This window comes from Carex rostrata, chromosome 1, assembly GCF_964058835.1.
Source record: "Carex rostrata chromosome 1, lpCarRost1.2, whole genome shotgun sequence".
Classification (NCBI taxonomy): Eukaryota; Viridiplantae; Streptophyta; class Magnoliopsida; order Poales; family Cyperaceae; genus Carex; species Carex rostrata.
In genome coordinates this window covers 352580-423672 of record NC_135918.1, presented here as the reverse complement: position 1 = coordinate 423672, position 71093 = coordinate 352580, and the positions used below count along the sequence as shown (strand labels likewise).

Here is a 71093-nt window from a genome sequence, read left to right as displayed (position 1 = left end):
ATAAATACGTCTCAGACATAATTGCAACTTACAGTAAAACGTATGTGACAATGATAAATACTTCTCAAATATAATGGTAAATACTTGCCAGAACAATGATAAATATTTTCTTGAACTTGTCAATAAGTAATGTTTAATCAAATCAAAGTATTAATATGTCAGGGACAATGATAAATATTTCTCAGATATAAGGATAAATACTTATCAGAACAATGATAAATACTTTTTGAACATTAATAAACAGATAAATAATTGTTAGCGGGGATTGTTATTAAATGAAAGTATAATTAATGCGGGAATTGTTATTAGATGACAGTATAATTAATGCGAGGATTTTTAATAAAATGGCAGTATAATTAATGGGGGGATTGTTATTAATTCACAGTAATTAATGCGGGGATAAATGGAAATTCTTAGCGGAATTAGTGGGGGGATAAAAGGTAGTTAAGGGAGTTAATTTGGAGAGAGAGAGTGCGGGAATAAATGGGGGAACAGGGGTGAGGGGATTAGTATAATTATTCTAAATTTATTTATTTTTCTTTGAACCATGTCGCATTTTAACATTTGATAAAACAAAAACATAACAATTCCGGCTTGCTATGGTTTTGCAAAATTTTGAGATAATTTCAGTGGGATCTCCAATTAAGTTTTTTTTTAATGTTTATTGAAAGAAGTATGATCATTTAGGTTTTATACTTAATATTTAATATCTTTTGTATGAGAAATATTAGAATACAAAAGTTCAATTTATTCCTAGAGCAATTCTTATCATCATTCTTAACCAAATAAATTTATCTTTTAGTTATCTTCAGTGAAAAATAAAAGATAAGAATAAGATAATAACACTTATCATCATAATATACAAAAACTATTATTTTATCCTTTTTTTTAAAAAAAAAGTGGATTTCATTAGAAACCATAAAATTGTTTGCTTCCAATCTCCAAATAATTGAAAAGAGAAACACATACAGTTTGTACCAAAAAAACAAACAAACAAAAAACCAAAAAAGCTAGTCCATAGAAACAATCCTAGGCAAACAAACGCCCAAAGAGTAGAACTGAAACATTAAAAACAATCAGTAGCCAACAACAAAAACTCATAACAACAGCAGACAAACAAACAAACAAACAATCCTAGTCATTTAGAAACTCTAACCCAAGCATATGGGTTAAATCTTCTGGTGTCAGTATAGGGTGCTCGACCTCTATCTCTGAATCCCCCTCCTTAACTGTTTCCTGTTGACCTAATACAATCAGATCCTGAGAAGGCAAGGCATTAGTGTCCAAAGGCATAATTAAAGACAAATTAAGTAATGAACTATTATTTAAAGTCTTACACCAAAATGTAGCTAAAGCAATAATTTTGAAACCAAGGGCCTTTAAAGTAGGCATATGAGATTGTTGAAAACATAGCTTATTTCGTTCAAGCCATATACACCAAAGCACAGCACCACGGACAAGCTCTACTAGTGGCTTATCTTTAAGAGGAATAAAAGCATTAATAAACCATATATCAACCATAGTAGACCCCTGAAACATAAAGTTATTATGTTGGCCAATCCAATTCCATATTTGAAAAGATAAGGTGCATTGCACAAAAAGATGATCAGTGGATTCAAAAGAACCACAAAAATGACATGACGTATTACCTGTCCAACCTTTGTGAGAAAGATTTTCTTTAATTAACAATTTATTTCATTTGAGAAGATAAAGATAAATTTTGATCTTTAGAGGAATTTTTGATAACCAAATATATGTGAATTCAAAATTTGGGATACCTCCATATTCAAGCCACATATAATAAGAATGAACTGTGAACTTACCTGTAGAGGACCATCTCCATAATAAAGTGTCATTTAAAAGTGGATTAAGCCAACAAATATTGAGATGAGAAAGCAGATTATGCCACTCATGAAAAGTGACACCAGTGAGTTGTCTTGTGAAAGAAATATCTAAAAAATCATGTGCTAATGCCTCACTAACCAATAAATCAGGATCTTGAGCAATAAGAAAAAGATTTGGATATAAACATGCTAAAGTACTTTTTGAACACCATCTATCCTTCCAAAATAAAATGGTAAGACCATTATCCAAAGTTCTGGCGAGCCTAGTATTGATTACATGGGCACCTTTTAAGATGCCTCTCCAAAAAGAGGAGAATGTGGAAGAGAAACCTGTGGGACCATACTTTGCCAAAACTATTGATTTCCATTTACAACTAATATTAGAATCTTGAAACCTAACTCACCATTTAGCAAGCAAAGACTGATTAAGTCTTTGTAGATCAATTAACCCCAACCCTCCCTGTGATTTACTTTTACAAACAGTTAACCTATTATTTTATCCTCATTTCATATTCTCGTTAAATAAAACTTTATGGACATGTATACAACTTCCAACATTGATGCACAATCACGATACATATAGACCTAGCCAGTACTTAATATATCAGCTTACAAGTTAAACTAGAGATAAATCCTAGAATTAAGAAACTTATTTGTATGGTGGCATGATAATGAATTGAAATCCATTCATGATTTCATAAAATATTGCAAATTCATACGTACTACATAATAAAAAAATGTATCATAAACCGCTAATATTTTAGTCGAAATATTCTATTAGTGATCAATATATAGCAAGTTCTAAATAGCGTTTATCGCGTCATAGCAGGGAGCCTCCAAAAAAAGCTATAGCGAAAGCTATGCCACATAGCGTTTTTTTTTCTTTTTATAAAAATTATATTATATATTTGTACTGAATATCAACATTATCTAGTCTCATAGAATAATAAATAATACCAAATTGATTAAAAAAGTATAATATTCATATTGAACCAATACAAAGTCTAAATTGCGACTCAAAATATCTATAATAATACTAATATCATAAACTATCGATATTTTTCTATTCAAAATATTTTCAATATCATAACATAATTTATCTTTTTTCTATTTAAATTTCAAAATAACATAGAAATTGAAAAAAAAAAAAATCATACTTCTAGTAATGATATTAGTATTAAAAAAAAATTCATACTTCTAGTCTAAATAGCACACGCTATGCGCTATAGTGGACCGCTATTACCACTATAGCGTCCGTAGCTCAAATAGCGTGTTTTAATGCTATAGCTTAGCGTTTAGGGTCCAAAAACGTTATAGTGCGTTATTTAAAACACTGATATATAGTTCAATTTAAAGAATTCAATAAAATTTATCCTTGTGCATAGTAAGTATGCAATCAGCAATTCAGATTAATTACAACAAATTCAAACCTGACTATTTTATTTTTAGTACAAGTTTTTGGTCTTATGAGGCTGATGAGTTAAGCTAGTAGGTAATTAAACTCTGAATTTAAAAGAGTTTTGAAGTGTCCTGTCATGATAATTAATAGGAGAGTTGGGCTACGGTGTTTACTTCACGCTCATATTTTGTGATTTTAAAGTTCAAAATATCGATCCGAACCGCTCAACATGATCTCCATATTGAAATGTGTTTGAAGACCAAATTTTACATTTTTTGTAATTTTTTTACTATTTATTAAGTCACTTTGAAAATCGCCGATCCAGCGGTCCAGAAATTTTTACTGTTTTTACTGTTTACCCGGATTTTCAGATTTTCAAAGTGGCTTAATAAATAGTAAAAAAATTCCAAAAAATATAAAATTTAGTTTCCAAGCATATTTTAATATATATTAAACATCTAACGGTTTGAATCGGCTATTTGAACTTTGAAAATGAAGATATTGCGTGAAGTAAAAACGTGTTTTACTTTGCAACTCACCGTAGCCTTACTCATTAATAGGATTCTAATCACGAATGTATTATATTATTGCAAATTAATTGTGGGTGCAGGGTGCGCGCGGGGTAAAATTATCTGATTTTTAGCTACATAGATTCCTCCATATATACAGGCAAACAAAAGTGTTATTATCTGAAGAGGAATGATAATTATCGTTCTAAAACTTTTTTTTTTTATCTTGTATGTTATATGGTACAGAAAATTTTCATTCTAAAATTCGTACATGATTTAGTTTTTAAATGTACGGGGTTCGTCATTTTTTTCGAGTGAAAAAAAAAAATGTAATGAACGAAATTTAGACGATTTTTTAAGAAGGAGCAAAGGAATGAAAACAATAATTCAAAATACTTTTCCATTCTCACCAACCATGGCCAATCATGATACTGCTCACTAAACTTTTGATCTCTATAAAAATAAAGCAGATTTACCTTCTTTTGCATATCTTAATCACTACACTTTGTTTTTCGTTTTTTTTTCTTTTGTTTCTTTAGAGTATAAGAGATCAGATTTTATAAGGCTCTACTTTTTTAATTGTATTCTTCGTCCTTGATGCCGTGGTTCTAATTATGAACGATATCAGTATGGCGCGCGTAAAGTTTAAGCCAGATTTTACTTGTCCTTAATTATGTAGTATATTATTCTCAATGCGTTTACAAAAATTATGATTGTGAAATAGAAAAAGCTACAAGGAATAACTGAGAAAAAGAAATTTATATTCCGTATTAATTAATAATGTCACGACTCTGAAGTCAGCTTCTCTTTTCTTCATTTATTTTTTCATTAAGTGAGGGGACCAAAAGAAAAAAAAAAAAAAAGAAGAAGAAGAAAATGGTTTATCTATGTAGCTTCTGAGCAAATTATACTCACAATATTCTAAAAAAAAAGAAGGAAAAAAAGGGCAATCAATCATCTTCACACCACAAAGGCACAAACAACTTTATCTCCATCTCTTTCTCTCTCCATACCTATTTTTATCTTTTACACATAGTCACATAGGCATGCAACCAACAACAGCTCAAAAATAAACATTTTCTAGTTTTTAGGATACATTTGCACTAGTGTTTTGGGGGGCATTGATAGCACTTGGTGAACAATCCAAATGTGTCAATTTGGCGGATGAAATTGGTCATGCTAGCCCAGCCACCGAACCCGAATCCGACCACAAAAACCCATACAACCACGAAGCAATTGATTGCATAATGTCCCACCCATCCTCCTACAATTGATGATGGCCTCTCCACAGCATTCTGCAGTATTATCAAAACAGAAAAGAAACAACAAAAAAAAAATACAAGTTTTAGTTCTGAAAATTTGACCGAAGGAAAGCATCCTTGACTAGACAATTGATTAAAATGAAAACAAATGATAGGATTTGATAAAGGGAGGTTTTTTATACAGGGAATTCTGTAAATACTGAATGAGGAATATGAAACTATTTAAATTAATTGACCTCTCTAGCGGAAGCAGATGCAAAGGTAAGTATGTGAGCCATAGCAGGAATTATGTACACGGTGAAGCTCACAAGCAGAGATCCAACGGTGGAATTAATAGGGCCAAAGAATGGGAATATGATCGCCAAAAACCAAATGGGTATCACCACTGGAAGCCGAGCAAGAGCCCTCTTGAAAATGCTTTTTGTCTCGTGCATGCCGATCGCTTTCTCCCACACAAAGTAGAGAGGAGTGCATGCAAATCCAAATGTTATGAACTGCATGGTTACACAAAAATTTATTTCTGTTGTAGAAACATAAGCCTGAGCAAGTTTTTAATTTTAGGGACAAGAACTGCATTGTGAAGAAATTGCAAAATAGTGCTATTTTTTCTTAGTTTGCAAGAAGTATTAGCCTTTTGAAAAAATTGAAAGCTAAGTCCATACATACCTTGGTTTTTTACATGTTAAAATAGCCATCACAAACATAAAAGAGTATATTTAGCCCTTAAAAAATACGAATGACCATTTTTTTTTTCCAATTAAGGCCATCTCTTCAATTCATTACTTAATTATATTCATTTGTAAGCACATTACTAAAATTGTTGATTTTTAAGTAGGAATATTCTTATGTACCAAATACTTCTTTCCTCCTACTATTATTGCAATGCTAATTAATAATAACAAATTAATACCTGGTGGATTAACATGAGGATAACTGCAGTATCTCTAAAACCGGTACGTGGGAGGAGGGAGAAGGCATTGGAGTGAGTGAGGAGCATATCTCCAAAGGCCCAATACATGGCTGAGGCTGACGGCAGTGTCAGAGTCAGCACATATACCGTTGCAAACAAGTATATCAGCTTAAATTTTTGCGGCTTCCACATGGCATGCATTATCTCCCTAAATTAATATTTTTTCATGTTAACATGTAGTTTGGACGTTCATGTATCTATGGAAAATATAAAGTGCTCCAAAATCAATGATCCACAATTGTTTCTACATTCACTGACAAAAGGGCCCTCCTAAAAAGTCAGACTGTGTGGGGCTTGTGTGCAGTGATAGTGGATGAAATAGAGGGGCAAGACAAGAGGCATTGTATCACTACCCTTTCTTTATACGTGTCTCTTGTCTATTTGGTAGAGACTTGTTTTTACTATGACAATATGAGGACAATATCAGCCAATAGGAAATTATATTTTCTCATGTTAACATGTAGGTTCAAAGTTCATGCATTTTTTTTTTGGTATGTCTCGTCTATTATAGCGAACAAGGTAGCCATAGACTTGTTTTTTACTATGACATAATATGAGGACAATAGCAGCCAATAGGATTTTATATAGATGCAGATCTTACAACCATGTGCATGAACCTCTAATAGCAGATTAGCAGGTACAAATCATCATTAACAAAATTAGAGAGAGAGACAGAGAGATGAGTATTAAATAAAAAAACATACACAGTGACAGCATGGCCTCCAAAAGTGTAAAGGATGTTGGTAGCTCCCGTGAAGTACAACACCATCTTGGTCGGCCCAGAGTGCTGCACCCCTTCCACCTTTTCAATATTTTATATATTAAAAAAATTAATAACATAATACAAAACAGAGTAGGTAGGTAAGAACTAATTAAGAAAACAAATTAATGTTAATTATATCTGTCAGTTGTTCATGAATATTTACCTGGCCATGAACAAGAGCAGCAATGGTGAGATACCAGGCAGTGAAGGTGGTCATAATGAGGCCGAGAAAAGACCAAATTCGATAGTTATGGAAAGAAGGAATGAACACTGTTGTGGCACAGCATGCCCCAAATATGTATGTCCAAGTCCTCTTATCTAGCTTGTCATTTATGTAGTATATGTTGCTGCACATTATAACATGGTAGTCATGAAATTATAACAGAGTTCCTCAGTTATAATCTCTATGGAGACCTTTTGATATACATATTGGGTCCGATTTTTATCACCTTTGATCTCTTCTAACTTTAATTTTAGAGAATCAGCTGTTAAAGATGTTTTTATTAAAATTGAATTATTTGTGAAATTGAACTGTAATCAGTAAGAGATTTATTAAATCACCTTGCACATGCTATCAATTGAATGACAGATCCAAACAGCAGAAATGTGCAGTTGAAAAATAGACCAATGTTCCTCCAATGCTTTCCCAGTAGTCCATCCAGTACTTCAAACCACTGATTGTAAAAGAAAAATAAATATAAAAAAAAACTGTTAAATCAATAAATAAAGACGGATAATTCTTCTTCTTTATGACCTATATATTTCCTTACTTTCCCCCTTTTACCTTTTCTCCACAGAATCTCAAATTATCCAAAAAAAAAAAAAGAATCCAGGGGTCACTTTTCTCATGTGGGAAGTTAGCTTTCTTATAAAGGTATAATACACGAAAGCAATATGCATCTGCACATCTATGCTATTCAAAAGGTATATTATTGAAAAAGAATTATGCTATCTATCATTTGCAGTATTGTACTGTAGAAGCTCCTATATTCATAAGGTCTACATTTATTTATCTAAATTATTATAGTGCAAAGCCATTGATAGTCTACATATATAGGTGTAAATGGACGGCCAGCATAGCAAAAGAGAAAAAAAGAATGCAATGAATACTCTGTTTTCTCTATTAATGAACCAACTATTTTATTTTTTTTTTGAAAAATAATGAACCAACTATTTTAATAGAAGTATGAAACATTTGTCATTAGAAAAAGAGACAGGAGGTAAAAAAGTATGCACTGTGAAATGTTAATTGGAGAAACAGAAAATTTAAAAAACCTTGAAGAAATCACATGCAAATATATATATATATATATATATATAATAAAAGAAAACTACAAATAACACAAACCTGCAGAAAAACCAACCTGAATGACATGGTTTCTGAAATCAAACTTCTCCCGCTCCTTCCTGGTTCGATACTCTACATAAAGCACACTAATAAGGTACGCAGTCCAGCTTCCCATGATACCATAAAACAGCTGGAACACAATCCCTGACGCCATCCCCAGCTGCGAGAATGAGTACGGCAGCGTCAAAAGCACTTGCGCCACCTGCATTATTTCATCGCACCGCATCGATCATCAGATAACACAAAATTGACATACGATGGCAGATGACTGTAAAGTGTAAGCAGTTTGACACGGAGGCAGATGTATCCATATATGGATAATTGGATATGGTATGTGATTGTACGTACCTGGTTAGAAGCGCAGCTGAACCATGCATCGTAAACTGAGCCACCTTGCCAGAAGTACTTGGAGATCTTGCTCTGGGGCCTGTCTTTCTGCTCTCCTTCTCTCTCCATCTCCATGTAGTTTCCTGCCACTATCGTCTCTACCTTCTCCGATGCCATCTTCTCTCTCTCTCTCTCTCTCTCTCTCTCTCTCTCTCTCTCTCTCTCTCTCTCTCTAAGTATATCTATCTATCTCTCAATTTCGAATAGTTATCCTGTTCTCTCTCTAGGAAAGAGTTTTTATGGACGGAGAGAGAAGAGGCAGCACACGAGCGGCTTGGCCCACCAAAGGCTTTCAGGGAAAGAAGCTCCATGTACAATGGTCCCAATCTTCGAATCTTTGTATATGTCCTTTATATCGTGGCAAATTCCGCGAATTTATTTATTATTCTACTACAAATTATCTTAATAGTATCCGTATTCAATTAAATATTTAAATGTAGCCAGGGAGAGGGACTGTCTGCTGAAATCGCTGTTAAATGAGCGAGCATTTCGTCGAACAGCTGTTATGCATCCAGTGTACAGCACGGTTAGATGTTAGATGTGATTGATTGCATGACTCTTTTTGTGATGCAATCCGGACCCCCTCCCCTGCTCTTTCTCTATCTCTTCCTCTCTCTCCCTCTCTCTCACTCTCTACAGATGGGTGGAATGATTGCAAGTGGAGCTTGGAAGCTGGTGCTTTGCATGATCGCGGCGCACGTGTGACAACTTGCGTAGTGTGTAGTGTGTACCTCCTTTTTGCGGGGACAACAAAGTCTTATGGTTTAAAACCTACCATTCGCCATTTAATTAAGTGTACAAGATATGATTAGCAAGTTTGGCAAGGGAATTTGGATGTTCAGTGGCAGCCAACTTGGTGTGGATAATCTTGTATCAATACATGGACAGCCCCAGACTTTCAAAGTTATGGATTCAAATATGAATGAATTGAGTCAATTATATAAAAAAAGAAATTATTATAAATGGAAGTCAAATTCATACTATTTATAGTATTCCAAACTATATAATATATAAAATATAAGACATAAATATTGAAATTTAAAAAAAAAAAAACAGAAACAATTGACTATAAATGAGTCAAGTTTGAGCGAGTTACTCTCAACTTGAATTCGGCTCGTTTAATAAACGAGCAAGCCAACTCGAGTTGAGATGATAATAACGAGTTGTAGAGCCAACTCGAACTCAGCTCGTTATCAACTCGAGGTGGCTCACAACTCGTTTAGCCAGTGATAGTATTACAACACCAAGTTCAAACTCAGCTCGTTATCAATTCGAGTTGACTCACAACTCGTTTTACCAGTGATAGTATTACAACACAAGTTCAAACATATTTTACACGAATCTCAAAGCACAAATAACAGTCTAGAGATTCAGATTTGATTATTTTGAGATTTATTGTGACCAAACTATGTAACTTTATGTAACTCGAGTTATAAATGAGCGAGTTGGGGTCAATTCGAACTCAGCTCATTTATTAAACGAGTTGGTCAACTCGAGTTGTAAATGAGCTGAGTGAAACGTGCTGTAAATGAGCGAGTTACGAGTTCGAGCTTTTTTGCCCAGCCCTAATTGACTATCATTTCTTTAGAGTGGCTCCGCTACTGTTACTGTGATATTAAATGTAGAACTCATAAAGTAATTTAACAAGAGGTAAAATTTATGAGTCAAGTATAATATCCAATGTTATTTTCTTTAATAATATATAATTTGGGATTAGTTCTTTTTATAAAAAAAAAAGAGTTAACAGCTGAGTTTCAAAATATAAAAATAATTGAATAAATTTTGTGAGAGTGATAAACTTTGTTGTTTGTTACAAATTAGTCACTAAATTTGAATTGTATCTTGATAACCATTCAATTTTCAATTTGTTTCGGTCACGTCATTCAGTAACTATTTCTTTTAAAATACTAGCTACTTTGGATGCTCAAAGAATAGAGCTATTCTCAGAATAGCGGAGCTATTCTTAGAAGAGGGTCATCCAAACGTGAAACGAAGATTAAGAATAGCTCCGGATTAGCTCTATTCCGCTATTCCGTGAAAACGTTGGGTTAGCGATTTAGCACCCGCAAGAATAGTGATTTAGCACCCGCTGGCCTTTGCTATTCCTAACATACAATCAAAACAACATTTCTACAAATCCGGAATAGCCAAAGTTAGTGCTATTCTTGAATCTCTTGGGTTAGCACTATTCTCAATCACTAATCCAAAAATCGCTATTCTTGAGCTATTCCTTGCACGATCCAAACGTACAAGAGAATATAATGTGACAGCCTAGTCACCATGTTTGATAAATTATGTAACTTGGAGGATGTGAAGTATTTTTCACATATTTTTCTTCTCTCTCAGCACGTTTCAACCCTTGTTTTTCTTTTATTTTTCAAGCCATCCATCAATAATGTCTCTCTTCACTAAAGCAAGCTTTTTAAAGCTCTCCATTACATTTTGTTCATAGCAATTATAATCAAAAGTAGGGGCGGAGATAGATATTTAGTAAATGAGGGTTAAAATGTTAACTATATACAAAAAAAAATTAATCTCACATGTGAGTTGTCTTTGATATTCTCCATGGGATTTGAGAGAGAGACATAATATTACATGTGAGTAATTTGTTTTTATTAAAAAAAAGTTTTACTAAAAGTCTCAAATCAATTGATTCAAAAATTATGGGGATCATTTATATAAAATTTTCATAAAAATATAGGGGTCAATTTTGGAGTACCCATAGCAGTTTACTATCAATTATATAACAAAACTGTACTTCATAACCCATTTTTGAAAAAAAAAAAAAAAAATCAATTGATCTCCATTGTGTCCACATGCCTCCGCCTCTAATCAAAAGTCTTGTGATGAATCAATTTAATTAAAAAAAAAAACTACTCTTTTTTTAATCTATTGAACTCTTGTCATTTTCTACCTGATGAGAGTATAAGCACTAATGACATAACATTTATAACAATTAATGCGCTTCGTTCTAGCTTAAGCTTACCTTCATTTTCAAGTACCCAACAAAAAAGAGTGTGTATGTGTGCATATTTTAATAAGATTGTAGAACTCTGGCAACAGGGGACGATATCTTACAAGTCTTAGCCTTCAATTAATCTTGACATTTTTCAATTTTACGATCTAATTGAAACGTCCAGCTTTCTCCACGAGAAAACAGGAGAAACTCTAATTGCTTGATATATTATTTTAGAGCTGGCGCAATGAGTGAAGTTGGAGAAGAGCCCATGGGCATGGCCGTTGGGAGAGAGAAAGTATGTGAGAAATAATTCACGTCTCCCAAGTAAGTTATATAATTTATCAAATATGATGACTAGGTTGCCACATCATAATATCTTAAAAGAAAATAATTAATGAGTGACTTGATCAAAATAAATTAAAAGTTTAATATCTATTAAGATACAATTTAAACTTGAGTGACTAATTCATAACAAACAACAAAATTTAGTGACCTTGCCCAAAAGGATTAGACAGAAACTTTAGCCTTTTATTAATTTATTCAACAATCGATTTTAAAAAAAAGATAAAATTTTTGTTTGCGTTCTTAATAATATATATATATATATATATATATATATATATAGAATGTCAAATTCCAACCCATGAAAGAACGGATTATTTGCGCATTCTACAAAAAGTTCTAGATCAAACAATTTTTTTGTCGATTGATTTATTTATTCATAAGAAAAATTCTAAAATAACAATACAATTACAATATGGATAATATTCAAAAACTTTGTTACTAATACTTATCACGTTATATATTGTCATTAAAAATGATGTGTTAAAATGTGTACTCTTTTTCAGAATTTCAAAACTTTATTTTTCAAGTTTTCTCTTAGCTGCTTAGGATGCAAGATTACAAGTAGATATATAAGTATCAAAATTAAGAAAAAAGACCTAGCAATTATGAATATAAAATAATTAACATATGATCACTACATTAATTAAATTATGGAAAGATACGGCGGCTGAAAAATATTAAAATCTAAAACTGTTCATATGGTATTTTTTTTTTTTAAAGATATTATGTTAATCAAAGGATATTTAGTGTTAAAATGTGTACTCTTTTGTTCACCATAAACCAAATTTATAATTAAAAATGATGTGCATGATGTTAGTATTATTACGATAGATCTAACGGATCCCAAATCTCAAGCCCACTAAATAAAAAAATTGAAAAAGGTTATACAGGGACAGGGTACTAATATAGAAATTGTGATCTCAATTACATCATTAGTACTTGGATAATCTTTCTGAAAGTAGTCATAATATATGATGACGGTTGGTGATCACTATGATTAAAGTAGTTGTGCATTCTTTCTTCTCCGCATATGGATCTTTTGTGGCGCTTGCGATGTTGTAGTTAGACTTGCTACCGATATGTTTGGAATTTGGAAATTTGAAAGTAATACAGCTAGCGATGTCTAAATTTCGTGATTCAAGTAATCTGTAAATTATTTGCGAATATTTTAGAAATTAATATGTTTAATTGATCAATTATGAAGTCACAATTATGAAGTCATGCATGCATCTTCATCCTTGTCATCTCCAGATATATATATAGGAATGGTTAGATCTTCTATATATTCCAACACAGCCCTGGGTGGCAGCAACATCCACCGGAACCCCTCCCTCCATCTCTGACAGTGTGATGAGCTATATATATTACGACATCTTAATTAATTCTTCAAAATCATTTACCTGGCTTCCGTTCTTCTATTTCATCGTTGTCACAAACAATATTATAATAAAGTGACATTAACCTCTCTCTTTTGCCTCTAGTACTAGGTTCCTTGAATTCCACTGACGTGCAAGTGAAGGAGAGTTTTTACAAAAGAGGATTCATTGTGCCTCATAACACTTTCATTTCTCTGCAACCATGCATGCATAATATATGATTTAACCAGGTGTTAAGGAAATCTTATTTGATGATTTCAATTGTTAAGCAATTAATTTAACGAAATTTTTCTTCAGATCATACTCCAAATCAGGTCAACAATCAGTATTTACTCTAGTAACAAAAATAAGGTTTTCTATGTGAAAAAATATAAGTTCGAAATTTAGATTAAAAAAATTGTTGTAAATATTAAACTATCTCTGAACTATACTAAAATTAAATAAAAAAAGAAACCCACAAATCATGTTATTACGCAAATACTATTAGAGAGTTTTTTTTTTTTTTTTTTTTTTTTGCAACTAAATACTATTAGAGAGTTGGAGACATATTAAATAAATGGTGAGTAGGCACAATGATATCTAAACTATCTATTCAATTGTTTTCTTTAGTTCCTCACGTTCAGACCTGGTTAGATCTGGTGCAGAGTACTTAGGACAATGGTCCTGGATCCCAAGATCTAAGGGGTCCAAAAAAAAAAAAAAGTTTAGTTTGTATATATTTAGTAAAAATCTGTATATATTAAAAATAAATAAAATATTAGAGTATGAAACTTTTTTCGGCCGTCTTGAATTTCAAAATTTTCAGAACTGACTCTGCCCATGTTTGCAAGTGAAAATGTATATTCTATATAGAATTCAATGTCTTCTATACCACAATTAAGTCCATTGGACTTGGAGAGCTACAAAATCCCCATCCTTGCTTCATCTGTTATAATATGATATCTCTTTGGGACCAATCTATGCTATGCCTTTCCGACCATCTTTTAGGTCATGTTAATTTTTTTGTTATTTTCCATTTTTTTTTTCTTCTCTCACTATCTTGGTGCCCATAACAAAGATGTGAAGTCATTGAGTTATAGTTGGCATGTACAATTAAAGATGAAAGAACCATGCCATCTTATTATATATATATGCCTAGCTGGTTTACCAAAAGTTGTAACTTGCCAAGGAACTATAGATCTAGATCATGGACCAGAAGGAAAGATATCTCTGTTACAAAACTATTTGCTGATTATTAAGTTCGTTCTAGTATACTTAATTTTGTCAATATAATTCAAATTCACCAAATTGAATTAGGTACGCATGCACGTTTTATATATTGTTTCCTTTTCTCTTTCTGTTTATAAAATTTGTTATATAATAAAAGTTTATAAATTTGCATATCCAGAAAGCTTAATTGATTGGATTTGGGTACAATCTAATTATTTGTTTCGGTCAGACACTGTAGAGTGTAGACTCTAGAGAGTAATTAATAAAGCCTTAAATATAAATCATTGCTTGCAAAATCGTTTAATGCAATCCGGATATATATGTAACAAAAATATCAATCCTCCAATTGACATTGCACATTTGCACTGACAGTTTAGTGCTCCACCATATGTTATTGTTAGCTAATGACATCGATCTCTTACATGCATGTAAGTCGGCAACTCCATTGTGGTCCAATATAATTGAAATGAAATTGAGCTGCTTTACGCATATATACTTGTTTCTTGATTTTCCTGTAAATGTGCCATTGAATTAAATTGGCAGCCCATCTAGCTCCTTTCTCAAACACCCAAAAGAGGTGGCCTTTCTATTTCTACAAAAAGTCTTAAAGATATATAGAATAGGCCCATCATGTTCATCATGTTAGCTATCTAGGTAAACTCTTTAAGAGTAGACCATTGGTTAAAATGCACTATTGGTTACAAATATTAGATATATTATGTTGGGCACTTTAATGATCAAAGAAAGAAAACTCTTCTCTGAAAAAGAAGTTAGTGCTTCAAATAAATTTTACCTTGAAGATAAACGATCAAAGTAAAACTCAGACAGTCTATTTGAGATCCGAATCAAACCAGGATGTCAAAGGCCCATAATGGCCTGCTAGTTATAACATTTGAGATCCAAATCAAATCAGGATTGGTAGGCCCGTAATGGCCTGCTACTTATGGCATTAATAGCATAGTCAATTAGATCATCTCTAACTGTATGAATAGTGGCTCCACTAGTCTATTTATACTTCTTCTTTTTTTAAATCTAAGAAAAATATTTAGATTTGAGATATGTTTAACTATTTTGAAAAAATAAAATTACAATCTACATTATAAGATATTTTGGTTGATTGTTTCTAAAAAAACCTCATAAATATACCTAGTGCAAATAGATAATGGACTGAACTTATTTATAATTTATCACAAAATAGAAATCAAGACAATACATGATGGGCCTGCAATATTTTCCATTAATATATATATTCATTAGTGGACAAACTAGTTTAAAACGATTGTGCTTTTTTTTTTTTTTTCCTTTATCGCCAGGTTCACCATGATCCACGGTCGGAGTTGGTATTCTCTAATGAATAGACTTGGTATTGTATGGAAAAATCCTCTTAATTCTAAATTAAATCAAACAGATCCGTTCGTTTTAAATTATACAATTCAAATTAGAATAGTATAACCGTACTTCTTCTTTTTTATAAAAATAGCGGATAACAACTTGTTCCACGGTCCACGCAACCGCTGGGTATGAAAATTTCAAGAGGGTTGAAATGCCTTCTTTTTTTTTTTTGTGACTCCACCATAATTTTTATTTTTTTTAACTTTAATAACTTAAAAGTTAAATAAAACCGTTGAATATGATTTAATGTTATTTTCTCTGTGTACTCATATAAAATTATTTCAATTTTGTATTTATGTGAGTTAATAAAGTGAAAAATCAACGTCTAAAAATTATCAACACTAGTAAGTTTTTTACAAGAGTTTTTCATGACAATCAAAATAAAATTGAAATGTCATAATTTTTTACACGTGCATAGATAAAATGATGTAGATCATATTCAACAGTTTTATTTTGACTTTTGACTTTTAAATTTTAAATTATTATAGTTTTTAAAAATGAAAACATAATGAAGACAAAAAATAGAAATATTTGAACCCTCCTCAAATTTTAATTTGTTTAAGTCTTTTTTGAACAAACAAAACTCTATATAAAATCCCACAAAGATTATTGTTGAAATTCTGATAATTTGCAGGCATTATTGTATGTGACGTTGTGAACTCATGTTGACATGTTGTCATGTTTGACGGCCACTGCTCTCACAAAAATGGCTACATGCGTTTGCACAGTTCCACGACATAGTTTGGAAATGTATTTTAAGCCATGACTGTTAAGGTGATTGTTTAAAAAAGTAAGAACGCTCAAGTTGAGTGTGTGTGAACTGTGAAATATGAAACCACTTTAGGTTATCTTTCTGGCTGAGCACTGGCAGTAATCCCCAAGTTTCAAGAGTCCGTCTTCCCCCAGTACCTGAGGTTAGGATGTCAATGGTATCATTTTATTCGTTTATCCGATCCACATCGTATCCGAAAACACATATAAGGATAAGATTTTTTTTCTTAACTTATCGGATATGGATAAAGATAATGGTTTTTTTATATTATCTTATCCGTTATCGTATAATATAATTTTTAAAAATAAAATTATATATATAGATATATATTTTGTATAAAGATGATACATGATATAATAAAGTTTGAGTGAGACTATGGTACTTAATTTACAATGTGCGGATTGTTTTGTGTATTGAACTCATATCTCCATCTTCAAAGTCCAAATAGTCGATCCAAACCGCTAACATTATTATCATATGAAAATATACTTGGAGACCAAATTTTATATTTTTTTTGAAATTTTTTTACTATTTTTTTAGACAATTAGAAAATTACTTGATCTAAAAATTATAGACCATCCGAAAGTAGTGATTTCCTACTTACCCAATAAATAGTAAAAAAATTCTAAAAAAAATATAAATTTTGGTCTCCAAATATATTTTCATATGATAATAATGTTTAATAATGTTGAGTGTTTCAGATCAACTATTTAGATTTTGAAGACGGAAATTAAATTCAATGTACGGAACAATCACCACATTGCAAAGTACCATATCCTCACTCAAAAAGTTTTGTATTTTATTAAGTTTTCATAATACAATTAATTGTATTCATTATAATTTTTTATTTTTAAATATTTTATCGAAAGTACAAATCAAAATGTCAATGACATTTTTTTATCTGTTTACCTGATCCATACCGTATTTGAAAAGACGGGTAACGATAATTTTTTTTCGTTATCATTATGGGTATGGGTATGAAAATGTCTCCACCCGACCGGTACAGTACCCGTTGACACCCCTAACGGAGGTGCAATTTTAGAGGAGAAGGGAGAAGAAGGGAGGATATTTTAATCATTAATTATTTGGGGTAGCAAAATTAGAAATTAATGAAGTTTAGAGTGGTAATTTGAAGATTTTAGATTGGCAAATAACCAATTTTCCCTAATATTTAAAATACCAATTTTTTTTTTTAATAGAGGTACAAGGTTGCACAAACGAAATTACTTAAAATGTAGTGAAGTACACACAATAAATCAGTCACAGCACTTATTCACCTATTAGGCTTATTTTTAATATTAAAATATCACTATTTTAACATTGTTCTGAGTGACTTCATTATCCAGTTACAAACAATATACAAATGAATATTATAATTAACCAGGCTTCTCATATCAACATAGAGCAATACTCAGGTAGGAAAATAAACAGGTGAGTGTAACTGTAACACACACAAGAAATAAAATTTTTCCGAGAGAACAAATAAATTAAGGAAGCGAATTCAAAAGCCGCAAAAAATAACGGTCAATTTAAGTTTATATGACTAATGGGGGATATACATATAATGTCATTATTTAGTATATCAGTTTTTATTCCATATAGATTCAGATATAAAGAATATATAATTCATACACAATTTCACAAAGAAATTAAAGGAGTCCGTATTTAATGATGGTGGTCCCAAACACAGATAACAGATAGAGGCTAGGATTCATGATCATCATCGATCCTTCAAATTAAAGTTGTAAGTTTGGATGCACAAGAAATTGATTCAAATAATTGTTGCAACTCAGCCTCAGCCTCAACTTGGTTGGCATTTTTAATGCAGAATTCAAAATATATATTGTAGCCGTTGATTGAAACGAGTAACAATGATTAAAGATTTAAAGGAGCTAGCGTTAGCTTTCTCTTGCTCTCTACTCTCTTGGCCAAGATTCCTTAATTATGTGACTGACTAATGATGCCGTTTATTGGACCAAGTCACAGTTCAAATAACTAAGTCAATTGTATTGAACAAAACAACCAACTAAAATCTTGTTTTAAAGTTTTATCTTTGGACATTGTGCCTTTAGGCTTTAGCATATATGAATATATGATATATCTTTCCATCCCGACTATTTTAAATTTTTAATTTAACCACGTTACTATTTCCGTTATTGTCCGCTTATGACTTATGACCGAAAACATATTTTTTTTGTCAAACTTCTTAGAAATATTATTTCTGAATCTTTATTGCACACCAACAGATGTATATAGTGTAGCGGGTCAACTTTGTAAGACTAATGCTTCAATATGTCAAAAAAACAAATAATAAAAATAACATGGCGGCCCCACATTTCTCATACAAAAGCAATCGGCAGATTTTTTGTGACAGTAGATATAATGTAAACATGTTGAAATCTGAATATAGTTAATTTATTGTCTGCTACACAAATGCACCAAACATTCACATAAGAAGCCCCGAAAATATTAAGTAAATGCATAAAAGCTTCCTAAAGTATATTGATGTTTATATCTTCTCGAATCTCGATCGTCGAATTACAATATTTTTTTTTAATATTCGTATAATCATTACGATTGAAATGAATTCCATGCAAACCACCGTATTTTTTAGAATTTTGTTTATTTGCACCTCAAAAACGTGCAAAAAATTAACAATGAATGTCTAATTGTTATTCTTAATGCTACTATGCCAGACACATTTTATAAATTTATAAAACATGTCGTACTTTCTAGTGGTGTGAATTGGATTGTACAAATAAATAGTCTCAATAAATATTAATTTCTTTTACGTATTGTCAATTGCGAATTCCGTTTTTCTTTAGCCAGTATTCTGGATTGTAAACTTTGTTGTTTAGTCAGTATTACGGATTGTAAATTTTTGTTGTTTTATTCCGTTAGATTTTATTACAGAACAGATATATATATATATCAATAATTTTAAAGTATGTGATTTTTTTTCTAAAATAAAACTATTTAATTGGTTAATTTTTAAAATGATATTTATTTTACTATCTCGAAGCGATAAATGTTGTTCGCTTATTGAATTTCTTCTTATTAAAAATGCTATTCATATGACTTTCTTAGTAATATATATTCTGATAGGAGAAAAAACATAAATTTGTTGATGCTAAACTGAAAATATTTATATTTGTTTCTGTTTCTCTTACATTTATAAATAATTAAAGTTTACATATATTTCATCTCTACCATGAAAAATATATTTTTTGTGCGAATAAAATATTGTACCATTTGTAAGTTTTTAAATTACTTTACTGATGAAATATATGACACAATTTTGTGTAATCTTATTTATTTTTTAATTAGAGGATTATAGATTACGGAAAATATAAAACGGCCCATCAATTCATGTTGTCAAACCAGAAAAAAAAAAAAAAAACGTCACACTCCCTTCTGTTATAAAATTAAAAAAAAAAAATCGATTTTAATTTAATTTAGGCATTACGTCGGTTCAAGGCAAAAGGGAAAGTAAGCGCGTCAAATAAATGGACACATTTATGAGCAAGGAAATACTAATCTATATATAATTTTTATTACTTCCTCTCTAGGCTATTACCATGGAAATAAATTCGGTAAGTAAGGAGAATACGTCTCAATTAATTATTTAAATCGCACGAGGCTAAATTATTTATAAATCTAAAATATATGTTCGCATACATCTCAATTAATTATTTAAATTCAATTTTTGAATAAATCTCTATCCAAAGGCTTCCAACAAGAAACCCACCTCATAAATAATACGAGTCAATTGACTCACTCCACTGAAAATGAAATGCATAGAAATTGGTTTGATAGCTTTAAAATATAGAAATTAATAATACTGTTTCAAAATTATTCGTATCTACTCGTTGATATGGTTCTTTTATAATTAAATACTGGCAAATGAAATGAGTGAATATGTTAAAAAAGAAGGAAAAAAAGAAAAAGAAAAAAAAAAAAGGTGTCTCTGTCTCCCTCCTGCGCCGCTGGCCTGAATTTTAAAAATGAAAAGAAAAACATTGAGGCAGAGTTTTGTGTGTTTCGGCCTTAAAAGGCATGCGTTACGCAGGAAAGGCAAGAAATTAAAAGAAAAAAGAAATGGAGCTCCATCATTTCATGCTTCATTCCCTCTCCTAAAAGGCCTAAACCACCTCGATCCAGACCTTTTCGAAAGGAACTTCCTTTCTTTCTCCCTTCTCCAATGGCGGAAACAGAGGATTCAATTTCAAACAAACCCACCATGCAACACAGCTCAAATGGCAAGAAACAAACACACAAGAAAAGAGACAAGGCTCTTTCATGGAGGAGTTCTCTCGATTTCTTCTCCACATGCAAAGACTGTGAAGCATCACTGACAAAGAAAAACAGGAACAAGATAAAGAAGAGTAAGAAGGGAAAAAACGGAGGTGATCTCGAGACATCTCCCTGCAACTCAATCCCCAGCAGGTCGACTTGCGTCAACTCCATTTGCGTCAACTCAATCCCAAGCAGAGCGATCTCGGCTTCTTCTTCCTTCAACTCTGTCACCACCGCCTGTTCTAGTTTTTCTTCCCTCTCATCTATCTCATCAAGGTCTTTTTCTTCTCTTGGGGGGTCTTTTAGGGGAATGCAAATACGAACTCTCTCAGGATGTTCTGAGTATAATGCTGTGGCGGGTCCCTTGAATTGGGTCCCAAGCCCTTCTCTTAGAGCTAGCCTCCATCCTTGCAATGCTTGCGGAGAGATTTTCACAAAGGCTGAGTCTCTTGAGATGCACCAAGCAACTCAACATGCAGGTAACTTGTATTCGTAACATTATTTCTCTCTATCTTTATATATTTTTCCCAAAAAAATTAATTCTTCCACATAAATGAGAAAAATATCGGTATAGTATGGTTCAAATTCAAACTAATTAATTACTAGATAACTATTAAATTTTGTTTGACGCATATTAGCATATGTTTCTAATAATTGGTATCATTTAAGTATTTTTGAAGATTTCTTTTGTAGATTCGCAAATGTTTGTAAAGCATGTCGGTGTAAACCATCCTTAATTTTAGCATGAATTAATGAAGCGGGGTGAAAGCAGAGAATAATGCACAACCGTTTGTCAGCTGGACCCCCATAAAACCACAAAAAAAATAAAAAAAATAAAGACCCCTCATGAACAGTAGATCATTTGTACCAGTTCAAGTAACGGTAAAGCACCCGAAGAAAGTTTATACCCTATTTTAGCTTCCCATCTATTCATGTATGATGTATAGTCATAGAACAGTAGAAACACTGTATGATTAGTACTGTCGTTGGCTCGTTGCATTTGGCCATTTAGTCATGCATATAATCCCAAATTTGGTAGTTAATTTATTCCCGGAGGCTGTTTGCCCAATTTGATATATATATCATTCATGAACCTCATTTTGATGCAAGTTTTTAAAACCAAATTAATAAAACTGTTCAATATTGTTATCCCTTTTAACCTTTTTCCATTAACTCCTATTTGCATTTTCCTCTTTTTTTTTCTGAAAAATCATAGTATCAGAATTGGGTCCAGAAGACACAAGCAGAAAAATAGTAGAGATAATATTCCAGTCAAGCTGGCTACAGAAGCAATCTCCAGTGTGCAAAATAGAGAGGATACTAAAGATACACAACACCAAAAGCACCGTTTCAAAATTTGAAGAATACAGAGAAAGCATCAAGCTCAAGTCGTTCGACCAAGGGAAGAGAAACCCTAGATGCATGGCTGATGGAAATGAGCTCCTAAGGTTTTTCGGCACAACATTTGAGTGCAATCTAGGGCTCGATAGTACCTCACATTTATGTCGATCCATGAACAAGTGCAGTGCATGCAGCATCATAAAGGATGGATTTAAGCTTGATGTACATGGAAAAATTTGTACAGTGGCAACTAGTGGCCGTGCGCATGTCATGGTCCGGGACCCGCTTGTCAGTGAGGGCGAGAAGAAGGCGATGCTGGTTTGTAGGGTCGTTGCAGGAAGGGTTAAGGGAAATTGTGATGATGTGGCGGAGTTTGATTCACTGACAAGCTCTGAGGGGCATTTGGATGACTTGTCTGTGTTTAATCCAAGAGCTATATTGCCTTGTTTTGTTGTAATATATAGTGGGTATTAGTATGAGGTTAATATGTTTTGACATTATAATGTTTTTGTTGTACTCATTTTTTGTTCCGATAGTATTTTAATCCTGGTCTGTCTAGCCAGCAGTGAATTCTTGTGTTTATGAAGTGTTTTAATTTAACAACAAAAGTTCTTTTTGAATGCTGTAATTGATCAAAGTAGCTTAATGTTTTTTTTTTCCCCTGCAGATTCATATTTTAGTAAGTAAAATTTGGGGATTTTGCTGGTCATTCAGAGAATATTTTAGTAAGTAAAATTTGAGCAATTGTTTGTATATTTAAAAAGGCCGGTTGCCTATTGTGAAAAATATGTTTTATTTTTGGTGCTTGGTTCTAACTTCTAACAGGTTGCTCTCTGTTTTGTTGTAAATGCGTTTTACAGATAGATGAAATCAATTTTTTAAATATTGAATTCTGGGGTTTTGGTGGGTAATTGGTGCTATTATGAAGGGCCACAACATATATAGATATATTTGCTTCCACTCTAATATTATTTGAATTAACATATATATGAAGGGCCACTCTAATATTATAAATTTTATAGCTAGGTTGAAGTGCATGCTGACTCAAACTAGAAGAGAAGAGAAGAGAAGAGAAGAGAAGAGAAGAGAAGAGTTTCTCGAATTCCATGAAGAGGAATTAAGGAGAACAAAAACTAAAAACAAGGTTAGTAAAGAGCTAGCACTTATATTTCCCAGAAGAATTTGACTTGTTTTAGGCCATTTATACTCTTTAGATTTAGATGTGCATTTATGTCCTAATCCCTAGTAACTAGTTAATTTTATTTAAATATTATTGACCGTGCAGACTGCAGACTGCAGAGTGCAGAGTGCAGAGTGCAGACCATAAAAATAACAAATGAAATTTAATTTGCATCGGAAATTATAAAAGTTTCAAAGTTCAATTAAATGCCATAGCAAATTAGTGAGAAAATCCTTTGCTCTTGCTCTGTATCAATTTTGTTATTTAATTACTAGTTAAAAAATGTGATTGCAATTGTCCAATGAAATGCTAATCATAGAAAACCAAAGTCAGCAAAGAGGTCATAGAAACTTCATCATAAACAAAAGAATCAAGACATAATTTATTAAGAGGCAAATCTTTGTTTATTATAAATCACGGATTGATCTGATCTGATCTGATCTGATTTGATTTTGCATTGTTTTTGGTGTCGATCCGAGAAATAATACAAGATGAGTGTCTTCATCATTCGTCTTATACGGGTGGCTTGTTCTTTTGATGATTTTGGGGTTTTGTAACAATCTTATAAATTAATAGAGAAGAGAAGAATCTCGATCTGCCATTGAGGTTTAAAAGGGTATTATTGGTTCTATATTTTTGTCTTACTTGATTGATTGTAGTGAGCCTACTGGTTTTATATATATAGTTAAATATCTATATGCCACCATTATTTTGCTGTTATATAAACATGTTTGATTTGAAAATGTACTTAATTGCGTACGTAGAAACCGAATTAATTAATTCATTAGGCCAGTACAAATATTATGTCGAAGCTCATTTGCTGTTTACCTCAACTTGCTTAAGTCTTAAGAGAACAGATGCTACAAAATTTAGGAGCTAGCAATCGTCTACTACACTAGGTGACAAGAAACCTAGCTTGTACGTAGTTGTATACTTGTATGGCAGTATTAAATAATAAGAAGAAAATAGGAAATTAAGTATTGCAAAGAGTTTACTTTAGAGAGAGAACTTGATGTATAGATTCTAATTCTACCCTAGGGAAATTACATAAAAGTGTCACCTGAAACTAATTGGCCGCGCGCATCATCTTTATTATATTTAACATCAGTTATGGTTTAACAAATATTTAGTAAGAAAAAAAAATATATGTTACATAATATCTTTGAGTGCAATTCAATCGCATATTTAAATTTTTATGTACGTATATCATGTTTTTACCGTATATTCAGAATATTAATTACCCATTAATTTGTACAGGGTAAAAATAATTTCCAGTGATGGATTATATTGAGTATACTTCTTTTTTATATAAGAAATGTATCATATATTTGATCTCCATATTTATATATTTAATAAGAATTATTTCTTTCATGTACTAATTAATATATTTAAACGAAAAAAACATTTTTTGTTAATAAGAAAGGAAAGTTGCAATATTTTTGAACTTTTGATTTTAGATATTTTTGTTTGTTTAACGTCCCCTGAGTCCTGAATACATAAAAGTTGAGATGACTGGCAGATTAGATTACCCTACCTTTTAATATATATATATATATTTTTTTTTATATTGAGTACACTAATTTTCCAATAAATTCAACCTCTGCTGTTATTTGGCATTGGTGATTTGTGTTATTTTTTTATATTTCCATTTTTGCTCATTACTAGATAACTTTCAGTATCCTGTATTTTGAGGAGTTAATCTGTATCTTCCTGGTTCTCTCCATTTTTAATATAAAACAGAGAGGAAATGGAGAGAGTCACAGGTGAAAGCAACATGGCATGAGACAAGGCAACAATCAACCAGACTAAAATTAGACTTCTGACAATGGGCCCACAGTTGCTTACAGTGCACCAGTCTCTTCTTTTTTGGCTGGGCTGGAAACTGGACAGAGCATGGAACAGAGGCGTCAGATCTGATTTACAAAAGAACAACGCGACCAAACTATATATTCTGATACTGTGATACGCTACCTAATGCTCACGACAGAGAACTTGACATGCATGCAAGAGAAACCAAGAAAGGAATTACCAGAAATGACAAAATTAATATATCATTTCTAGCTAGTTTTTGCATATTACATCGAAATGATCAAATGAACTGATTAACGCGCGGTGACATGATTATTAATTAACAGGGTAATTAAGGATCAGTTTTATACAAGTCATGTCAGCAAGGCTGCCAGTTTTAAAAAAGACATCAAGGTTGTAATATAGCAATATAATATAATCAAGATTGGAATAACTTGTAATATAGAAGCCCGTACGTAGGCAAGATTGATGCAAGATTGGAATAAACTTTAAATCACAATGAAACAAGCAAGTTATTCCACCACCATAACTTACTTTACCCACAATCAAACAAAAGCATAAGCTAAAATGGTTTCCTACACCTACATAATCCATGGCAACATATATATTCTTTGCTAGCTGCAAAGTCACTCTCATTTCTGTCAGATGGCCTAGAAAAAATAACTGATTAAAAATGGCGTTTTCTTTATTTCCGTGACCGTGACGCCTGTTGCAATGGAAATCTTGCTATATATTCCCCCTCCATTTTGTATTTCTTCAATTGGTTTAGAGATAGGCAAAAATGTTAAAGCAGAGGCGATGCGTGTAAATCATATTTTGTTTAAATTCTCGATCAAACATCATAGCAACTGGTTTCTGCTGAAAGGAAAAGGATCACATAAAAAGTTTATGCCACCAACTTCACATGGTTTCTGCTGAAAGTATTCATTAGCACAATTAATGAACTTTTAGCATAAACTATTGTAATTAGATCAAAATTAAGGCAAGTGACTTTATCGTAAATTAATAATACATAAAGATAGTTAAATAGGACAGCGCGAACCTTTTCAATAAATTTTTTATACAATTTACATCAAAACATCAGCAAAATTTCCAAGAATGCTATGAACGTCATTTCATATCGTACACAACTTTGCACAATTGTTTCTAACAACCAGATAAAATATTAGGGTGAATATTTAACAAAATTGCATTTGAATTTAGTTGAAAAACAATAAACGTTCCAATAACTACTGGGGTAAATAATAACTTACATTTGATTTAGTAGTAAAAGCACATGATTCTTATGTGAGAGGTCGTGACTTCAAAATCCACATAAAAAGTGAAAAAAAATTCTATAATATACATAGTAATTTGAAAATGTGTTGGATAACTTAACCTCTAATCCATAATTTCAAAAAAAAAAAAAAAAAAAAAAACTACTAGGACATATATGTGACAAAACTGCATTTGCGTTACACTGTTTTTAGGTTTCATCAGTTATAACAAAGAGAGTGGTAAAATTTGCATCAATTCCATCCTCTTAGTTGTGAGGGATTGGCACCACCTTTTTTTTTTATTTAGAAATAAAATAGTATAATATGCTGGAAAGAGAATGATTGAGATGGATTTCGGTAAAGAGATGGAACCTAAAAGAAATTGGTGCAGAGACTCTGCGCTGAAAAAAAGCCGAAATTTTTATTATTACTAATTAAAAAAAAAAAAACTAAAACACTCTAGTTTACTCAAAATTCGAAAATTATCTAGGCCACAGAGTCAATCCGCAGACCCATTTAATTGAGACAGCAGAATCGATCCGTAAACCTAGACTGGGATCCGCAGATTTAATTTACGGACCCACAAATTTTTTTTTTTACATAACCATTTATTAATTAATTAATGAAGGCTCACATTTTGAGATATCTTAGAGTAGCGAAAATCTCTGACAAATTAATGGTATTAAAATAGTTGCATAGCACGAATTTCAAGTAGAAAAAAAGAAAAAAATATAACTAGAATCGCAAATTGAATATGCAGATCTTAGTCTAGATCTGCGGATCAATTGTGCGATTCCCATTAAATGGGGCCGCAAATTAGCTCTGTGGCCTGATTATTAATGGAATTTCCTCAAATGTTTTGGTTTATTTTTATTTTTTAATTATAGTAACAATAAAAATTTCGGGAAAAAAAGACATCCCCACACCCGCCAAAATATACAACATTAGTTTTAAGGTGGGAATAGGAGCTGCACCTAAAAAAAAATTCAATTCTTTTTTACGAAAGCACCATTTTCTTTCCAACATATTATATTATTTCATTTCTAAACAAACAAACAAAAAAAATCAGTTGGCACCTAACAAGACGGTATTAAACGGGGTAATATAAAAAATCTCAAATTCCATATTTTCCCTCCTAAAATTTATAACATCATATTTATTCTTCAAAATTTCAAAAATTCACAAATTTACCCAATTTACTATTTTTCTATTAAAACTTATTTTATATTTTAAAAATAAAAATACATAGTATGTGTAAGAAAAATGTTCAATTATCTTATTGGTCAATTTGTGAAACAAATAGTTCATTTTCCTATTTATAACGCATGACATTAAAAATACACTCGCATACATCACAAGTAGATAAACAAACTATTTGTCCACAAAAATCAATCAATTAGAAGACTGAACACTTCTCTTACTCATGTTATATTTTTTATCTTTTAAATAGATGGTAAAATATAAATTTTATAAATTTTAAATGAGTTTTTAACTTTTTTATAAAAAAAAAAAGGAACAGTTAATTCGGTAAATTTGTGAGTTCTTAAAATGAAGAGTATACACGATATTATAAATTTTAGAAAGACAAATATCGTAAATTTAAAGCTTTTGAAGTTAAAAAACAAGACAGTCAATTAACAAAAAAGCAATACCTTCCAAAATAGTATATCCGATAACAAGTAGTGCCATCCATGTCACATATTCTTAAACAACCATAGCTGTTGAAATCCATCCCGTTGACATCTTTGGTACACTTTCAAGCAAAAGAAACAATCCTTCAACAAGGTATTATGTAACATTAACTTCAAAAAATCTACTACTAAGCCGGTACAGTACACGTATGAAATCAACCCCATAACAAGCACAGATAGTAACCACAACATCCCTTGCATTTAAGACGCTTCAGGAAAACCTCATTTGATGACAAGACATCCACAAATTACATTTTTTTTTTTTTAAAACAACTAAATCTACATTTTCTCATTTTGACCCCATTATAACCTCCTGAAGTTTCTGCTTAGTTGGTGTCGTCACACTGGATCCAGCTGTGCTGTTTTGCTGGCCTACTGTCGTGGCCATAGCCCTAGCTGCATCCCTTGCACTCTTATCCAACTGTATAAGGCTCCTTGAAGCCAGGATTGCCTGTGGCATAAGCTCATGCGAAGCTCGCGCATACACGCACCTGACAGCCACTGAAGCTGCATCTTTCACTTCATCCGAGCTGAGAGGACCCAGTAAACAGTGCCCCAGAATTCTTAACAATGGCTGTAACAGCTCCCAAGGGAGAGGGACCCGAGAACCTGCCTTTGACCTGGTACTGGTTCCCCCGCCTGTACCCAACCCATTATCTTCGCCTCCACTGCAATGTTGGTCTCCTTCTCTGATCTGCAAGGCTCCTATCTCCTTCGAGACATCATCAAATGGCAAAGCACTAGTATCTGGTTCTTCCCCTAGGCATCTGACCTCGATTGAAGAAGAGGAAGAGGGAGAAGATAGGAGAGGGTCAACATCATGTTGGTCTTCATCTAGCTCCCTCCGGCAGGGGCAAAATTGTCCAGCCCAAGTGGCTATTATTTCACACAGATCAACCTGTTGTAGAGTGTTTACCGAATAACTTCAGATTAAGTAGAAGGGAAAAACTAGAATTTAGAATTTTTCCTACCGGTCTTTAGTACATTAAGATTAACATCAGATATATAGGCATCGCTACAATAATATCAGATGATTCAACTCAGCACAAACACAAATCAGGAATGACCAATAATTTTGTGAACGATACAAAGTTCCATCACAGGAATATGTCAGGTTTTCTTCTGATTTTTCCAAATACTTTTGATCTCATTTAAACCCCCAACTATTTCTAATAAGAGAACTAATGGTTAAGTGCAAAATCTTCCAGATTTCCCTAAGAAGATAGACAAGAAATGACCAGCAAGGCAGCAATTAAGTGTATGATTATAAAATTCTGCGACAGTAACATCTCGGATAGGGTTTTCTCCTGATTATGGCGGAAACAAAAAAAAATTGAGCTCATCTTAACCCCAACTATTTCCAAATAAAAAAACTAATGGTTCAGTAGAAAATCTTCCAGACAAGCGTAACAAGATCGCCAAGAAATGCAGAAGGATGTTGTCAGAAGAAAATTATCTACTCTTTTGAGCACAAGTCCATAGTAAAACATTTTGTACCTATTTCAGTCACCTAATTGCTTACTTGAACCAAATTACGAGCCAATTAGTGGTCATATATCGAAACATGGCCAGATGCTAATTCAAATGGTACATTTCACTAACCTTGGAGCAAGAAGGCATCAGTGAAATTTTGTAGTAGTAGGCGTCAAAACAAGCAGCCAGGATTGATGCTCGCTTGGTAGATTTGACGGCGATTTGTGGCTCTAGAGGTGCCGAGAGAACAGAGACAGACGGTGTAGGAGGCGGTGTCAGCTTTGGTTTTGTCGGGGATCGTGGCGATCTAGGGTTACTCGTCGCTGGTGCCGGTTTTGGAGGTGTGTGGTACAGAGAAGGAAGGGACAGATCTGGTACAGAGACAATTAAGGGTTTACCGCCGCGAGATTTCACTTCAGCTGAGTAGATCGCAAGTATCACCGCTTCAAAACCTGAGAGAGACGAGGAAGGCGAAGGGAGGCGGGATAAGTAGAGGGAGGAGATCAAGGGAAGGAAGGACAGAACTATCAGGCGGAGGTCGGGATCGGAGGAGATATAGGTGTCGTACAGCCAGTGACATATCGGGTCGGATCCGGACCCGGATACAGGGGAGGAGGAGAGCGAAAGAGAGACTGAGCCATAGGCGGCCGAGGAGGAGAGTAGGGAGGTTGCGGGGCGGTCGGAATCGGCGAGGGAGGCGACTGTGGCGGAGGCCGGTAGGATGGAGGAGAGTGAGATAATGGCGGAGCGCGCCTTGCTAACTGATTCCCACCACGAGGGAGGCGGGTTGGAGCTGCTCGAGGTGAGAGCGAGTGTTGCGAGAGAGGAGGCCGAAGTGGCGGACGAGGTGGTGGGAGATGGAGATCCGCCACTGGCCGCCATTTGGTCGCGGCGGTGACTCCTATGCCGCCGCGATGGTCTGGTGGGGTTCCTTAGATTCTGTTTTATGTGATTTGATTATCTTTCTTGATTATATGTTGACCTATAAACGGGAGCAAAGTTTGACGACGGATAAGAGAATGCAGATTCCCTGGAGCGTACATATATGCAGTACCATTGGCATATTACTGACAGATGGACCCTCATAGAAGTATTAATGCAAAGAGTGGGCCCACTTGTCAGGATTCCTCAACATTGTAAAATTCCCCAGAGAGAAATGGGACAAAAGTTAGCTGACGGAGAAACTCTTCTGTCCGCCCAGGTACCTGAGGTGCAATTTTAAAAGAACAAACGCTCCAGATTAATTTCAGTTAGGCCAAACTCAATCCGGAACCGGTTAGGACTGTAGGGGTCTGCTTTGAGATTCGTACCACATGAAAAGAACAGTTCAGATTTATGGCTTGTACCTTAGGTACCTGGGGTGATACGGATTCGAAACGGGAGTTGATTTCTCAAAAAAGAGAGAGAGAGAGAGAGAGAGAGTTGAGATCCAGTGAAATAACTCACCTTTTGGGTTTTGAATCTAGAGTTCTAGACCGTCCGATTCTAATCTATGATAATCCATTCGAAGTGGAGCACACACATCTCAAGTAGTGAATCCGAATTCTGAAGTGATCTCAAGTAACAGATTCGAATCAGACGGTCCTAATCCAAAATCCAAAAGTAGGGTTACTTTAGGGTATCCGGACCCTTCAAACGGTTAGTTCGATTGAAACTGAACTAATTTTTGCAAACCAAAGTTTTATTCGGTTTTAAAAAATAAAATCAAACCGACTGAACTAAATTTCCCAACCGAACCAAACAAACCGAAGTAAATTTCAATTTGTTCGGTTGAACCAAAATTTGATAGACACAAACAAGAAATCAAAAAAGAAATTTGAACTTCTTCTAGATTTGATTTGACTCAAGTAGAAAATCCAATAAGGACCCATTCGGCAGCCCAGTAGGGAATAGGAATGGGTATGGATTTTGAAAATTTTGAACTGGATTTTACTGTTCACCGTGGGAATAAAAACTTCAGTCTGAGTAAAAAAAAATTTCCACGGTGAACAGTAATCTGCCGAACGGGCTCTAAGAGATCTCTGTTCTAGTGGTTCATTGCACAAATTAGACAAAAAGTACAAGAAGAAAGAAAGAAAATAGAGAGAAACAACAAATTTTTGGAAAAGAAAACATTGAAATCGAATACCGATAGAGGAGTGAAATAGTACACAAATAATTTTAAAAAAAATAATGTTTGGATGAAATGAGAATAGCCAGAATGGAGGGCTATTTTAAAATAGGAATAATTCATAATAATAATGTACATTCAAACAATATTTTTGCTATTCGGAATAGTTAGAATAACTGTTATTCTCTATTCTTTGTAAATGTTGGAATAGTTATTATTTGAAAATGTGAAAAGAGAGAAAAAAATGTTTTCTCCTCGGATTTCCGCTAACACAGTTTCGAAATTATAAAATTGACATCACTTTTGTTATCTCCAAGTCATCACAATTCATTTGAGACCCCACTTGCCTATCTTTCGTCTTAATTAGTACCTTGTTAACACTATTTTTTATCGGTTACAGCTATTCACTATTCCAAATATACAATCTAAACAATATTTTTACTAATCCGAATTACACTATTTGTTATACTAATATGAAAATCACTATTTATTTTTAATTTTCATTTGTTATTCTTAAATTTCACTATTCTAACTATTCTAACTTCCATCCAAACGTACCTAAATTTAATTAGCTTTGCAGAGATTTAGATTGACCTAAAAATAGAAAGGAAAAAAGAGAGTGAGGGAGCGTGATTGGGGGGGGGGGGGGGGGGGGGGGGGGGGTGTGCCGAATTTTTTATTAATAGAAATAAAATAAAAAATTATCGAAAAAGGATATTACTGTTGGTTTTTTTTGAAATATAGGTATGACGGGTTGTGAAAACCCGTCCACCGGACGGGTCTAATTATCCCGTCCGGATTATCCGTTAATCCCCTCCGTTTAATCACTTCAACGTAAAAGAAAAGAAACCCGGACGGGTTTAGAGGGCCCGTCCCAAAAAAAAAAAAAAAAGCGGACGGGTTAAGGCGTCCCGTCCAGACGCAAAAAAAAAAAAAAAAACTGGCCGGGTTAATACAACCCGTCCCCACCCAAATTAACCTTTCCAAGTACTTATCCAAATACTCGCACTGATCCTTTAACATCTCATTTGGCATGTACCTCGCATCCCCTTCCTCTATGCCAAGACTATGATCCATTAAAGTCGCACAGCCAAAATCACCAAGTTTGTAGGTACCGCTTTTGGCATATATGTTTGCAGGTTTAATATCCAGATGAGCTATGCCTCGTTCATGCATGAAATTCAGTGCCTTGGCTATCTGAAACATGTATGGAATTTTTTAATGAGCTATGGTTTGTTCACCACAAAGAAGCATTAATGACAATCAGCAAAACCCTATATTAGAGGAACACTCAAAGAAAGCACAGTATATAACAAATTAAATGATATACCAGAGTCAGAGAGGTGTATTACATAAATACAGGTATATTATCAACATCACAAATATACAAAACAGGCACATACCAATTTTTAATTGTTGACAATGACTCATACCAGAAAAACCCTGGCCAATGCAAGTAGCAGAACCATATAAAACTAATGTTCCCTATTTACAATCAATCAAGTCTCTATCAAATGCTAAGTTTTCCTCAAGCACCAATAATAATGCAACTATATTAAAATGAAACCCAATCTATATGCAATTCACCATGAATCACGCAATGTTTGAAAAACAATCAAAGTTGCAGTCACTCAAATAGCACTTGTTATTAACTAGTTGCACAATTTACAGAAACATAACAAAAGAGAGAGATGATTTGGACCTGATAGAGCATCTCAAGGACTTCACTGCATTTTGGAGCCTGATTTTTAGTTATTGTCAAGCTGTGATCGCAAAGTTCCATCTGAATGAATAGTTGCTCATTCTCAAACCAGGAGGTGTAATATGCAACTATGTTCTCATGAGACCCTGGATGGTGCAACAAATTTATATTATTTCAAAAATATATTTTATTAACATAAGTTATGGTCCATAAAGTTTAAATACATTAAATTGGTCCCTGAAGTTGGCCACAGTATGCTAATCTAGAATTTAACAGAAGAACAAAAGGAGATAGATAGTTAATTAAAAAACCAACCTTACAATTTCAGGGACAAAATTGGAAATCAAGTGAACTTAAAGGTTCACTAGTCACTGCAAAATGTCAAAAGATTAAAGTACCTAGTGCAGCCAAAGCTTGAACTTCGGGTGGGGACGGGCTGTATTAACCCGGCCAGGTTTTTTTTTTTTTTTTTTTTTTTTGCATCTGGACGGGACGCCTTAACCCGTCCGCCTTTTTTATTTTTTATTTTTTATTTTTTTTACGTCGAAGTGATTAAACGAGTGATTAAATGGAGGGGATTAACGGATAATCCGAACGGGATAATTAGACCCGTCCGGTGGACGGGTTTTCACAACCCGTCATACCTATATTTCGAAAAAAACAAACAGTAATCTCCTTTTTCGATAATTTTTTTTATTTTATTTCTATTAATAAAAAATTCGGCGGTGTGTGTGGCGTGAAAATGAACCCAACCCAACAGCTATACGCTATTTCATCAAAAATATTTGGTCAGTTCGGTTCAACCGATTTAAAAATTTTATAAACTGAACCAAACAACAAAAATCAAATAAGATAAAAAAAAAATGAACTGAATCGAACCAATTAAATCCAACTTCTCCGATTCGGTTAAAAACCAAATAAACCAAACCATTTGAACACCACTATACGTGGAGCTCCGTTTATCAGATTTAACGTTTGAAATAAGGACGCACCGGCACCGATTGATTGAGATTCAAAAGTCTTCTATAATTTTCATTTTCTACTCGGTCAAATTTCAAATTTTGTACTTTTTAATTTTCCAATAATTTGTATTCAGAGTAGAACTAGGATGCTCTTAAGTTTACCAAAGTTTTACTGAGCTTAACTCTAAAACTCATCAAATCGATTTCAAATGACGAATTTGAACCGTTGAAACCCACCTACCTTACGTGTGATGCATCTACATGTGAAATTTTTAAACATTCGAATTAATTTGGTATAAAGTCAAGTGGTCAAAAACGTTCAAAAAATGAATGCACTAAAATTAATTTATTAACCTTCTAATTTTGACCGCTTGACTTTATACTAAATTAATTTGAATATTTAAAAATTTCTCATGTAGATGCATCACACGTAAGGTAGGCGGATTTCAACGGTTCAAATTCATCGTTTGAAATCGATTTGATGAGTTTTAGAGTTAAGTTCACCAAAACTTTGGTGAGCTTAAGAGCACCCTAGTTCTACTCTTGTATTCATATAATCTTTCCTTTAACCAAAGTCCCCATGTCTAAAGACTCTCCCCGGAAGAACAAACTTCCACGTGTGCCAAGGAAAAACGGAGCATTAGTCACATATTCGGTTAAGAAATTTCGTATTTGGAAAAAATAAAAAAATTATGTATATCTCCCTCTAAACTGAAATTATATATTTCCCCTCTAAAGCTTCTAAAAACCCACAAATTTACTCATTTTATTGTCTTTTATATTAAAACTCATTTTAAATTATAAAATACACATTCTACCTTTTTCATTAATAACATAAAAAAGTATATCTTGATAAGATAAGTATCAGTCTTATAATTAATCCACATTGGAGGAAAAAATAATTATTTTACAAAAGATAAATGATATAATGGTTATCCGGTTTACGAGGGAAAAATGAGTATTTTATAAAGAGTAAAGGGTATAATGGGTATCATATAAGATCGACATTTTTCGTAAACAAACTACAATTTTTTTACGCTTTTAATAAAGGGTAAATTGGGTATTTTACAAATTTAAAATGAATTTCAATATAAAAGATGATAAGATTGGTAAAATTGTGAGTTTTGAGAGTTTAGATGGAAAAATACATAATAGAAGGAAATACGCAATTTCACAGTTTTTGAGGTGTATATGTGAAATTTCCCCTAAAAATAAAAGGAATCGAGCCTCTGTAAAGTGACAAGCGCAAGATTTTTGTGGCACATCAAAGAATATCAAATCCTTTAAAAAATGTCTCATGAAACCGAATTAATATCGTATTTTCTTTTATAGGATCCAAATTTGCAGATTACCATCCATTTCGTTGTATTATTTGAAATAAATTTCTAAAAGTTAAAAATTCTGGTGACAGAGTGAATTTAGAAACGATCGTTTTAGTTATTGTGATGTTCAACTCAGGCGTGAGCGTTCCAATACCTATCAAATTCTGAATTTTGTCCATTTTGACCTTTTAATTGTCCAATTTTTAATTTCGAGTCTAATTAGCACCAGACTTCTGACATCCGCGTAATATATATATATATATATATTTTTTATTGAGAAGCATTAATCATGTTTTTAGCTATGGACAGTTATGCCCCCCAGTTGTTAGGCTCAGTGGGGACATCTGCCATCAATTTCAAGATTCTAATAAGAGATTCTGGAGTTAATAATGTTACAATTACATTACAAACAATAGAATAACAACAAAATTGCCTTAAATATGGCTATGTCAAAATAAAATTGCCTTAACTGTGACCAAGTCAAAATAAAATAACATCAACTATAACTAAGCCAAAATTATCCTCGTCTGTATGAGCAGAACGCACCAGCCAAGAAATTCTCTAGAACAGTTCTCACTAATTTAAAGTCAATGGCAATATAGCTTGATTGTCGAGTCCGCACCGGCTGTGAATAACCAAGGCTGTCTTGGGTGGTACTTGCAGTCTAAAACTCCTGAAATATTTTCAAACCGGGGTTATTTCAATTTTGTTCTAAATTAAGAAATCTTCCTTCCCCCAAAACATAATTTTATTTTCCCTTTCAATTTTGGTTTTATTTGGTATTCTCAGCAGGCAACCAAAACTAATATAATGTTCCTGCAAAGAAACATGAAAACACTAGCATAACAAGTCTGAAACCTCTTACCATTGTACTAGTGAGCCACAAATAGTAAGAATATACAATGACACATAACTACAATTCTGATGACAGATTATATAAATCGTTCACAACTTCTTAAAGGAATAATTTTGGATTTTGGCCCTAAACACATGACAAGCACGGCAAACCTCAAGCTATTACACTGCTCAGCAAATTACTTCGAAATGCACTCTTAACTACCATTCCTCTCTTTTATTTGCATAAAGACAAAGAAGGTTTATCTCTCTAATGACACGCTTTAGAACTATGAAAGCCTGTGAATCCTACAAATGCGATGATTGATACAACAAATAATTGATATAAGCACTTTTAGGGGGAACAAAGCCGTCAAATAGCTAATACAGTCATCAACTTATTGGAATACTACAGTCAGTTTTTCATATATTCAAGTAAGACACAGTGAATATGAAAATGAATGCAAGAAAGACGTGTACCTCTACCATGCTCAGCTTTATGGCCACGAAGAATCTCCAAGGGAACAATTAGAGGGTTCTGATTAAGATCAGAATAAACTGTTGAGTGAAACACATATGCAGTACAGTCATCAGAAGCTGATGCAAAAAGAGGATAGGTTCGGTGAAATGTGACCCTTGTTATGTCCTTGGAGTGAGCCCTGTATTGAAGAACATTACACTTGATGGTTAACTAGGTTAAAACTGAAACACAATGTAGGGCAAATATCAGTAAGATTGTTCCAAACCCGACCTTTTGAGATCTAAATAGAAGGCCTCGGCCTGACAATGTGATATGGGCACCAAAGGCTAATTGGAAACAACATAATGATGTAAAAAATTTGCCACGGATTTATCAGATGACAAGTTAAACACCCAGCAGCACAATATACAGTTTGCATTTACAGATACTGGTTCTAATATATGTATATCATTTACCCAAAACATAAAGGTATACGAACAAAAACTGGATCAGCTCACACCAATATAATTGAAAAGATCATACGTACTTCAGTGTCTTATACGGTCGTGTTGAAAGGTCAAGATCGAACCAGCACATCTTTCCTTCCTTGCTCCCAACAATTAAATTATCACCTGCATGTACTTTTTAAGATTCCGAACACTAAAAACATACAAGTAGCCTATTACTCCATATAATTCCATGCAACACACAGAGATAGAAGGAAATAAAGTGTGGCCTTCAATTGAAAAAAGATTTCAGTTTTTGTTTATGTATTACAGGAGCATACAATTTGAACTGAATAGGTCAGGTCAAAACCACTACAATCATAACCCTAACCTCTGAAATTTTTATATAGAAAGAAAGTCAACTACTTCATCTTACCTCCAGGATGAACTGAAATGGAAGATATTTCTCGAACACCGGTCTCAAGTTTCTTAATTCTTTGACCTTTTGACAGGTCATAAACCTGAACAAATCTTTTGGTTGCCACGAAAAATATCTTTTTGCTCGGGTGGAAAACTGCAGTGACTGGAATTCCAGGCAACTTCCTAAATGGCTTGTCAGAATTCTTCTTTGAAAGTTGGTGCACCAAAACAGCCCTCGAATCACGTTTAAAGGCTTAAGGAATCACATTCGTAAAACATCTCCACTACTTTATCGCATTTGAATTTGACAACTCAAATTTGTCAAGACATCTGCAAACTACGCTTACCTCAATGTTATTGAGACTGAAAAGCTATACTGTATCAATTAGTAAATTATCCCCAAACTTCACTAGTCATTTATATAAAAAATCAAACAGTTCAGATATCATTTTAGTTTCAAACTTACCTATGATAGCAATGAAGTAATATAAAAAATAGTCATTTTTAGTTTTATCTTAGTTTTAACACTTAGGGGCTTGCTGCAAAAGAACTAACTGGAGGGCTGTTCATTGCAATATGAGAAATTTGGGCATGATGCCCAATTTTGGTATAAATTCTTTGTAATTGTAAAGAAAACCCATGAAAGAAAGATTAGATGAAGCCTACATGAGAAATAGTAGCAGATTTGACAATGTTCATAGTTAAATTTTGGTCTACATGATCCAATTATTACCAAAACATACACACAGAAAAAAGGATATCACTTGGAACAACTGTAGTGAAGTAATCTCCTTTGGAATGCCATTCAATGGATGAAACAGCCTGCAGAGACAAACAAACATATTACAGGAAATCAGTTACTGGCAGGGTTTTCATATTCAATAAGGAAATGGTAATAAGGCTATTTAAGCAAGCTTGTACAAATAAAGAAATAAAAACCAAAGCAACAAGTAGTGCACCTTAAAATGTTTTATTCTGATACCATCATGCTTCTCATGTTGCATCCAACTCACAGCTGATTTACTATCACCTAAACCAAAAAAATTAACACTTGAAGGTCATGTTTGGTTGTGGAGTAAACCCCTTACTCCACACTTAAGCTGCCAAACAAGGAATAAATTAGGAGTAAGATGTGGAGTAAGAGATGAGTTAATCCGGAGTAAGTTACTCCACCTCTCTAGGTGGATTAACTTACTCCATACTTACTCGCAATTGTTCATTTCCCAACATCTTACTCCTCCAATAGATTAATTTAAGTCACGACTTCAACTAACAAACAAAGTGTAAAATACGAGGAACATAGAGTAAACAATTTAATCCTCGTTAACTTTACTCCACAACCAAACATGGCCGAAGATAACAATAGCAGAAAGTGCCGATAAACTGATCCTTTAATTTATCTATCTTATACAGTTGACCAATCAGTTTTCAAATTGCACCAAATTTGACACCTAATCTATCTAAACTATAAAGAAGAAATCTATAATTTTGCTTCTTCATTTCAATAATCATTTGACGGCTGTTGCTGTTCTCAAAATAAGTTTGTTGTCAATAATAATAGAACAAAAAATGTGCAACATATTTGTTCTACAAACAATTCACGAAACAACAACATTTGACAATTTCAACATACCACAAAGATGTCAATTTTTGTTTCCAATAACCCTCTCATTTAAGACCAGATCATATCATTCTTACAACTCACTAAAAAACTCTCAAACTTTTACGATTCAAAATAATGACCATCTCATTATTATAATGACCATCTCATTATTATAATGAGCATTATTCACAGTTTTGACACAGTATTAGGAAAAAAACATACCGGCATCCTCAGTTGCTCCAGGTGCACCGACATGCAAAAGCTCTTTGGTCTTTGTTTGAATATCTATATCACCCATCCCAGAGTTCAATAGAAGTACATCATATTCCCTGAGAAAGAGAAAGGAAAAAAAAAAAAAAGATTATCATGAGAACACCATAAATTGTCAGACATCCTGTATCAGTCGTAAATAGCTAAATATGAACAACTACAAGGTTTCAGTACACATGTTGTGGCAGTGGCAATTAAAACAGTAATTAATGTTTACATAAGAATTGAATATTTGGAAAAAAAACAAAAAAAACAAAAAACAAAAAACAAAAGAAAACATACAAGACAACTGCCAATATAGGGCGGTCTGCCACAGGATTCCAAGAAATTTGCCTTGCCGCTTCACCGATTTCCCAAACCTTGAGGCATCGACCAGTTTCGATCTCCCACATACGTGTTGTCCCATCAGTTGAACCTTTAAATTAATAAGGGAAAAATGTTATCTGAGAAAATATTAAGTATACGCAAAGATAGTTACCATGCTTTTACAGGCATATGAACTAATTTTCATTTTGCAGAAGGGTTATAGATTATCATTTGATCATTTGCAGTAACAAATGACCTTGATTCTAACCAATAAGGATCAAAATTTATTTAACTCCAAGAGTAGTCCAAAAGTCATGTTTTTTTAGCAAATATTATTTCTAGGTGCGGTGCTATTAAGAAATAAGCAAAAAAAATATTAAAACTATGCTAGATCCCTTTGATAACAAAGAAAATAGTTTAAAACACCTCCTTTTTTGTGTGCTTGAGAGGGGAAGAGGTGGGGGGAGAGGAGGAGAGGGGGTGGGGGTTGGGGGGGGGGGGGGGGGGGGGGGGGGGGGGTTGAGGGGAATGAAGGGGGCAAGGAAGCAGAGAGTGAAAGAACCCAATCCTAATCATCCAGCACATACCTGACGCAAGCCATTGACCCGAGGGGTCCACAGAAATACAATTGACAGGGCCCGCATGGCCTCTATACTCTAAATAGCATGTGGTGGGATATGGTCTCAAGTCCTTCCTACTAGGCAGCTTAGGTTTAAGAGACTCTGGATCGATATTTATCTGAAAATTACAATAAGTTAATATCATCGCCAAAATGGTCAATATAGAATCCCTCTATTAGTCTAAATATTACTTACACCTCTGTGTGACTAAATATTTTTAATAACAATCAAATTACTTATCCTTCAACATTTAGTCTAAAAAAAAACATAGGCATACAAAACTTTACCATATTGCATATCCCAACATGACATGCTAAATATCTAATATCAGACTTGACCTTCTTACACACAATGTGATTAACAGAGAAAATCAGATAAATGTATCTTCAGACATGCATTAAACAAATGGGTCGGGCAGGGGCAGGAGCAAAAAACCAGTTTCAGTCCGTTTTAAGCTTGCCTCATGCTTGTATTGATATTAAATGAGCTGAGGAATAACCCAGGTTAGGCTTCAAATGAGGTGCCTACATTATTTCCAATCTCAGTCTGAACAGGCAGATTCATATGATCCAGGCTCAAGTTTAATTCATATTTAATTAACATGTATAGATGTTGTTTAAATTAGGTTATAAGTTTATATGACCAAATTTAAATGTATGCAGCAAAAAGTTTTTTTTTTTTATTAGAGGCCCCCAATATAAATTTAGACTCATACAAACATAGCAGTGGTGCAAATATCTCAATTTCATAAAACATCTTGCATTTGAATTCTCGTAATGTTTCTAGCTGCTGAAATTAAACTCAGTTCAGGCTCAATCTAAACTTGAAAAGATTTAGATTCAAGAAATAACTGACAAATATCAGCTTATCACCAGGCACAGAAATTACTTTAGAGCAGAGCTTGAGCAATAACTACACTCAGACTTCACACTATATATGAATCCCAGAAGCCAAAAAAACATAAAAAAGAAGTACCCGTTTCTTTCGAGTTCTGGGGCATAAATATTGATCCAGGCACCTATCGAACATTTCCTTAACACTTTTGTCATAAGCTGGCACACTTCTTAGAGACAGGTACCTAAAAATGTAAAAAAGCAAAAGAACATATATAAGAAAGAAAGGTTGACAAGTTGTTTCAACGAGATAATACTTATATATAGTAGAGCAGATTAAAAGGCAATCGTATTTTTTTAAGTACCATGCACTACGTGCTGCTACTGAGCACAATTGGCAGTATAGTTACCATATAAACAGTGACGCATTAAAAGATGGTTATTCTTCAACTCTTGAACAAGATATATGTATATAACAATAAAAAATATTTTTTATTACCTTCTAGGAATGAATTTGGGACGATCTTCCTCATACATGAGTTGATATGAGTTTATCTCCTCTTCAGTAGGTATATACTCTACAGAAGGATTGTAAGATTCTTCATGGCCTGAAAAATTGAAACTAAATCAACACAAATAGCTTGTACCAACTAAAATTTGATCCACTCATATAAAATTTATCTAGTCAACCTTGCCCCAACTGCACCAAACCAGTTGACGCATCTTGGTCACAATTAACCAGGAATAAATAAGCTAGAAGGTTTTCAATTAAGTTCCACACAAAAGGAAAATCTAACTAAGCTTCACTTGTGAAAGAGACAAACTGGAATAGTGAATACTAGGCAACTTGAGTTCGGGTGATTGTTATCACAAGATGTGAACAGAAGAATAGTGATTACCAGGTAACTTGAGTTTTGGTGCTGGTATATAATTTATACGCTTCTTGTTCTCTGCTGAGTTTGTATCATCTCCCCACAATAAATAGTAATTAGCCTCCTCTTCTTTCGGCTTGTCAGGAGCTTTAATTAATCCAGCACGGATTTTTCTAACCAATGCAGCAACCTGCAAAAGAAAGGAATCCAAGAAATTAGATTATAATTCAGGGTGTTTCAAGCATTCGTAAACACACACACACACACGGAGAGAGATAGAGAGAGAGAGACCTTCTTTGCCTCCCACTTGGAAGGAATGAAGCGCCTCTTTGGCTCAGGAGCATTCGAAAGCGGATGACCCTTGTCTTCATATTCAAACCAATCCACATAATCCTGTTTCACAATTTCATTTTGACATCATATTCTAGCGATCAATCAAAAGAAAACTCAACTTTCAGCATCATACTATACCAATGGAGTAAATATACAGCAGTATCAACAGAGACAAATACCAATGAGACGAGGACCAAAGCCTAAACCACTGATCCATCTAGGTGCACCAAATTTTTTTGCATTGGCTGGATAAGAATTAACTGCCTAGATTTCTGGAAAACTGTGATAGCTTGTAAATGCTAATTCAGTACTTCAGATAAATTTGACAATTTTCAGAAATCTTATAGGTTGAAAGATGGTCCACAAGGAACTTATTTCTTTCGAAAAGTAAATGGCCCATGCAATGCAGTGGGGAAAATTGAAAAAAAAAAAAAAAAAAAATCTTGGAATTTTACCTCATATGGATTGACCTCGGCATGTGGGGTCCTTCCAGAAATTAATCTCTGAATAAGCCTGATATCATCTCTGGTTAATTCTACCTCTTCATCATTATACTCATCATATATTTTTCTCCTATATTAAATGAGGATAACTCATAAGATTTTAGGAAAGAAAAATAAGTTAATCTCAAGAAAGAAAATTTGTCAAAAATAGGAAGTGACAACATATGGTTAAGAGCTCTGCTCACTATACAGTTTATTAGTCATTCTAGATTTTAGCCAGGTAATGACACATACTGAGACAGAGGAACACCTAGTTTTAATTTTGAGTAAAATAACTGGTCGATTTTTCTACTTCAAATCAATGATACTTGTTTATTTGGGTCCATGGATAATTTGATTATTCATATTGCGACATTTAATAACCACTTTCCCACTCCATTATATATAACAAAAACTTCAGTGACAAACTGTTTATACTGCAGCCCGCACATTATAGCAGGCACATTTAGAGCAGAGAGACATAATTCTGGTATGAACTCTGAATACCACACTGAATAAATTATCAACTTTTATCTTCAATTAATTCAATACAATATAGCTTTTGTCACCAAGCTTTTACAACATAATGAGCACATTTTGTCACCAAGTTCTGATTAATTAATTGAATAAATACTGATTTTCTATATTGCAATGAGAATATTTCCACTTGTGTTGAAATTAGGTGAATCAAATATAATTTCAGATACCAATTTTTGGGATCATCAGCGCCTTCAAGGAAGGAAGCAAGCTTGTCTTTTCTAGGTTGCTTCTTTAACTTTTTGCCTTTTATATCATAACCTATATGCTCTTCATCTTTGTGCCACTCCACCAGGGGTATGTCACCAACTGTATTTCTAGGTGCCACCTACACCACAATGCATAGCGAAAGTTGGAAATTTCAATTTAATCCCAGGAAAAAAGTGGAATTTTTTTTTTTGAAAATTACCTCATCTTCGGAGGAATCACTCTCTTCTGCCTTCTGTAGTAAAATAAAATAGTGAGAAAATATTAGAAACCCAGAGTGAAGCATTGAAAAGTAATACTGATTACATTCTGGTTCTCTTAGTCTGATCTGCAATTGTTAATAGTAATTGCTAGATGAATACTTATCTCTAGGAAAATTTGAAAGTTCAGTCTCATAAACAAAATTAAACAAATTATGGCTTAACTTGAAATATGATCTAGTATAAGACAATTTCCATTTAATTTGAGGCCTTAATGTATGAATTCATTCCCCGAAAATAACACCGGTTATGCAAAATAGAGCCTCTATTCCACAAGAAAAGAACTCCAGCTTATAAGCTTAAGAGCAAACCTCGTTTTCTGATGAAACTCCATCGTCGCTCCACTCGGCCTCGTCAGACAAAGACTCCTCATGTTTCTCCTCGGCCATTGAAATCCCAGAAGAGAGTTTCTCCTTTGGGCGAGAAAAAGTAGCAACAGTGCTGTACTCTGATTGCTTGCTCGTGCAAACGCGAAACAGAAATGAAATGGACGCTGTTCAGGCGGTGCGACTTTCTCCCTTCAGTTCTTCCAAGGTTTAGAGCCCTAAGTTGGCTAGGGTTTAGTCGAGGCACAGAGAGACGGCGCGGAATTCATATCCTCTGCATTAACGCGCAGTTTGACTTTAGATCAGACTGTTATAACATCCTAGCACGAATATTAAAGTTCACCGTACATTACTGGCGTGGGCCTGATTGGCCCGATTTATGATCGAACGGTTCATATCTAAAATCAAACGGTGCGTTAATGCAGAGGATGCGGACTCGCTCGGCACGGGGTAGCGAAAAAACAAAAAAACTTCTAACCTCTCTGGTTAGATTTCGTGTAGCGAGTCGCTAATCAATTGTATCAGAAAATGTAACGATAGACTTGCTATACATTGGGTCATATATAATTTGTAGCCACAGTTTATGTACACGAATGAAGAGGTTTGGACCGGAGTCCCGGACTGCAAACGAGTCCAAGTAATTCGCGCTGAAACTCAGGTTCGAACTTGACAAGTTAAAATTGAAGCTGGCTGGCTTTAAATTTAATTTGTTAATAGTTTGTAGGAATTTAGCTATTATAACATCAGTGTTCACCTGACAGCTTCTGTCTAGTTTTAAAAAAAAAAAAAAAATCACTGTTATTTTAGTCTATATAATATTAATTTTAAATTCTATCGAATCAACTATAAACGATGAATCCAAACTATTAAAATTGATCTACTTCATTAGTTGTGTATTTACATGTAAAATTTACAACCTTTTGAATTTATTTGATATCAAGTCAATCGGTCAAATGTGTACATTTTTAAGTTAATTTTAATACATTCATTTTTCAATATTTTTATCGATTGATTCGATACTAAAATAACTCAAAAATATAAAAAAAAAATTACATATGAATGCATCACTCATAAAGTAAATTGATTTGAACAGTTTGAATTAGTTATTTACAGTTTATTCAATCAATTTTGAAATTAGTGGCATGTGACACCGAAACATACTAACCGAACTCTAGTTTGTAGTTACAGAGTTGTAAAATTATGTCACTTTTTGGTTCGTAAACTTTAACATGCATGTGCATTGAATCACTTGTTATCTCTCAACTAAGCTCGTAACAACTAAAACGAGATGAAACTTCAACGTAATGCAACGATTAAAAGAGCACCATAATACAAAAATTGAATTGCAAAATTCGAAGTATAAAGTTTCTATAATTATGCAGATTAGAACTTCAACGTTCTCTTTTTTATTTTTATAAACAACAAGGAGAGTATCGTACCAATTTCTCACCGAAATTTTTAGAACAAGATACTAAATAGATGATTATCAAGATCTAAATATTTACAACTAAGCTAGAATTTCAATGTAATGCGACAATTCAACATGTTATCGCATATAAAAGACTGTGCGTAATTCACGAGAGGTGTATTCGGGGTGTAGAAAAATCTTGTTCCCTCAGTCACTGCGGGGTGGGGCCAGGTTTAGGGTTTAGAATTTAGAATTTAGGGTTTAGGGGGTTCACCAACAGTGACTCTGGGGGCAGACAATTCAATATCTTTTTTATAAAAGATACATGCCAACTAATTTATTTAACAAATAATTTCTTGTTTGAATTTTAAACCTACACTTCTCACGAGAGAACATAGGATTTTAAATCTACATGTCACCGGACGAGAGTCGTGGGAGAAGTCTGTAAGTTTTAAATCTGAACGAAAAAATATTTGTAAATGTTAAATAAGCGAACAACTTTGATATCTAATTTTTATAAAAAAAGAAATATCAGAACGGTGTATTTGAAATTTAATGAGCTGTAGAATGTAGAATTGTAACAAAATATTTCTGTAGAAAGGCGGAATCCACATCCTCTGAGGTAACAAAATATTTCTGTTGAGATATGACCGTTCGATCAAAATCTGCGCCAATCTGGTCCGAGGTGCAATGCACGGTATCTCTTTAAAATTCGTGTGAACTCTGATTGCACGGTCCAGGATCTAAACAGAAATAGTCTGTTACCTTAGGTAAACGGCGTACAGTAACAAAATCGACGGCGAAGGATCGAATAACATCGTCGAGAATTCGCTGCTATGCACGGAGGATTGTAGTAGGACCAACATCGCTTGATCAAAATTTAACGTTCCATATAGAAACGATCTTTTTCAGGAGAAACTATCTAATCTGATCCAAGCCCCGTAATCCATCCTTTCTTAAACAGCAGCGGATCTTATTAGACGCGAAAAACCTCCCATAGCCCATAGGTGTTTAGACGAGCGCGCTTGGGCCGCCGTCACGGCACGCGCGCTGCGTTTTAATCGGGAAGGAAACTATTCAACCAAGTGAAGAGTATTTTCTCCAATAATCACACAATAATCGGGTCTTCAATGGCGCGCTCTGCTGCTGCTAAGCTTTGCTTCCTACTCTCTCGGCAGACTAAAGTGAGTGCTAGCTCCTCCAATGTTTTTATTTTTATTTGAAAGAAGTTGAATTTTTGTTTGCTCTTTTTCTTATTGTTTCCAGGTCGATGTTAGTTCTCGTCGATTCATATCTGGTGTATGCCGTTCATACTGGGGCCTCGCAAATGGGCAATTCAAATCATGTGAGTGTCCAACTGGAAACTGTTTATTTATTTATTTTCCAATTTTTTTTACTTGCTGCTTTTTTTGTTTATTTTTCTTCTTCTCTTAAATATTTTTATATTGGAAAGCAGCGTACTGGAGCAATTGGCATCCCACAAGATCATTTCATGGTAAGCGTCAATCATTCATTGTGTATTTGTTTGATTTTGTGCAATGAGGTGTCTAGAGGTGAAACCCTTTACTCCATTTACAGGTACTAGCCATATGTGCGCTCGAGATTACTACAACGTGCTTGGTGTGAGCAAGGATGCTAGTGCATCTGAAATAAAGATGGCTTATTATGCGGTACTATTAGTTCTTAATTTCTGGAGTTTCAATAATTTATTAGTTGACTTAGTTACACTCGGTGTTTACTGTAAATTTGGAGATAAGGATTAATTTGTTAAGGACAAATAATGGTGATAGCTTTCCTATAAAATTAAATGGAAAACAAAACTAAAAATCTCATGTATAATTTGAGAGATGGAAAGAGAATGAAAGAGTATGGTAGTTTGGTCTTTTATTTGAAGCACAACGACTAATAATTAACAAACATTCATCTATTTGTTTTCTAATGGAAGCAAAGAAAATACAAATTTGCAACCCCTTTGATGTCTCTCTCCCTCTTTTCTTTTTTGTTTCAGCTAGCAAAGAAGCTTCATCCTGACACAAACAAAGATGACAAGGAAGCTGAACAGAAGTTTCAAGAAGTAAACAAAGCTCATGAGGTACACACCATATCATCCATGATAAGGAAATACATTTTTTTTCTACCTATCCCTAAATTCAAATATTAAAAAAAAATTCCTTTAGCCCATTCTGTCATTCTTGTTACTACTGCAATTCCAAGGGTTGCAGATTCACCTTAGTGGGCATGGGATCAATGGGCATAATTTCGTCTAATCACGGAGATCCAATTACATAATTTTCCCTGTATATAACTCTTAGTGAAATTTACCTGGGTCTAGTCCGTCTGGAGTTGCAGGGTTTTATTTTAATAAACATTTATAGTGAAAAGAAAGCTGGGATTGAAGATGTTGACCAGTTAACGGGTTAACAGACGTTTGAACCTGATCCCCTTTAGCCCAATGGCTAGCCTTAACTGGGATTGGTCAGGTTAACCTGCCTGCCCTACGTCCCGTGCAAGCAAATTTGAAATTATTCATAGCCAGTCCTCTAATAAGCTCCAATTCCTTCTTTTCATTTTTCTTGTCCAATTGGTGGGCAGGGAATTATTTAAAATCAGCTTAAGAACCCTAAAATGTGAAACAGAGCCCCTCTAATGCTTGTCCTGACTATGATTCTTTCACATAGAACCAGGTAGCTATGGCACTGTACCTTTGCTGAACTGCTAATATGACCTGGTATATACCACATATGGCTGTTAAATCACTGGCCTGGCTAATACCTTTCTGTTGACAGGTTTTAAAAGATGAGGAAAAGCGGGCAATTTATGATCAGGTTTTATTTTACCTTGATGTCTTTTTTTTGTTTCTTTAAGAAAACTACTTTGCTTGTTATTGTAAATTTTTTCTCCAATTTTTACCATTATTGCCAATCATGCCCTTATCATTCTTTAAACAAGCCCTTGCTGGTCAACTTAATTTGAAAGTGTGCAATAAGTTATGCATTCATCTGTAAATCTGTAAAAGGGCAGGAATGTGTAGGAAAAGGACCCTTTTTGATGTCTTAATTGGCATCGGTGTTGACAATCCTTCATTTTTTTAATGACAACAATAGACATTTATAGGCTCTAAAATTGAAATTCTAAATTTAGAATCTGATCTGTGGGCATATATAGTTTTGTAGTTAAAACTTTATGAGGTCTGTTGCACGCTTTACAGTTTTAGTATGATTTCAAATTTGAAATTATCCGTGTTAAACAACCTTTGGTTGAATATCTAATGATATTCTAATTTCACAAAATTTAATAAACTAGCTGTATATATATACCCAAGAACATGTGTACAAGTTTGTTTATTTAGTTTCTATCATCTTTTTTAATTGAATTTAAAATTTGCTGTAAAGATTGTGAAGTCATCTCATTTTCGAGGTCCTGTACCTTGATTATAAACATCAGTCAAGCTGGTTGCAATTTGCAGATGCTCCAAGATAATTATTTGAATTTGCAAAGGCCATTTTTTTTAAATGTATAACAATCCATTCTTATGTGAACGTTTGCCTTATATATTCCTTATTTTGGGTGTTTATTTAAATGGGCAGCTGGGGCCAGATGCTTATGAACATTCTTGTTCTGATGGTGGTTCTGGCGGCCCAAATGGCAGTGGATTTGGTCATCCATTTGGTGATGTATTCTCTGAGGTCAGTGGTTGTTTTATCTCTTCTTCAATTTAAAAAATGTATTTTGTACCTCTTCTACATGTCTTTATCATGCTTGTAAGTCTTGTACATATCATAACTTTCGAGAAATAGAAGACAACATACCTACACATTTTATATAACCAAATAAGAAGAGCTACATAAGGGGGTAGAGTCTAGAGACATCATTTATGTACAGACAGTTAGAAAGAGAAGGAAAGAAGAACCAAAGGAGGACATACCAAATGCCTATTTGCAGTACAGAGGGAGTGAGTGGTTATAATTACAATAAATGTCCTCTGACATCAGTATATTGTAGCCCAAAGTCTACCATTTTGCCTCACCATCCCTGTCAGGATTCCAGTCAGTCTTGCCTCATTCATGAAGTGTGAGTGTTCCTCTCCTTCCATAGATTTCAGAATCCCGCAACAATGAGTGTATTCCCATTCATAAATTGCCCAGGTTGAATGTGCAGTGAATAAAGGTATGGACCGACATTGGTCGGGAAGTTGTTGGTGGATGTAATAGGGTTGTCAAGAAGCAAATTAAGTAGGGGCATTGTAGAAAGAGCTGGTTGGTGTCCGTGAGCATGGGGGGCATGAAACAAAACACGTGAGTTCCTTATGGGGCCATTGGCTAGGTTTTGGCATGTCTGTTGTATATCTAGGAGTCGTAGCCAAAGGAAAAATCATACCTTTAGGGGGGCTTTTAAATCCCAATGGAATTTGTGGAAAGCTGGATGCATACCAGAGTTGATGAGAAAGATGGGTATGCTGAAGCCATCTGCAAGGTTGACAATAGCAACAAGCGATTTTAGACTGTCAAATTGTGCCATGAAGGCTGGGTTGTTTGCAGTTGTAGGTAGTGACACGTTGGCATGGAGATTCTGTGCGACAGTCAAAAGTGGGTCATGTGCTATGTCAATAACCTCGGGTAGAGAGAGTTTAAAGAACCAAGTTCCCCATCCAAGTGTTAAGCCAGAATGAAAAAGAAGTTCCACTGGCTATTTGGACCTTGGGCACATTGAAAGTTATTTAAAGTCTCTTTCTTTTCTGCAATCGAGAGGTGTGATTCTAAAAGCCAAGTAAAATTTTACAACTTATTTTCCCCTTTTTCTGGAGCAGGTATTTGGAAACATGTACTCTGCAGCAGGAGGACAAGATGTCAAGGTCTGTGTCATCTACCTCTTTTTTAGGAATCAATGACCAACTTTCCTATTTTCAAGTTTATATGCTTTCTAAATTTTTTTTTTTTAAATTATGAATTTATATCATATGTAGGTTGCTATTGAATTGTCATTCATGGAAGCTGTTCAAGGCTGTCGTAAAACTATCAATTATGAGACATTTGTTCCTTGCGAAGCTTGCAGTATGATGCATTTCTTCAATTTATCATCATTGATGTTGTATTTTTTTTTTTATTTTGAACCAAATATTGTATCAACTTCCAAGTGGCTTTAGCAATTAGTACATGTGCAATTAACACTACACAATTTTGGAGCCATTTGCAAATTCTCAACCATGATAATAGAGGGTTAAACAAAGATAAACCTCCCAAAAAGGATAGAACCAATATGAAACGATGTAACAATTTTCAAAGCAAATTTAATAGGCTAGAACATAATTTAGTGCTAAGCTGAATTGTTGGTTATACAGATGGAACTGGCATGCCACGTGGCACTGTGCCCCAAACATGCAGAGCTTGTAAAGGTGCTGGAGTGGTTAGTCCACCTCTAAGTTTGAATTTTACTTTTTCTTTTCCCTTGTAGTTTTTCAGATTGATAAAATAATGTATGTTTCGGATGTTCACATCTCCTGCAGAAAATCACGCAACAAGGTTTTTGTACTTTTGAAATGGATTGTCCTGTCTGTGGTGGAACTGGAAAGATTGTCAAGGTATGATTTTCCTTTTTCTTTAAATTACTTTTTAGGAAATGATTTTCAAGGTATGATTTTCCTTTTTCTTTAAATTACTTGTTAGGAAATGATTGCCGTTTTGGCTGGTTCCGTACCAGTTGGGATCTGGTTGGGTTCCAGTTGCTGCAGAAAGTTCAATTAACTCCCTCACAAAGGCCTCAGTTTATGTTTAGTCTGTAATAAACCCTTTAAGTGCCACTTCAAGCCCTTCCTGTCTAAAGGATCTCTTCATAGTTCAAGGAAGAGTCAATATTTTATCTTGGTCCACTCCATAGTTATGCATTAAAAAACACCAAAGAGTCATGAGAAGAAGAATAGAAAAAGGGAGGTAACATTAGCTTGTAAACAATACATGACCTTTTATTGGACCCCATGGTCCTGTCAGTATAGAATTTATACCTTAATCCTCGTCTTGAGATAATTTTCTGTTTCGATCACTTTTCTCTATCTTTTTATCTGACCATATATTAAGGCCTTCTAAGACTCAGTATTTTCTATTCTTATGAAATTTTAATGTTATACATTTGCAGAATTTCTGCAAGTCGTGCAAGGGGCAACAACTCGTGAAGGGAAAAAAAACAGTCAAACTTGACATAATGCCAGGTACTTTGCTCAACTTAGGAGATGTTTTACCTATTAATGTTCTTATTTTGTTTGCAGTGCCTGAATATTCTTCTAATACACATCTAATACCTCATATAATTGACCTTGTTTTCAGATAACCACAGTTACTCGAAACAAAGATAAGAGTCGATTATAAATGATCGTATTGTTCCCTAAGATATTCTTGTAATAATATGCATCTAAAACCTCATATTATTGGGTTTGTTTCCAGATAATTACAGTTGTTGAATACAAAGATCGAGTCAATTTAGAAATGACCGGATTGTTCCCTAAAATTAATGTGCTCATTAACCGAGCTATTTCGGACCTTAAAAGCAAGGATACTTAAATACTCATCCCTCACTCCAATTATATACGACTAAGAGGTAGTGGCAAAATTGTGAAAATGTGATGGAATATACTTTCTGCATCAGAGAATCTAACAGTTGCCTGTTGTTGCAACTATGATTAAACCCAGCATGCTTTTTGCAAATACAGAAAAAAAAAATTGCAGATGTGTTTGTGAAGTTTTGAACTCGCTCTCTTTCTGGTTCACATCTATTTAACCTTTTGGTTGAGCAGAAACTACACTATTAACTTGTCAGGCAAAACAATTGGATCGGCAGTTCTCTCTCCATTGACCTACTTCCTTTAAGAAGTGCACCTTTAACATTTAGTTTTAGTTTTGTGCTGAGTTTTTCTTTTCTTTTTCCTTTAGGAGTGGATACTGGTGATACTATTCAAGTCAGAGGGAAAGGAGGGGCTGATGTGGATCGAAGCCAGCCTGGTGATCTTTTTGTTGATATAAAGGTTCATAGAAACATTCAGCTCTTTAGTGTTTTGATCCATGTCCTAATATTATGCACAGATTATTGAATGGTACTCCTTTTTATCTTTGTTTGGAAAACTTTTCAGGTTAGGAAGGATCCTGTATTCCGAAGAGAAGGAAATAATATTCATGTTGATGCTGTTTTGAGCCTTGCTCAGGTAGCACATATTCCCTTTTTGTCTTTCTAATTATGAACCTAGCTTCACTTTATCTTGACTTTATTTTTTTTCTAGCATTGCTGATGTATTCTATTTGAGGGACAATTTCATGTTTGTGCTGCAAAAATGAATTGTCTTTAGAGAACATAGAAATGTAGGACAAGCATGTGTTTTTTTAGCATTTTCTGAAAGATATGGAAGGTTTGGTACATATTTCCCATAATTTGGGATTGTACTACATTAATATTTTTTTTCATCAGAAAGGGTATATGTAATAATAAGATATTTTGCTGGGTGAGGTGAAAATATTCCATGGTATTAACAATTTGATATATTATAGTCTTATTTTTTAATATGTGCAGGCTGTGTTGGGAGGAAGCGTGACAGTCCCTACACTTACTGGAGATGTTTCAGTCAAGGTCTCTCCCCCTCTCATTCTCTTTCCCGCCTTACTCCTATCTCTCTTTCTCTCTCACACACACTAGAAATGAATCTTTTCCATTCATTATCAGGTTCGTCAAGGCACTCAACCTGCGGAGAAAGTTGCTCTCAAGGGAAAAGGTGGGAGGATTCAAATTTAAAAAAATTATTTTAAAGAACATTCATTTATCTGAAGAGTAGAAGTCACAGCTAAGTGCTAACTGACACCTCAAATTTTGCATAAATGCAGGCATCAAAACGAGAAACTCTTCGATTTATGGGAACCAATATGTCCACTTCAACATTCGAGTTCCAACGTTAGTCTGACCTATAAAATTTTTGCAAGTTCTTAATTTTGTACCTTTTATTTATGGTGCCAATTTAAAAATTCATAAAGTATTACCAGAAGTAATTTTTTATTTCTTTTGTACGCATTCAGAACCTTGACACGGAGGCAGCGTGAATTAATGGAGGAGTTCGATAAAGAGGAGACTGAAGAAACGGAGAGAGTTGCAGCCACATCGGGCTGAGAAGGTCTTACAATATGGGTAATAATCTGACAATGAGGTTTTGAATATTGGTATAAATATCACAGAGGTTTGCGGATCTATTTATAGATGGTAAATGTATTTTTTTTTTTTTTTAAAAACAAAAAAAAAGAAACTCTATAGGGTAAGTAAGAGAGAGCTCTCAGTAAGATGTTTTTTTTGTTGAATTATGGGATTACTTACAACTTGCTTTTATGATTTAATGAGAATCTTGTTATGAATTACTAATTTATTATCTTTTTGTTGTATTTATTTTCCAGAGTATTAATCTTTGAAATCCTGTGGTTCGTTGGAGATATTACGAAATGTATGAATAAATGAAATTGATGGATCCAACTAGCCCTTAGGCTTATCACATATTTCTCATTATAATTGCAACTTAAAAACCAACTTCATTTAAAGTTATCATTATTCGATCTAATCCGGCATTACCACCTAGTAATTTTCAACAAAAAATTGCTACCCAAGACACATTCTATTCAATAATTCAGGAAAAGAATGCTCAAAAATTAGAAAAAGCCCCAGACTGCCGGATCCGCACCCAGACTGCCTGGCCAGGAACTCCACCATGCAAAACAAACCACATGTAAAAACCCGGAGGTGCCACCTCTGGTGAAGGTGGGACCATCACCTCTGCCATGTAACCCCTAAAACTCAACTGCACAAGCCGCAACACGGTCATCACCACCATTCTTTGATTCATCCCAACTGAATGTGTAGCAAAAGCTGGTGCAATCGCCACCACCTCCACTGCCATCCCCTCCTGTAACCCTCCATCAACTGCAAATCTCACTAATGCCACATCACCATATCCAACCTCAGCTAGGGGACCCACGTCTACTCTCCGGGGTCGCATTACTTCAAATGTGGCGTCCAAGTATGGAGGCAAGTATGCCTCTAGACTTAGATCAGTTGGATATGTCACATTTTGAAACACATAGCCAACATGCGGGTTACTACCTCCAACTAGTACCCGGCCATATGAGTCCAGAATGGCAGCTGAGTGGTACATTCGAGGGATAGTAGAGGGATTCATCACCTCAAACCGGTATCCAACCGGTCGATCAGGCCTATAAAGAACTGGGTGTAAGACTGGCTCTTGGGCCAGCTCCCATCCAGCTGTACCAGCTGCTGCGCCATTTACTATTAGGATCTCTCCAGTAGGTAAAATTACCATGTCGCCCATGACACGAGGCAAGGGCATCTCCTCCATGGACCACTGTGGGTTTGAATCAGTCGGTACAATCCGGGCACACGTGCGGGTAGCTGGGAGGTATGTAGCATTGCGAAGTGCCGATTGGAAGGCGCCCCGTGGAGCACCACCGCATATTAAAACTTCAGCTCGTGACGGTGCTTCAGGTCGTAGAGGCAGAAGAACTGACGAACCAGAGCTTGGATAGTTCCTTGGCACGTCGTCGGGTAAGGGTGGAAGGGAACGGGTCGTTCTGCGGCCAAGCGGGTCAAATACTATAGAACGGGTATTTGCAAAGATGAAAAGAGACCCGTCAGGGAGTAAATGTAGAAATGGGTAAAGGTTGTTCTCGGCATCCGGATCGCTGGTTTCTTGCAAGAAGGGAAAGTCAAACAGCTGGTACTGCTGGTCTGGCGGGAAAAATTCAAAATTGAACTGTCTTCGGCCACCCACAACTATGACAGTACCATCTGGTAACAATTGGTTGGAAGCGTACCACCGCCTCACCGCAAGAGAGTATGGGTGCTCGATCCAAGATAGAGAGAAGAGAGAGAAGAGGCGTACCGACCGATCACCTGTATTGAAACCACCGGTTTGTAAGAGACTACCATTGGGGAGTAGAGCAGCTGAGGAGCACCAGGGATCAGAGAGAAGGGGCAGTGGGGAGATAGTGTTCTTGGAAATGTCATAGAGGAGAGAATGCGCTGTGCAGTCAAGGAAGAAGAAGGGGCAGTCTGGGAAGGAGAGGTTGGATAGGCCAAAGTCAGTGCGATCGAAGGTGAGGAGGCGGTTGCCTGGCAGGAGTTGCATGTGCATGGCGACGATGCCGATGCTGTCAGAGAGAAGGCGCCATTCACCAGCAGTGGCAGTTGGGGAAGAGAAAATGTTGCCAGAGCCAGAGGTGGGTTGGAGAGTGGTAAGGGGGAGGAGAGAGAAAAGGAGCAGAGAGTAGAGTAATGCCATGGTTCGTTTAATTCTTGGAGGATTCTTGGAAGAGGTTTGGTATGGTGTAAAAGTAAAACGAGAGGGAGAATTAATTAAGCAAGATGTGTGCCTTGGCCTTCGATCTTGTTTGGTTTGGTAATATATATATTCTGTATTAGCTCAAGCCTCAAACAACAACATCTTTCTATTTCTCGAGCTGTACTTCTTGATTCATCTTCAACTGCTAGTCCCGGATTGCTATTTTCAATTATAACCGGCAAGCAGAAACTTAAATACTAAAGTTGTTTGTAACTTAGTTTGTACTATAATTTCAAAATGAATAATTTCTTTGTTCATACAAAGAATATATTTTGCAGTAATATGCTTGAATAACCAGGAAATCAGATTTAGATTGGTCTTTAGTGTGACCCAAATTTAAATTTATTAAGATTTTTGGGGGAGGGTGTGGGATCCATATTTATTATCTTAACAGATTTCTGATGAATTCAGATCATATATATTTCGGATGTTTTTACCTAAAATGTTTGAATAACAAAACACATGCATAACAATATATTTGCTTCAGTAGCTCAAAACATATTAATATATTATTTTGAATACATATAGTACTATTTCCAATGTAAACGAGTAAATTCTGTAATGTCGACCCACGTTCAAGATTCATATACGAATTGAACAAACTATCAAAATGTTTTTTAAAATCTGTAACAAAAAATTTTAGGGGGAATTTCACGTGTACCCCTCAAAAACTTTCAAATTACGTATATCTCCCTATAAATTTTAAAAACTTACAAATTTACCCATTTTATTGTCTTTTATATTAAACTCATTTTAAATTTTTAAATACCCATTTTACTCTTTGTTAAAGGAAAATTGTACCCATGCCACTCCAAAACCTCTAATTTTGAAAAATGTCACTCCAAAGTTTGAGTTCATGGCAATGCCATTATAAAGTTGATTTATTCCTAATTTTGCCATTCTAATACTATTTTTATTAAAAATAATATGAAAAATTATGTTTTGAAATATGTATTTCTGTATTTCCGATTATACCCCTCAGTTAAAATGAATGCACAGTTAGAGCCACAGCCGATTCCTGCCTCCTCTCTTCTCTTCTCTTCTGTATTTAAAGCCTTGTTTACTTTTTCTTTTTGCTTACCGAGGAACCTTTTACTCTAGTTAATTAATTTTTTGTGAAAACAATTCATAGGAACCATCTGTTTGTATGTTAACTTAAATTTTAGTTTCAATTTTAAGTGGTATCAAATTTCTGAGTCCTAGCTACTTAAGAAAAGGATGATTAACCAATAATTAATCAATAATTTCATTTTTTCAAGTTTTAGGTTTATCATTAACCAATAATTTCATTTTCATCATAATTCATAAAGCTCAAAAATAAATTTTTTTTTTGTAGTTTTTGGTACCATACTATTCAAAACTTTTATTAAAAGGATGACAATTTCTTAGAATTCACAGATAGGTCCTAAGTTTACCAATAAAGATAATAACCTGTACCAGTACAAGAGGGGTGTTCTGATACAACTGGTACCAGCATGGAGAAACACCAGAACTTGATTTTTAATTGATACTTCATAAAGAGTGTATTAAGCTATCAATTTTTTTAGCGATGCCATATCATTGACATTTTTATCCATTAGATTCAATTTCTCTTTTTATTTTTTATAAGATGCCTCATCTTGTATCATGTTTTTTCTTGATAAGATAAATATTTGATGTGTCTAAGTCTGCACTATAACTTAAATAATATATTAATATTTTTTTGTGTGTTCCTTTATTGAGTTATTGCACGGTTAATCATGCCAGTAAATAGAATTAAAGCTTGAAGGTAAATTTTATCTGATAGAATTATTTGTTGTACATTATGTACAATACAGTTCCTATGTATAAATTCACAGAGCTAAACAAAGACAAATCAGCCTAAAAATGGATGAAAAAAATTGAAGAGGGTTATAAATTAAGATCTCAATATAGCACTGCCCTATTAAAATACCTGGTTAGGATCCTGAACTAAATTAGAAGTCTTTCAAATAGATCCTGAAAAATCACTAGGTCCTCGTGGTTTTAAATGTGCTTCTTTGCCTTTTTTTATTCAATCTACCATGATCTACAAAATCTAAACATTGGAAGCTCACAATCAGATCCGAGAAATGAGCGATTTTCCAATCCGACTGGCCAATTGTGTTTTAAGCGAAGCACAGGAAGAGAAGCACGGGAGAGAAGCACAAGAAAGGAATCACGAAGGGAAGGCTAGGGTTCATGATTTTTGAGAAGGCTATTTTTGTCATTGTTATTATTTTATTTTATTTTTAAGACTAATAATGTAGTTGTGGCAAAATTAGGAATAAATCAAGTTTATAATGGCATTGGCATGAACTCAAACTTTAGAGTGACATTTTTCAAAATTAGAGGTTTTGGAGTGACATGGGCACAATTTTCTCCTTTATTAAAAACATAAAACGCCCATCAGACTCAAATTGTTCATCTGTTATCCGATACGCTTTAACATCTGTGCACACTAGATCAGCACGTATCTTGAAGCGAACAAGCAAAATGGAAGCGTCTAATTGTCCACATCCTTTTGTCCACCATTTGTCCATAGCTTTGACTTGCGCGAATACTGTAAAATTACTTCTACATGCTGTATAATTATACAATATATCACATAAAATATATCAATTAATCACAAAATATCTAGCAACTATTTGAAGTGGTCCCATGATAGTTAGAAAAAGATTGCAACTTGCACAATAGGACAAAATAAATGTATTTTCAAACTGTACTTTCGGAAATTACAGTTATTGGCAGTTAGAGTTAATTATTAGCGTCCGCACTGGGTTGAATCTTGTATACTGTAAAATTGAATCTTGTATACTATAAAATTGAATCTTGTATACAGTAAATTTTTCAATTGAATCTTGTATACTGTACAATTGAATCTTGTATACTGTAAAAGTGAATCTTCTACATAGTAAAATTTACAATTGAATCTTGTATACTGTAAAATTGAATCAGCAGAACTGTAAAATTGAATATTGTATACAGTAGAATTTTCAATTATATCTTGTATACTGTAAAATTGAATCTTGTATACTGTAAAATTTTCAAATAATACTATAAATTTTCAATTGAATCTTGTATACTGTAAAATTTTGACATAATACTGTAAATTTTCAATTGAATCTTGTATACTGTAAAATTTCTAAAACTAAACCATAAAATAATACCATCCATACTGTAAGATAAAATGTAACAAATGCTACATTTCAGTTTAAACTACAACCTACAAAGAATCATATATACTGTAAAATTGCAAAATATAAACCATAAAATAATACCATGTATACTCTAAAATTGCTAAATCTATACATACATCTATCATCACACAAAAAATCTGTTCACCACAAAACAACATATGTTCACCACAAACAACATCTGTTCAACACAAGATAAACATATTCACTGCAACATTCAGAATAGCATAATAGCAACAAAAAAACTATGGACAAATAACTTTTACATTAGAAACCTCTTGTGTTCATTGTTCGGATGAGTAAGAAGCCTCTCTATCATCTATTTTCTCCAGATTTTTACAAGATGAATATTGTAAAATTACAAGATGAATACTATAAAGTTACAAGATAAATACTGTAAAATTAACAAATCATCTATTTCTTTCAGATTTCCACAAGATGAATAGTGTAAAATGACAAGATGAATACTGTAAAATTAACAAGGCAATACTGTAAAATTAATAGATTAATATTCCATATCACCTCTCTATCATCTATATCCTCCAGATTTTCACAAGATAAATATTGTAAAATGACAAAATGAATACTGTAAAATTAACGGGGCAATACAGTAAAATTAACAGATCAATACTCCATATCGCCTCTCTACCATCTCTTTCCTCCAGATTTCATTTGAAATGCTAGATCTGTTACTGCATACAACGAAAACAACAAATTCAACAGAAATAACTTACTAGATTTGAATTTTGTTGTGCTCTTCAACAAAAACAACCTCTATTCGATTGCACTCCACGATTGAAGGTTCCATTGCGATCATGTATAAAAAATGAGACCGAATCAGTAATCTCATTTAAAATCGACATTGCAAAGGAAAAATAAATCAGAGAAGGTAAATACAAAAAAACAACAATTACGATTTCGTTGCCGTCGCGGCCGATCCAGATTATTCTTCTGATCAAATCCGATCATCTCTTTCTTATCCACTCTCGTTGCTGTTGCAGCCGTCGGTAGAGAGGTGAGAGAGAGGAGAGATGAGAGGCGAGAGGTGATATCGCTTTCTGTCGTGATTTTATAATTTGGATTTCCGTTAAAAGATACTTAGACGGAAGTTGATAAGGTTGTGGACAAATGGTGGACAAAACCCAGTGGACAGAAACATTTTTTCTCTTTTTTTTCTTTGCGACAAAAGATTTTGGGAGCTTTAAAAGTCGCGGCAAAGTTTGAAAAAACAAATCCACTACTCACGCGTCATGATGTGAAATTTGCTAGTCAAAAATTTGAAAAAGCAAATCCACACTCAAAAGCATAAATTTATGTATATCAAAGCATAAAAAATAATTTTTAAAAAAAGGTCTCAGACTGGAAAAAAACAAAGTAAAGAATATCCGATTTTTTTAAAAATACTCAAAAAAATAATTATTTTATTAAAAATAACCAGGTTTTCGGTGGAATTTTAAAAATACCCAGGCCGCAGAAAAAATTTGCGCCCCGAAATTTTTTTTTTTTTTTTTAGAATTTTTTATTCCGAGCGCAGATTATTTCTGCGCTCCGGATTTTTTTTTTTTTTTTTTTTTTTTTTTTTTTTTTTTAGAGTTTGGAGTTTGGAGAAAAAAAAATCCATTATGTATATGTATATATATGTATATGTATATGTAGATGTAGATGTATATGTATATGTATGTATATGTATATGTATGTATATATGTATATATGTATATATATATGTATATATAAATATACAAATATATGTATATATAAATATACAAATATATGTATATATAAATATACATATATACACACACATATATATAAATATACATGTATATAATATTTATGTATATGTATATGTATATAATATTTATGTTTATGTATATGTATATGTATATGTATATAATATTTATGTTTATGTATATGTATACACATATATTATATACACATATATACATATACATATATTATACATATACATGCATATGCATATGCATATGCATATACATATGCATATGCATATGCATATGCATATGCATATACATATGCATATGCATATGCATATGCATATGCATATACATATGCATATGCATATACATATGCATATACATATGCATATACATATACATATACATATGCATATGCATATACATATACATATGCATATGCATATACATATACATATACATATACATATACATATACATATACATATACATATACATATACATATACATATACATATACATATACATATACATATACATATACATATACATATACATATACATATACATATACATATACATATACATATACATATACATATACATATCAGACCATGGATATTTTCTTTCTCCAAACTCTAAAAAAAAAATTAAAAAAAAATATACATATACATCTACATATACATATACATAAACATAAATATTATATACATATACATAAACATAAATATTATATACATATACATAAACATAAATATTATATACATATACATATATTATACATATATTATAAAAAAAAATGAGTCATACATATATTATATACACATATATACATATACATATATATACATATACATATACATATACATATACATATATATACATATACATATACATATACATACATATACACATATACATACATATACATACATATACATACAGATACATATACATAGATATACATATATATACATATACATGATGGATTTTTTTCTCCAAACTAAAAAAAAAAAAAAAAAAAAAAAAAAAAAATCCGGAGCGCAGAAAAAATCTGCGCTCGGAATAAAAAATTCTAAAAAAAAAAAAAAAAAAAAATTTCAGGGCGCAAATTGTTTCTGCGGCCCGGAATAAAAATTCCGGAGCGCAGAAAAAATCTGCGACCTGGGTATTTTTAAAATTCCATCCAAAACCTGGTTATTTTTAATAAAATAATTATTTTTTTGGGTATTTTTAAAAAAATCGGAAAGAATATACATCACGTTTTATTAATGATATTTATCTGTGTATGGTTCACGCTTTTCTAAAAATTAAATTCGTAAATGTTTGTACAGATTTTATTTTTAATGAGTGTAAATCCTTGCACAAATGACGGCCATTTTTATTAATACCCAAAAAAAAAAACATTTTTACAATAATAACCTGACAATTTTTTTTTTTTTAAATCTGACCAGACCGCCGGTAATTGGGGCGGTCCGATTCCATACCAGACCGCCAGGACCCTGGGCGGTCCAGTAGGGACCAGACCGCCGGTAATTGGGGCGGTCCACTATGCTGCCATATAGCAGCTCTGTCTGCTGTCTCTCTAGCACAGTATCATTTATTAAACCACAGAGAAGAAAGAGAGAGCGATTTTGAAGCGATTTTAAGCGATTTAGAGGCGATTGCTACAGGTATATTATTTTTTATTTAATTATTTTATGTTTAATTTTTAATTAATAATTATTATACCCGCAGTCTGTAAAAACTATAAATTAGGCTTTAAGTAATATTATAATTAACTTTTAAATTCCAAAAAATAATGAATCTATTATACTGTAATTCTTATGAATGTTTTTTTTTAAATGTAGTTTGTTAAGGACAAAATGCTGGTTGCACTGTACGTGGGCGGTAGGCTAATTAAGGGTGCAGATGGCGTGTATTACTCGAAAGATGCCTCATTCGGCTTGCAGGTTAATGAAAGAACCACATTTATTGAACTTAAGCAACTAGTATATGAAAAGACTGGTGTGAACCCCGACCGGTATGAATTAGAATTGGCTACCCGAATTGACACACAACGGGCTGGGGCGGGTAGACCTTACTTTGTGAGTTTTCCTATAACAGATGAGGAGTTGTGGAAGGCTGTGTACCAACAATTTGAGTCTAGGGGGGTCGCTATGATAGACTTATATTCCAGGAGGGTTCCCCAGGCCGGGGCTAGACCTTTTAGTGCGGCTGGGGCTGGACCTTCTAGGGCTCCCCCTGCTGGACCTTCAGGTTATGACAATTCGGCTTATGACAGCCAGGGGTACCACCACTCCCCTCATGACAGCCAGGGGTACCACCACTCCCCTCATGACAGTCAGGGGTACCACCACTCCCCTCATGACAACCAGGGGTACCACAGTCCCTGTTATGACAACCCGGGGTACCATAACTCCCGTGAGTTTACTGAAGTTGTACCACCACCACCACCACCGCCCAGACAGACACCCATAATCCCTACATTTCCAGCTATACCAGAGTCATTACCGATACAGTTATCCGTTAATCCAAATGATACTAATATTGATGTTGATGCTATTGATGCCATACCGGAAAGAGAAATGGAAACCGGAGATGAATACCAAGGAATTTGGGAATCTGATGACTTATCAGATGGTGATGCAAATGTACCAGGTTTGTCCAGGGAAGAAAAATTCCCAATCAGGGGTCGAGGGAATAGGCATCCTGTCGCCACATTCAACGATACCACAGCTTTTGAAGAGGCTGACATTAGTTTCTTTGGTCCTCGTGTTGTATACAATCGTGAACTTGCCCCAGGGCAAGTCTATACCAACATAGATGAACTTGTAAAGAAAATCTATGAGACTCACGTTCACGGCAACTGGGAATGTATATTAGAAAAAAGAGAATCAAAAAGATTGGTTGTGATATGCAAAAATGCCCCTCGTTGTGAGTTTCGCCTTTATGCAACCCCTGCGGGTTCGGGGGAAGCATGGATAATTAAAAAGTGTGAACCACCTCATACATGCAAGTCTGCGTCCACAAGGACAGACCATTCAAACCTGACAGCATCACTAATTGCCGATGCAATTGAGGCAGACATTAAGTTGGACCCATCGATGAGCATCAAGGCGGTGGCTATGGCCGTCAGACACAAATACATACATGTAATCCCAAAATATAACAGGTTGTGGAGAGGTCGTGAACTTGCGATTTGCAGAATATTCGGTAGTTGGAAGGATTCATACAACTATCTGACACCATTGCTCCAGGCTATGGCAAGTACAAATCCCGGCACTGTATTTCAGCGGTGGCATGGCCCCATTTATGATAAGAATGGAGTACTAATAGAGGGAGTTCAACAATTCAAGGGCATTGCATGGGCTTTTGGTCCTTGTATCCAAGCTGTGCCATTCATCAGACCCGTTATCAGCATTGATGCATGCTTCATGTCTGGCCGTTACGAGGGGAGGCTACTGATAGCATGTGCATATGATGCTGAGAACCAGCTGTTGCCTTTGGCGTTTGCAATTGTTCGGAAAGAGGATGGTGAGAACTGGGGATTCTTTATGCAATTTTTAAGAAGACGGGTGGTTGGGCCAACAAAGTTTTTCTCTGTAATATCAGACCAGCACAAAGGAATAAAATATGTTTTTGATCATGAAGAATACGGTTGGTCAACACATACTGGCGAGTGTGTGCACAGGTTGTGTATGCAACACGTTGCGGAGAACCTTAGCAAGGCAACCGGAAACAATAGCTGGGTCCTAGAAACATTCAGACGTAATTGCAAAAAGAAGAAGCCAAGAAGGGTGGAAGAGATGAGTAGAGAATTTGCAAAGGTATGTGTTTGTTGATTGTTTACATGTCTTATTGTACTTTGTTAACATATTTTTATTTTAATTGTTTACTTATATTATTTTATTTCCTTATTTATATGTAGTATATGCCGAAAGCAAATCTGTACTTAATGAAGGTGGGCAAAAATAACCCCAGAGATGTCCAAGAGCCACCAGCATACGAGAAAATATTTCAAGCACGTGATGGAGGTTACCGTTGGGGAATTATGACCACCAACGGCTCTGAATCGCTGAATGCAGTCTTCAAGGAGAGCCGGACGTTGCCGGTGGCTGCAGTTGTAGAAGACACTTTCTACAAGTTAAATACATGGTTTCAGGAACGGCGTGCTAAGGCCGCAGAATTAATAAGGATGAACCAGTCATTTTCAACAAGGGTGGAGGAGAAACTAAAAAAACACAGGAATAAAGGTGCAACTATGACCGTGATCCCGATGGGTAATGACGGTACAGAATTCGAAGTGCACAATCCAAATGAGTACGTTCCTTCCAGCCGTAGACCAGATGGCACTATGGAGTTTGTGAAGAGGGCTTTCAAGTACGTAGTGCAATTCGGAGAGGCAAGAGAGGTGACCTGTACATGCCAAGGACCCCAACTAGCTGGAATACCTTGTAGTCACGTGATGGCGGTATGCCGAGTGAGAAACTTCTGCGAGGATCACTATGTCGCCGACATGTATCGTACCGATTACCTTGCTTCTACTTGGGGTGGATCTTTCCATTCTTATCCCAACCAGCATGAGTGGCCTGCGTATGTCGGTGATAGAATACTCCCTTCAGAAGGATGGATAAGGAAGGGGAGGAGGAGACACAAACGTGCTATAATGACCATGGACGAGATGGGTGGTAGGAGGCCATCGGGAAATCAGGCTCGCCGTTCCGTTTCTGACAGGCGCAGGGCAGGTAGGTAGCATTTTTCAGAATTAATTTATGTTTTTATTATATTGATAACTGAACTCTGTTGTTATGTTCAGATGCCATAAACGAACACAATGAAAGAGAAAATGCGAGAGTTGTTGCTGAAGCAACTGGTAGAAGACAACCACCTCCTGCGACCCAATCATCTAGTAGCCAAGGGTCTACAAGTACTGCTGCACCTGCAGCTGGCACCAGAAAATCTTCCCGTCTATTGGGTCTATTCCGACGTCGTGAAAGATGAACTTATTATTTTGCTTGGGAGAACTTATTTTGTTTGGTTTGAACTAACTTATGAATATTGGTGAACTTCAGTTGTATCATTGAACTTTAATTGTATTCGTGGACTTTACTTGTTAGACTATGTTAGACTACTTCCGAACTACAGTTATATTATCTAGCATATTCAATAATTAATTCAGAGATAACTGATAAATTGTCTGACAAGATGATAAAATACATCAAGAAACATGTACGGCGTACCCGTATCGGCGTACCCGTATCGGCGTACCCATATTCAATAATTAATTCAGAGATAACCTCCCCCGGGCCCTGTGTATACATGTACGGCGTACCCGTATCGGCTCCCCATGGATCAAATGGAATGACTGATCTGGAATCGGTGGTCTGCGTACGCATCTCCCATGGATCCTCAGCCCAGCTAGGTGCATAGGTGGCAGGAGGCGGTGCGCCAAATAATGCAGATACAAATCCATCTGTGGTCTGAGATGCACTCCCACCAGACTCATAGTCGTGCTGCATCGTATCTCTGTATCTCGGTCTCGAAGAGGCAATCACCTCGTCATCTGTATCCTCACAGGGAAGGTCGTTCGTGCTAAAACCGAGGGGGTCTTGCCGAGCAGGTACTCCATCCTAAATTTAAATAAGGTCAGATCTAATATATACAAAAAAAACTCTGCTATAGAATGTAGAAAGCTGACATACCGGGCCAATCTCCACCGGAACTCCATATTTATTGTAGTAAGCGTCCCATCCTTGGGTATTCAGAATCCACTCGTGGAATGCCCAACCTGAGTCATCAGCTGCATAATTGAAAGTTAACTTAATTAGAACCGAGAATTCGAGGAAAATGAAATGATTATGTGTGTCCTACTTGTAATATTAAATTGTAATCACCTGCAGGAGGTGGCGGCATCTCGGAGGCGTAGATAGGGACTGGTGGCTCATCCGGATTTCGCCTGGTAGTCTTGATCGCCTCCCGCCAATTGATGTTCTCTCCAGCATCGCGCATCATGCCAATGAGGCGGCCTTCCCAACCGCCTACCTCCACGACTGGTGCCGTGTGCTCGAGCATTTGGCATCCTATGGCTCGCCAAGCATCCCTCGCCATGCAGACCAAACTGTGTCCAACCCCTCTCACAGCTGCCAGTAACTGCACACAACATATCATCATGATTATGACAACAATAAGTAATTAAAACTTGCAATTTTTAATTAAAGTATATTTCAGTTGTACTTACCGCACGAGCATGGATCGGACCCCAAGGCAAGAAACTCCTAGATGAATCCTCCATCAGTCTACGTCGAAGGGTGTCGCCGTAATGGCCTGTAAGGTAGACTGACGGCATGCCGTGTCTCTGGTACCAGACCTCATATCTCAAACGTCCGGGACCTACAGGCACTGACTCAGGAGATGGCGGACTCCATAAGTGCTGCTCCGGATGTCCAGCCCAGTCGTACTCCAAGCTGAAACGCTGCCTCCAGTCGACTTTGGGCTTGCAGTGAGTCGTTCTGCAAGTACAATTAATTAGAAAGTCCAGAAACGAAATTAAAATGACAATAGTAAAGTGATAACGATATTTGTTCCTTTGACGATAGTACTTACTTGTGGAACCTGTCCGTCTCATCCTGACCAATCAGCGGGTACTCCGGGATGAAGGCATCCAAGCCGAACTGTCGGGACACCCGATCGGGATAATGGTACTCCACTATCCAGTAACAAACTAACGGTCCCTGATAAAACGAGAGTGGTCTCTGCTCCAATGTCAACCGACTCAGAAGACCGCTACGATAAAATGCACGATACGGGAACCAATCGATGTTACAATGTCGGAGCATCTGGAGTTGACCCCGGACATAAGAAACCCCCTTGCCCGTCTCCTGGTAGTCGTGATCCCTGCCCCATATAGCAGCATATGCGGGGCATCTGTCTGGGTCTGGAACTCTCCAACGGGGAGGTGGATGTGGTATATCTGGCCGACATATGGGCAGATGTGACCACGACCAATGCTGGAGTAGAAGAAGTGGCCCTTGAATCTGCTTGTTCTTCACCTGAAATTTTAACTGTAAATATGAACTCGGTATGAATTTTCAACTTTAAAGTAACAACAAAATTAGTACAGACTTACCAAACAAGCGTGACACAGGGATCTGTATAAATGGGCGAGAACGGCTCCACCCCAGTTCCACCTCTTAGGCTTATCAAGGTCCCTCAGCAATGAGAGAAACATAATCGGGACCGAATCACCGCTAGAGTCCACGAACATGACGGCACCGCACAGATCCAGCACAAAAGCCCTAATATACCTGCAACATGAAACAATCAATATAAAACATTGAAATTATTGAGATTACGAATATGAACAATATTAACAATATTGAAAAGCGTAATGGTACCTCCTGACCGCCTCAACATCGTCTGTCTCAGGGAATATCTGATTCTGATTCTGGAAGAAGTGAGCCCGGAGTGATCTCAGAGAAATACAGTAAGCAGAAGACCGGGCCTCTTCCTCCTCCCCCTTCTTCTTGTTGAACTTCTTCTGTAGCTGATTCGGATGACACCCTAACAACTCCGGTATCATCCTCTGCAGGTCTGGATGGTCTGAGACGCCACCTATGGGCTCGCCATCGATAGGCAATCCCCACAATGCGCTCACATCACCGAGGGTGACTGTCATCTCCCCAGGCGGGAGATGAAATGTATGCGTCTCAGGTCGCCATCTCTCCGCTAGACCGTGCATCAGATACGGATTGATATTACTCTGTGGCATCATGGCAATCTGATACAACCCAAGCTGCAAGAGGCATTGGGTCATCAGCGAATGGGGAACAAACGGAATCTCAGACCTGCGGTGCCTCACCATAAGTAAGCCATCGTCCTGTATTTATTATAAATTTATGAGACTCAAATCGTGTTATTTTTTTAGTAATATGTACATTACGCATAATAATCACGTACCTCAAGAGATGCCAATGAGACACGGTGCTTAACATGATGGGTCCACAGAAGAGGACTGAAGGTGTCAGGATCGTGGCAGCGATAACTAGGCTCGACCTCAGACGACTGACCCGCTCCAGTCGGATGCTCAAATCCTGCTCCATCTCCAGCCACATCCTCATCAGACGACGGGCCCGCTCCACCCGGACCCGCTCCAGGCGTAGGCCGTAGTCCCCACCGTCTAGATTTAGGCATACTACATTTAAAAAAAAAAAATTAAACAGTTCAAAAAATAAAATATTATGTATATGTGTATGTGTATGCCAAAAGATAAAATATTTGATATATTTACGAAGTGATATCGTAAATTTTTATAACTTTGATTTTTATTTTTATTTTTATTTGTTTGGTGAACTATATGTATAATATACACATACACATACACTTATTTCTAGCATATTCAAAAATAATGCAGCTCATGTTCAACTAAAATACCAGGAATTTAAAATTCATAAAATCCATATACATTACTAAATAATACAGAACCGTCGAGTCCATAGAATAAGGTAACATAAAATTAATACAGCAACAACCAGTTCAAATAGCAATTATACAAACCGTTACAGTTAAAACATAAAATACTACAACAACATACAATTGGGGTCTAAGCCTTACGAGACGAGGAGCTTGCTCCCTTTTTTTCCTCACCCCGACGCACGCACGCAGGACACTCCCACGTAGTGAGACGAGCGTCATTCAGCAGATCTGCATGCAGGTCCATGCAATTGGGATGAACAGCTTTGCCACATTTATAACAGAAGAACATATCCACCATATCTCCCTTCAGCTCACATAAGCAGCACTGTCCCCATCCAGGTGGAGGGACCCTGTCCACCCAGCCTTCCATCAGCATTTTTCTAATTGATGAATCAAGAGTGCTCAGAAATTCTTCATTATTTTTGGGTGAAAACAATCTTTCCAAATTCCGCATCGCGTAGGCTTCAGCCGTCCAAAAATTATTAATGAGTGCTCTTTTTGCTTCGCGTTCGGTTTCAGTTCTTCCTCTATTTTTTCCAACTTTGGGTGCCATTATAACTAGGGTTTCAAGTGACAACAATTGATTAGGAAGGCTAATTATGTGCGTAATTAAATACTAACTGTACAGTAATTGATTAGGAAGGCTAATTATGTGCGTAATTAAATACTAACTGTACAGTAATCAACGACTAATTAGAAAATAATTACAAAATATTTAAAAAATAATTGACATAAATATTTTAAAAATAATTAAAATAAATATTTTAAAAATAATTAAAATAAATATTTAAAAATTAATTAAAAGAAATATTTACAATTTTTACAAATAATTAAAAGAAATATTTAAAAAATAATTAACTAAATAACATACTTACAATTTTTAAATTTCTAAATTCAAACAACAATGTTGCATAATATAAAAAAAAATTATGATTTTCCTAAGAATATTCGGAACCATTATATTAAATGATATAATATATTAATATTTGTATTTAAGTGGTCAATCCAAGCTACAAATAGTAGGGTCCTCATATCAGATATATAAGGCTTAAAATTATAAGTATAACCAATTACAAGTGCATAAATAGAATAATAGATACATAAATAGTTATTAAAGGAGAAGCTTCCATAAACATACAATTTAACAGAGTTATGACTTATAATTCCTAATCAATTCTTACAAATTCTTAAAAATTATCAATTTTGTTCTTAAAACCCTAAACTATCAATTTGAGTTTTTATCCGTAAACCCTAACCATAAATTTTTATTAATAACCCAAATTTTAACCAATTCGACAAATTCGACCACAATTTTACAATTCTAAAGCCGATATCCAACTAATTTTATTCAAATATAGCCCAACAACAAAGTCATGGCCCCAATTCCATACAAATTCAACCAACAACAATCTTACGAACTAAACCAATTAATTTACAGATTCA

General features: G+C 34.6%; 7 protein-coding genes, 1 long non-coding RNA gene and 1 pseudogene across 10 annotated transcripts; 4 read left to right on the top strand and 5 right to left on the bottom strand.

Moving 5' to 3' along the window:
• Positions 1–4632: 4632 nt before the first annotated feature.
• LOC144550154 (auxin transporter-like protein 3) lies at positions 4633–8822 on the bottom strand. The gene is made up of 8 exons (XM_078298529.1): positions 8444–8822; positions 8112–8297; positions 7309–7421; positions 6911–7094; positions 6689–6786; positions 5925–6132; positions 5251–5508; positions 4633–5047 (listed from the first exon to the last, which is right to left on the bottom strand). Exons 1-8 carry the CDS (start codon positions 8597–8599, stop codon positions 4856–4858), a joined length of 1395 nt encoding a protein of 464 aa, XP_078154655.1. The 5' UTR covers positions 8600–8822; the 3' UTR covers positions 4633–4855.
• An 11760-nt stretch (positions 8823–20582) lies between these two features.
• Positions 20583–22731, top strand: LOC144564755 (uncharacterized). Its single transcript, XM_078314356.1, has 2 exons — positions 20583–21310; positions 22048–22731. The coding sequence occupies exons 1-2, from the start codon at positions 20737–20739 to the stop codon at positions 22644–22646; spliced, it is 1173 nt and encodes a 390-aa protein (XP_078170482.1). The 5' UTR covers positions 20583–20736; the 3' UTR covers positions 22647–22731.
• A 5405-nt stretch (positions 22732–28136) lies between these two features.
• Positions 28137–30546, bottom strand: LOC144549704 (hyccin). The gene is made up of 2 exons (XM_078298470.1): positions 29711–30546; positions 28137–29006 (listed from the first exon to the last, which is right to left on the bottom strand). The coding sequence occupies exons 1-2, from the start codon at positions 30461–30463 to the stop codon at positions 28398–28400; spliced, it is 1362 nt and encodes a 453-aa protein (XP_078154596.1). The 5' UTR covers positions 30464–30546; the 3' UTR covers positions 28137–28397.
• A 2141-nt stretch (positions 30547–32687) lies between these two features.
• LOC144545861 (uncharacterized) lies at positions 32688–33816 on the bottom strand. The gene is made up of 3 exons (XR_013508714.1): positions 33792–33816; positions 33394–33539; positions 32688–32888 (listed from the first exon to the last, which is right to left on the bottom strand). It is a non-coding gene; the product is annotated as an uncharacterized LOC144545861 (long non-coding RNA).
• Positions 33817–36029: 2213 nt separating this feature from the next.
• LOC144549572 (Transducin/WD40 repeat-like superfamily protein) lies at positions 36030–44692 on the bottom strand. 2 transcript variants are annotated; one of them, XR_013509755.1, is made up of 18 exons: positions 44472–44692; positions 44103–44135; positions 43864–44021; positions 43130–43247; positions 42633–42734; positions 42369–42531; positions 41969–42077; positions 41612–41714; positions 40604–40754; positions 39993–40125; positions 39663–39769; positions 38797–38867; positions 38599–38659; positions 37854–38081; positions 37519–37603; positions 36992–37170; positions 36173–36350; positions 36030–36141 (listed from the first exon to the last, which is right to left on the bottom strand). XR_013509755.1 is itself a non-coding variant. In XM_078298379.1 (17 exons), exons 1-17 carry the CDS (start codon positions 44547–44549, stop codon positions 36265–36267), a joined length of 1965 nt encoding a protein of 654 aa, XP_078154505.1. In that variant the 5' UTR covers positions 44550–44692; the 3' UTR covers positions 36030–36264. The 2 variants fall into 2 exon arrangements, 1 of the variants encoding a protein (XP_078154505.1); XM_078298379.1 differs by having other exon boundaries at positions 36030–36350.
• A 2199-nt stretch (positions 44693–46891) lies between these two features.
• LOC144549432 (chaperone protein dnaJ GFA2, mitochondrial-like) lies at positions 46892–54292 on the top strand. Of its 2 annotated transcripts, none has more exons than XM_078298271.1 (18): positions 46892–47078; positions 47161–47239; positions 47351–47389; positions 47473–47564; positions 47903–47986; positions 48681–48719; positions 49482–49580; positions 50702–50746; positions 50858–50945; positions 51233–51297; positions 51398–51472; positions 52024–52096; positions 52815–52906; positions 53012–53083; positions 53446–53502; positions 53596–53644; positions 53754–53820; positions 53943–54292. In XM_078298271.1, exons 1-18 carry the CDS (start codon positions 47025–47027, stop codon positions 54031–54033), a joined length of 1260 nt encoding a protein of 419 aa, XP_078154397.1. In that variant the 5' UTR covers positions 46892–47024; the 3' UTR covers positions 54034–54292. The 2 variants fall into 2 exon arrangements, with proteins under 2 accessions (XP_078154397.1, XP_078154323.1); XM_078298197.1 differs by having other exon boundaries at positions 47348–47389.
• Positions 54293–54430: 138 nt separating this feature from the next.
• Positions 54431–56263, bottom strand: LOC144549352 (aldehyde oxidase GLOX1 pseudogene; annotated as a pseudogene).
• A 6409-nt stretch (positions 56264–62672) lies between these two features.
• Positions 62673–65326, top strand: LOC144564159 (uncharacterized). Its single transcript, XM_078313701.1, has 4 exons — positions 62673–62848; positions 63026–65005; positions 65107–65282; positions 65323–65326. Exons 2-4 carry the CDS (start codon positions 63041–63043, stop codon positions 65324–65326), a joined length of 2145 nt encoding a protein of 714 aa, XP_078169827.1. The 5' UTR covers positions 62673–62848; positions 63026–63040.
• Positions 65327–65345: 19 nt separating this feature from the next.
• On the top strand, positions 65346–66288 carry LOC144546646 (uncharacterized). The gene is made up of 2 exons (XM_078295211.1): positions 65346–65923; positions 65995–66288. Exons 1-2 carry the CDS (start codon positions 65374–65376, stop codon positions 66177–66179), a joined length of 735 nt encoding a protein of 244 aa, XP_078151337.1. The 5' UTR covers positions 65346–65373; the 3' UTR covers positions 66180–66288.
• Positions 66289–71093: the final 4805 nt, after the last annotated feature.

Bases quoted from the DNA above. Each gene is read 5' to 3' on its own strand.
- LOC144549572 (XM_078298379.1), bottom strand. From the start codon at position 44,549: ATGGCCGAGGAGAAACATGAGGAGTCTTTGTCTGACGAGGCCGAGTGG. The intron at 41,715-41,968 runs GTAATAAAAAAT...TTACATTTTTAG, and splicing joins CCCAAATTCATTCCTAGAAG to GTACCTGTCTCTAAGAAGTG. The intron at 37,171-37,518 runs GTACGTATGATC...TCTTCAATACAG, and splicing joins CGACCGTATAAGACACTGAA to GGCTCACTCCAAGGACATAA.
- LOC144564755 (XM_078314356.1), top strand. From the start codon at position 20,737: ATGGCGGAAACAGAGGATTCAATTTCAAACAAACCCACCATGCAACAC. The intron at 21,311-22,047 runs GTAACTTGTATT...GAAAAATCATAG, and splicing joins CCAAGCAACTCAACATGCAG to TATCAGAATTGGGTCCAGAA.
- LOC144546646 (XM_078295211.1), top strand. From the start codon at position 65,374: ATGAACCAGTCATTTTCAACAAGGGTGGAGGAGAAACTAAAAAAACAC. The intron at 65,924-65,994 runs GTAGGTAGCATT...TGTTATGTTCAG, and splicing joins TTCTGACAGGCGCAGGGCAG to ATGCCATAAACGAACACAAT.
- LOC144549704 (XM_078298470.1), bottom strand. From the start codon at position 30,463: ATGGCGGCCAGTGGCGGATCTCCATCTCCCACCACCTCGTCCGCCACT. The intron at 29,007-29,710 runs GTTAGTGAAATG...ACTCTACAACAG, and splicing joins TGATGCCTTCTTGCTCCAAG to GTTGATCTGTGTGAAATAAT.
- LOC144564159 (XM_078313701.1), top strand. From the start codon at position 63,041: ATGCTGGTTGCACTGTACGTGGGCGGTAGGCTAATTAAGGGTGCAGAT. The intron at 65,006-65,106 runs GTATGTGTTTGT...ATTTATATGTAG, and splicing joins TGAGTAGAGAATTTGCAAAG to TATATGCCGAAAGCAAATCT.
- LOC144550154 (XM_078298529.1), bottom strand. From the start codon at position 8,599: ATGGCATCGGAGAAGGTAGAGACGATAGTGGCAGGAAACTACATGGAG. The intron at 7,422-8,111 runs GTTGGTTTTTCT...TTTTACAATCAG, and splicing joins TCAGAAACCATGTCATTCAG to TGGTTTGAAGTACTGGATGG. The intron at 5,509-5,924 runs GTATTAATTTGT...GTAACCATGCAG, and splicing joins TCCTCATGTTAATCCACCAG to TTCATAACATTTGGATTTGC.
- LOC144549432 (XM_078298197.1), top strand. From the start codon at position 47,025: ATGGCGCGCTCTGCTGCTGCTAAGCTTTGCTTCCTACTCTCTCGGCAG. The intron at 48,720-49,481 runs GTTTTATTTTAC...TTAAATGGGCAG, and splicing joins AGCGGGCAATTTATGATCAG to CTGGGGCCAGATGCTTATGA. The intron at 53,645-53,753 runs GTGGGAGGATTC...GCATAAATGCAG, and splicing joins AGTTGCTCTCAAGGGAAAAG to GCATCAAAACGAGAAACTCT.